Source organism: Amblyomma maculatum, chromosome 9, assembly GCF_055883805.1.
Source record: "Amblyomma maculatum isolate TAMU_Amacu chromosome 9, ASM5588380v1, whole genome shotgun sequence".
Lineage (NCBI taxonomy): Eukaryota > Metazoa > Arthropoda > Arachnida > Ixodida > Ixodidae > Amblyomma > Amblyomma maculatum.
In genome coordinates this window covers 26,700,181-26,772,269 of record NC_139352.1, presented here as the reverse complement: position 1 = coordinate 26,772,269, position 72,089 = coordinate 26,700,181, and the positions used below count along the sequence as shown (strand labels likewise).

Genomic DNA, 72,089 nt, shown 5'->3' with positions numbered 1-72,089 from the left:
ACCTTTTTTCTCTTCATATTGTACATACGTGGGTACGCACATACATACATACATACATACATACATACATACATACATACATACATACATACATACATACATACATACATACATACATACATACATACATACGTACGTACGTACGTACGTACATACATACATACATACATACATACATACATACATACATACATACATACATACATACATACATACATACATACATACATACATACATACATACATACATACATACATACATACATACATACATACATACATACATACATACATACATACATACATACATACATACATACATACATACACACACACACACACACACACACACACACATACATACATACATACATACATACATACATACATACATACATACATACATACATACATACATACATACATACATACATACATACATACATACATACATACATACATACATACATACATACATACATACATACATACATACATACATACATACATACATACATACACTCAAGCATCTCAAAGATTTTGCCTCACTATATCTTAAGATCATTTAAATAGCTGCGCGCTCAAATTTCGCATTAGGAAGTATCGTAACCGTTCTTATCATTTTTTTCGCAGCCATAGAGGTTTGCCAGGGTTCACACGGCACTCCATTTAACCGAAGGTGTGGCAATATTCCTCGCGACCAGAGGATGTTTCAGGCATCAACATGGTGAATTTTCTTTGCTAATGAACAGCGCATTTGTGCAGTACCATGTAACCGAAACCGCACGGATGCAACCTAAATATTCACAGTAAGGCAGTTGTCCACACCACTGAGGATGATCACAGCACAGTACTCGTCTGCGTCTTCTTCTTCTCAAATCTCAAATCTCAATATCTCAAATCAGTCAAAAATCAAAATAAAATAAAAAAAACAACCGAGCGTGTGCCGTTCACTTGTTTAGACCACGAAAGAGTCAAGGTGCGAGTTCGAAGTGCATATGTCGCAGCCATTACGGAAGACATCTCATCAGGCAGTCACCGGCAGTGATTCCTCCTGGTCCTAAGTAGATGCACGGCATAAGGCTAACATTGCAACTACATTAATTCGACATCTAATGCCAGGCGTTAGAATGAGATTCTGCAGCTAATCAGCGTTTAAACTTTGGGAGGCGCAGACAGATTAGACGTTATCCCAAAATTTGAAACCACCATTCTTGAACTTTCAAAACAGCAGTAGAGGGAAATTTAAATAAGAATAAAGAGAGTAGCGGCAAAATGCTCTTTATTTTTTCTTGTTATCTGCCTCACAACAAGAGCATTAGATGCAAATTCAATTCTTGGCGCTTCTTCGCACTGAACAGAAAAGAGGCAATTGCTGGCTTTAGTGGTGTGAATCACAAAATCGTGCCATCAAATAGTAAAGTGCGTTCAAAGGAGCGTACGTTTTAATTCCATAAGCTGTCATGTGTAGTTTGATTACATTCCATTGCGAAATCGCTGACCCCAGAATGCAATGTGAACAAGAACACCACACTGGACTAGCTGGTGCTAATTCATGCTTCTTATAATTAGCACAACTACAAAACTGACACAAAAGAGGAAAGAAGTGCGGGCCCTCTCAGTGTGTGCCCAGTGACTTCTCGGGCAGCCTTCGGAGGAGCCTGGTTACATTTGGCAAAGACGGTACAAAGGAAATAAGAAGATCCATGGAAGGCTCACATCTATAATTTCTTGAGCAAGTTCACGAATAGAAATGCTCAGGTGTTACTATAACAGTTATCGCAGCTGGAATAGGCATATAAAACCAAAATGTGTCCGTCATGCATTCGGAAACTTTGCCTCCTTCGGCATAGAATAAAATATGCCCCTTCTAAAGCCACACTGAGCCAGCTACACTGAGCCATTTGACATCGCGAATGCTTTCAGTGACTTCTTTTATGAGCACATAACCGACTTCTACTTCCACCAGAACTAGATTTGAAACGCACTAATCAATCTTTCTTTTTTTTTTCCCCGTCTCCTCTTGTGAAATTGAGTTGATTATTAATAACCTCATGGACACTGGTCCTGGACTTCATAACATATCCTCACAGCACCTGAAACTTGTTGCTAATTTAGTTTTTAAACCGCTTTGTCATATTAATAATTTATCTTCAAGAATGGCGTTTTTCCTGCTTGCATTATTTATTTATTTATTTATTTATTTATTTATTTATTTATTTATTTATTTATTTATTTATTTATTTATTTATTTATTTATTTATTTATTTATTTATTTATTTATTTATTTATTTATTTATTCAAGTTACCCACAGGCCCCTTCAACATGGGAGCATTGTGTGAGTGGGGCAGTACCTACATGAAGTTATAAACAGAGCAAAAACAACGATTTTAGAGATGCGTTATACAATAGTTAGCAAGACGTACTGAGCAGAATACACTTAAAATTTTTCTCCGATTTTGTCCCTCCCTTTAAGATAAAAACACAAGTTATCCATTGGTTATTATTATACGATACAGAATAACTATACAACGTTCAAAATGTGGCAATAGGGAAAGGAACACAATCCGGCACTGTGTTTTAAAGAGCATAATTTTGTTCATATTAGAGAGCAGTAAAAGTGATTTTCCGTAAGAGCACATCATGACATTAGGTGAGGATCGTAGTTATAATATCTCGAAACGTGGCAGAATTTCTGGTGTTAGTAACATCGTCAGGAAGGCTGTTCCAATGATTTATGGCACGCGGAAGGGCAGACATGTTAAAAGTTTTAGTACAACCAAAAATACGCGCAAAGCTGCTATGATCGTGGCGACGATGTGATGTACGAGATGGCCGTGATAAAGGTAATGCGTGGCTGTGAGGACTGAAAACCATTTTATGAAATAAGCAATGAAGTGCTACTGTACGACGTGATTCTAAAGAAACAAGTGATAGCGATAACTTGATATTAGTGACGCTGGAATGATGATTATAATCACGAGCGATGAAGCGTGCAGCACGGTTCTGTATAGATTCAAGACTGTGTGTTAGCTGCTTTTGGTGAGGTGACCAAATGGGCGAAGCAAATTCAAGCTGTGGGCGGACAAACGTCTGGTAAGCTAGTTTTAGAGTGTCAGATGGCGCATCATGAAGATTACGTTTTAAGTATCCGAGGGTTCGTGAAGCCTTAGCTGTTATTTTATTAATGTGTGTCGACCACGAAAGGTTTGGAGTTAGGTAAATACCGAGATATTTGTATGAAGGCACTGCGGTGATTTGGTTGCTGTTGAGGGAGTAGGTGAAAAAGGAATTTGATAGTTTGCAGCTGAAAGTCATTAGTTTACACTTGTCAGTGTTAACCGTCATTTGCCACATTGAGCACCAGTTTGTTATATGGTCGAGATCTGTCTGTAGAACAAGATGATCGGCTGGATTAGAAATTTTACGGTAGATAATACAGTCATCAGCAAATAAACGGTTGTTAGAGGTAATGTCGGATGGCAGATCGTTGATATATATTAGAAATAACAATGGGTCCAGAACACTGCCTTGGGGAACACCGGACGATGCCTCACAAAAAGAGGATGAGCAGTTATTTATGCAGGTAAATTGTTTGCGAAATAAGAGAAAATTTCTAATCCATGATATCGTTAATGAGTCAATGTTTAAAGCGGAGAGTCTGGAAATTAAACGACAATGTGCTACCCGATCAAATGCCTTAGAAAAATCGATGAAAATACAATCAGTCTGTTGGTTATCGTTCGTGTTAGAATGAACTTCGTGGGTAAATTCCATGAGTTGTGTATCGCGCGACAGTCCTTTTCTAAAACCGTGCTGATGGGGGTAAGAAAAGCTGTTATGTTCAAGATGCTGCGCAACGTTTGAAGCAATGATGTGCTCTAGAAACTTACATGCAATACTTGTTAAAGATATGGGCCGGTAGTTACAGATATTATTTCTGTCACCAGATTTGAACACGAGGATGATTTTGCCAACTTTCCAATCAAACGGAAGTTCGCCTGTAGATAGGGACTGCTGAAAAATGTGATACAGGATTAAGCTACTAGAGGTTAAAGTGAGTTTTAGAATATTGGTGTTGATTCCGTCTGCACCAGAGCTAGTGGACACTTTAAGAGTATTGATTAAAGACGTGATGCCTTCAACAGTAAATTCAATCGGAGTCATATATCTATAGTCGACATCTTATTCAGAAATGTGGCACAACAAACACAAACACAAGAGAAGATACACGACACACGCGCACTACCAACTGTAATAAGAATCTGAAAACACTTCCTTTTCACCACTCCTCCTCTTCTACACTCAGGCACATCTCATCTTCCTCTTCTTCTCTTCTTCCTCTTCTTTGCCAAGGGGATAGTGGCACTTTCTTCCTCCAAGACCATAAACATCGTCCAAACATGGCAGTCACCAATCTCACCTTCCTCTTCTTCTCTTCTTCCTCTTCTTTGCCAAGAGGATAGTGGCACTTTCTTCCTCGCAGACCATAAACTTCGTCCAAATATGGCAGTCACAAATTCTACACTGTCTTGTTGCTACACACCTCTGCTTTGCCCAATAACTCATACCACGCTGGACAAGCAAATATCACCACATAGTCACATAGTCATACACAAAAACCACCGCCACACATATACAGTCGGTCATGTCCATCCACACCACATAACTTGTGTAGTCCCTATGTATTGAAAAACTTTAACCTGCCAACGTCTACGTAGCCACGAAGCCCATGTACTTCGAAGTGCCACTATCCTCTTGGCAAAGAAGAGGAAGAAGAGAAGAAGAGGAAGATGAGATTGGTGACTGCCATGTTTGGACGATGTTTATGGTCTGGGAGGAAGAAAGTGCCACTATCCCCTTGGCAAAAAAGAGGAAGAAGAGAAGAAGAGGAAGATGAGATGTGCCTGAGTGTAAAAGAGGAGGAGTGGTGAAGAGGAAGTGTTTTCAGATTCTTATTACAGTTGGTAGTGCGCGTGTGTCGTGTATCTTCTCTTCTGTTTGTGTTTGTTGCGCCACATTTCTGAATAAGATGCAGCACCAACTAGCCCCTCAAGCCGTTATATTGAGATATCTATAGTCGACTTCGGCGATGGCGGCAATGTTAGAATGGTCTTCTTGGGTGAACACTGAAGTGAAGTAATTGTTAAATATGGTAGCACTTTCTTCGTCAGTAATAAAATTTCCGTCCTCATCCTGCAGAGCAATTTGGGCCTGCGTGGTCGCTGGGGCTATTGTACTCCAGAATTTTTTCGGGTTGTTGTGCATAAGGGATTGAAGGTCATGAGAATAAAATTTGTGTTTCGCTTTACGGATGGCATGGCAGTATTGTTTTTCGCAGTGTTTCTGTTGCAGTTTCAGCGAAGGGGATAGAGATTTTTTCATGGCTTTGAATAAGCGCTTCTTTTTATTTTATTTATTTATTTATTTATTTACAAAATACTGCGGACACTGAGTCCAAGCAGGGTGGGTGAACAAGTCAATCAAGGTACAAAAGAAAACGCAACACTTCAAAAAAAAAAAAAAGACGACACAGTATAGCAGCAATTGGTTAAGACTCAAGGGACAATGGATTAATTAGCTGATTCCAATCTGTTATTGTGCGTGGAAAGAACGAAAATTTGTAAGTGTCTGGTCTAGCGAATATAGGGGTTAGGGGACTGGGATGGTGTTGACGAGTTTGTCTGGTTGTTGCCGGCGTTAAGTATGATGATGGATCCAAACCGAGTTTGTTATGTAATAACTGATAAATAAACTTTAATCAAAGCTTTCTTCTTCGATGTTCAAGTAGTTCAATTTTATTTGTCTCCATTAAAGTGGTTGGGGAGTCAGACCTTGCATATTTATTAAAAATAAACCTGACAGCTCTTCTCTGTATTCTTTCCAGATTTTTTACGTTAGATTTAGTATACGGGTCCCACACTATGCATGCATATTCGAGTTTAGGTCTAATTAATGAAGAATAACAAAGTAGCTTAATGTTAGAAGGAGCATTATTTAGTTTATGTCTTAAGCAGCACAATTTTCTAAATGCAGCAGAGCAGATATTGTTTATGTGCAAGTTCCACGATAGATTGCTACTTATGGTTACTCCTAGGTATTTGTAGTTGGATACTTGTTGAAGAGGGAGAGAGCCTAATTTATATGTGTAGCTATGACGTATGGTTTTTCGGGTTATCGGCATATAAACACTTTTATCAGCATTCAGAATCATGTCCCATCGGTCGCACCATTCGAAAACGTTGTTCAAGGCACTGTCCAGGTCACATTGATCTTCCCTATTTGTAACTTCTCTGTATAGAATACAATCGTCAGCAAACAATCGAATTTGCACTGGTGGGTTAACAACTTCAACAATATCATTGACATACAAAAGGAAAAGCAGAGGGCCCAGAACGCTTCCTTGGGGAACACCGGATGAAACTGGGAGAGAGCCCGAACGTTGTCCCCCCACTTCAACAAACTGTTCGCGGTCTTTTAAGTATGCATTAATCCATGTTACTAAAATATCAGGAATGCCAATTTCTTTCATTTTAAAAGTTAGTTTATCATGAGGAACTTTGTCAAATGCCTTGCTAAAATCCAAAAATATTGCATCGATTTGGCCTTTATTATCTATAGAGGAAGCAAATGAATTTATTACTGTAATTAGCTGTGTTACCGTCGAGAGTCCTTTTCTGAACCCGTGCTGGAAGCTAGATAGCACGCGATTTTTTTCTAAAAATTCGTTCATACAATGTGCAACTATATGTTCTAATAGTTTACAGCATGGGGATGTTAATGATATGGGACGGTAGTTCTGCAAGAGAAGACGGTCTCCTTTTTTATAAACGGGAACAATTCGGGCTATCTTCCAGTCATCGGGTATTTTACCCAATGACATTGAAGCGCGAAAAATTATTACGAGGAATTGAGCCAGAGTTTCGGCATAGCGTCGCAGAAATGCGTTTGGAATGTTGTCAGGGCCACATGACGTTTTGGTTTTCAAGTTCAGCAACATTGAAAGGACACCAGGATAAGTAATAAAATTCACTTCGGCGGGGTAATACACTCGGCTATTATCGGTACCTGTGCTCGGGGCAGAAAATACACTTTGAAAAACCCTATTAAAATGTTCAGTAATAGCCTTTGGATCACATACCGTAGTGTTGTCCACCAATATTTGTGTGACTGCTTTCTTTTTTTCACTAATGTAATTCCAAAACTTACTTGGCTCGGTTTTTATAAAGTTTTGAAGGGATGTGTTGAAGAAATAATCTTTTGAATCACGTAAGGCACGTGCTAGATTGTCCAGTAATTCCTTTAGCACATGAGGATCTGCGCGTTTTTTCTTGTACCGTTTTACCCTTCGCCTCATTTGAATTATAATGCGTGTCATCCATGGCGTTTCCTTTCTTTCTTTTTTGTGCCTGTTAGGTACAAAAGTATTGATACAATACGAACAGATTTTTTTGAAACTGTCCCAGAGTGCGCAGACATCGGCGTCATCGAAATCAACAAGGGAAATTTCGAGATGTTCAATGATAGACGCGTCATTGGCACGCGAATAATCTTTAAAGTAACGTGAAGATAAGTGTTTCTTTTTTGTTTGCCGTACTAGAGGAAAGGAAGCACTAACCAAGCGGTGATCAGACAGACCTTGTTCCACAGAAACCGTAAAATTCACGATGTCGCGAGGGACGAACAGCAAATCTAACAATGAATTCGTGGGACCGACAATACGGGTTGGTTCATGAACTATTTGCGTCAGGTTGTGGGTAAGCATTATTTTAAACAATATGCTGGCTTGCTTTGTGCAAGCACCGATACACTCAAGGAGTTCCCAATCCACACCTGGTAAGTTGAAGTCACCCATCAATAAAATTTTACTGTTTTGGTACTGTAAGAGATGATTTTCTAGTTTAGTTAGGTAGTGAGTTCCAGAACTAGGGGATCTATAAACAGCATATAACACGAAGTTTTGTCCCCAACAGGAGAGTTTCACACACAGGCATTCAATATCATGTACGTCATCTTGCAAAACAGCTTCAATTTGTTTCTTAATTAGGACAGCCACTCCACCACCCCTAGATTCCCTGTCTTTTCGAAATACAGTATAAGAGGGAGGGAAAACGTCCTCATCATTCACATCACTGTGAAGCCATGTCTCAGTAATTACAACAACGTGCGGATCACGGTGTAATAGCTCTAATTCGAACATGTCTGTCTTATTAACTAAACTACGCGCGTTGATGTTTATTATGCGCAAACGTTTGTTCTGATCTTGCACTTCTCGTCATGCTTTGTCCTGTTGATCTACTCTCTTATCCTGGTACACTATCTTAACGCGTTTATTTTGCGATTTATCCCAGAAAAACATATCTTTATCCACTTTTAGCTTGTCGTGAATAAGGGTGACCTTTTTTTTTTGATCCCTCTCTGCTTTCGCGCTATCCTAAAGTAGTTTTCGTGTCAGTAGCGTAGACTGGGAATAATCATTCTGAATTGATATTCCTGAGCCTTTTAGCTTTGTAACATTTTCCATTATTGTCTTTTTTTCTGCAAAATTCTGTAAATACAGAATAACAGGACGTTTGTCGTTCCGACGCCCCAACCTATGAATGCGCCCGATAGATTGGCAACTGACTTGAAGCTTGTCCTCGAAAACTTCTTTATTTTATCTTTCAGCGTGGCTTCTGTTTCGTTAAGTTCCTCAGTAATACCGTGAATTATGAGGTTGATCAATCTTCGAGATCGATCAGTTTTTTTGCTTGAAAACCCATTACATTCTTATTCTTAAGTGAGCGGAGTGACCCATGATACCATGGCTTAGAAATGTTGACCCGAAATGAGATTTGTGGTATGTGAGCACGCATTAATGACAGCAACTTTTCTTTAAACAAGGTCCAATTTTCATTGACAGTACGGGAAGAGAAAGTAGAAAGGTACGTGGAAGAAAATTCCTGCAGACCAAGATTAATGGCATTGCAATCAGCTTTTTTATAGTTGAAGATGAGTTTTGATTTGAGATGCCGCGCATGCGATGATATGCTAACTGTAAAATTAAGAATCTGATGATCACTGAATCCCTCAGTAGTAGAAATTGTGCTTGAGTTCTCGGGGCATGACACCAGAACTATGTCGAGAATATTAGTTCCGCTTGTGGGTTGGTTTACTAACTGGGCCAGGGAAAAATCCAAAATTAAATTGATGAATTCTTTAGAGCAGCGAGAGCTAGAGGAGAGGTTAGACCAGTCAATATCCGGGTAATTAAAGTCACCCATTAGAAATATATTTGCTTTAGGAAATTTGGTTCGCATGCCACTGAGGCTATCGCGCAACTGAGAAATGAAAACATCGGAGCTCTCTGGCGGTCTGTAGCATGCACCTATTATTGAATGAATAAGTGATGATTTGATGCAAATCCAAATAATCTTAAGAGGACTGGGTAAATTGACAAGTTGGTGTGCTATACGCTTCCTGGTGGCTATTAGAACACCTCCTCCCCTTTTGGTTTCTCTATCTTTGCGGTAGACTACGTAGTCGTTAGTATCGGGCAGTACTTCAGTGTCAGAAATATCAGGTTTAAGGCAAGTTTCAGTTAATGCTAAAATGTCACACTCACTGTTCTCCTGATACGAAGTTAGTTCGACAGTAGTTTTGGTAGCAGACTACGAATATTAGTGCATGATAACTGTAATTGTAATGGCGAGTGTTTACGACGTGAAGAGTTAGAAAGATCGATTGTACCAGCCACTTTTCCCGTGAGAGCTATCGTTTAGATCGTACGACATTCCCAGATACTGCATCGAATACGTAGGTGTTGTCACCAACGTGCAGTTTGTCGACGTTAAGTTTATACGAGGCGTTCTGTGACTTCGCAAAGTCAAGTAGGTGTTTCCTAGCTATCCGTGTCTTTCACGAAAAATCTTCTCGTACAGCATAATCTGTATTCTTGATTTTGGGCCCCTTTTCCAGAATTTGCTGTTTGTCTTTGAACAGGGCAAATTTTACGATAATAGGTCTGCATTTACCTTCTTGATGCTTCCCGAGGCGATGTGCGCGCTCTATGTGAGACGGCTCCACTGTCACACCGAGGGTTTCCGAACATAATTTTATTACTTTAGTCTCCGCGGATGACCAGGTTTCGTCAGAGGTGTCCGGTAGGCGAAAGAAAAGTAGATTAGAACGGCGTAGCCGGTTCTCTGCGTCATCGCAGCGCGATTTAATAGACTTTAACTTGTCCGAGATTCCGAGAACAGCCTCCGGCGTCTCAACTGGTGAAGCACTGGTGTTTTTTAGTGTAGCACAGTCAACTTCTAACACCCGAATTCGAGCTGACAACTGTCTCAGTTCAACGTCAACGGACGCCTGCCTGTTCTTTAGAGCGCAAAGATCATTATGTTTCAATTCTCTGCACGGTTTCTAAGACAGTTGCCAGAACCTCTTCAGGGCTAGGTCCAGGATTCATCTCAACATGCCCTGACAGGAGCAATAGCATCCTACAAAGCAGGATTTTTACAAACCCCTCACAGTTCATGAAGGCAGCACACCACTCACTGGGGCACTACACCACAATAAGAACGCGATTGTCGCCTTTTACGCGGCAGTAAGAGCAGTCAAGGTAACTGACCTGAAACAAAAACATCGGTGAGCTCATCATTGCAGACGTGGCGCTGTGCCCCAGCGGGGGACGGTGAAGTGGCGGTAGATATAGCTTGCTTCCTTTAGCGATAGCGTATCAGTCTATATGACCCCTTCATGCGGCAGCTGCATCAATATAATCTCCGTAAACTTCACACTCTCATTCGCCTTTTTAACTTTCTGCAACATCTTGCTATAGTTCCATTCCATAGCCTTACGAATACTTGCGCTAGAGAAGTTTAGTTCACAGCACCGGATATTTTGGTGAGTAACGCTGCTACCTAAATGATAGCCTAGCGATCATTTTCTGAAGTATGCCTCAAAAACTAGCTCTTCAGAAAAAAAGGACCCTGCAAAAGCACAAGCCACAAGCGTGCTTCTTGCAGGTTGACAAGGGTTAAAAGCTGTGCGCAATATTTTGAGTTCCACGATAAGAAGACTGCAACTGCAATGTGCAAGCACTCGGTATGGTGCTTCTGTGTTCGCGTTATTGGTGGTAATGTTGCGATCAAGCTGCATTTCAAAGGGCGATAAAAAACTTCTATGTGTGACCTGTATGCATCATTTCTTTAAGTAATGGATGTTGAAAACTGCTGCGAATTTCAAATGGTCTTTGAATTTTCTCAAATCTATCCAATTTTATCCCCATGTATATGTATTGTAAGATGAGAGTTAGAGGTACTGGGACTCGAGAGACACGACAGGAACAGTCTGCGTACAGGCAGCTCAGGTGCACACGCTGATGGCGATATCACTGAAGACAGCACGCAGAAGCTTCTTCTTCTTTTCAAGTACGTCTTTATCTTTACAGTATTCTTTTTCGGGTATTTTGTTTTCTGCTTAAATACCTCCGCAGCGGAGACGTTGTTGAAACGTCCAGTAAAACTGGTATTTTTTTATTAAACATCGCTTCTCTTTTTTTCCTAGACATTTTCTTCAAAGCTCAATCTTTCGACAGATCCCAATTGCACTAAGATACGTGCGAACACAGTCTAGCTAAGTACGACTCAGGAACAACACGTTTGGGCCTTGCAGGAGGGGTTCATATCTCTTCACGTTTTTCGCGCTCTTCTCCCATAGGCTTTGAAACAGAAGTCAAACAAAAATATATACCCCTCGCCCACATAAACTGCGTTGTGAGAGGGAAGCTTTTGCTCCGCTTCGCCAGAGATCCGCCTCCAAGTGTTCTCTCTCCCCTCCCAATCGTTTGGTCGCTTATGTAACACGAATAGGAAAAGCAGCTGAGGAAAGCATGGTGCCTCTCCTACTCGACCAGTGAGCCTCCTCTCTAGAGCGCGGAGTTGCAAAGAAAGTAGGGGGACGGGGCAGCTTTTTAAACGCCCACACAAACTTGTGACATTGTTGAGGTTACGTCACTTCCAAATTACTGCGATGGCATCACTTGGAAGTTACCCTGGGATGCGTCTAGACCAGCCGAGTAAGGAATAGAATTGCCGCTAATGCAAAAAAAAAAAAAAACATACAGCATCATCCCTCCGTTTGAATGATGGTAACTCGCAGTGTAGCCAAAAGCCCGTCACAAAATGTACGTACAGCCAGTCAATGTCGGAATCGAGTGAGCTCAGTGTGATTGATGCGCTAACTGCTCGGCGTAGCTTATTTTATTCGCTGTAAATCAAGCTTCTGTTGAGTGAAGGAGAATTAATATTTGTTGCACTCACTACTCTTGACCAAGAATCTTGTCCACATCTAATTTTATTTGCGTCGTTGCCCTGATTGGCTAAGTTGTTCCGTGCGAAGATATGTGGCCTCGCGCGGGTAATTCGCGCGGGTAATTGAAAAAAGTGAAAGATCCGCCCCGCGGATCTTTTATGTTCGCCAGCCATGGCACCTATGACTGACTAATGACTTTCTGTGACATCTTGTAGTGGTTTAACACACACACGCGCCCATACACACGCACACACGCACGCACACACACCTTCGCAGGCACGCACGCACACGCAGAGAACAGCGTATTAAAACCGGTCGGCTTCGAGTCCAGATGTTCGGGCTCACTAGTCGAGCATCTTAACCACTGAGCCAACGCGGCAGTTCCTTCCCTAATTGATCACGGCCGGTGTCGAGGAAGAACGCGTGCTCTTTCCTACGGCCTTCTTGATCGCCGCAGGAGCAATGCGAACGTTTCTCCTTGATTTACGCTCTGCGCCGCCACAAGGGACGAAACCTGCTCACCGTCCGCTCCGCGCCTACTGCGGCGATGACGGGTGCGTTTTTCTTCGTTTCGCGCTGACACCCTCTGCTTTTTTAGTACATGCAGCATTGAAATGAAAGCGAAAAGAGCATATTTGCTCTATTTGCATGACACCTGTGTATTCAACATGTGAAGGAAGTATTTACAGCAAACTCTGCCCGCTAAAACTATTGAAAGACGAAGTTCCTTACGGTCGGCGGTAAGAAAAAAGCAATGAGTGCTGCGCCACGCGTCTTCTTAAAGAAGAGGAAAAGGAGATTACAAGAATTTATGGCGACATCATCACAAGCCGTCTCGGAGACGCCGGAGGAAGCGACCTCATCCGAAGTAGCAACGCCGCATCCCACATCAACAATTGAGGGAAACACCTCAGTGGTGTTATCGGCGGTCACCGAAGCCGTCAGAGAAGAAGCTGGGCGGGAACCAAGCGGCCTAGTTTCCTCTGAATGGGGACGAGTATTGCCCCACATCGCGGCGCCGTTGCTGGGTGTCGTCTGGCGCTTTCTTTGCACACTCTTCATGTTCGGTGTGCTGCTCTTTCTCGCTAGCACAGCGATTGTGTGGGCTTCTCGCCAGCCTCATCCGTCCTCCTCTTCCCTCATCAACATAGAAGACATCGCCAGGTACGGTCTCAAGGGAAAAATCTCGATTGCCGTCCATGCCACCCCAGCGCTGGAGTCCAGACCTCCTAGAATCCAACCGAGCACTACGACCGCAAACACCCTGAGGACTGCTGCCACATCAATAGCAGCTACTAAACCGATAAGCCTTGCGTGCAAAGCTGACGCGACTTCATTCTTCTGCAACGCTACATTTGAAGCATGGTACTACAACGGTGAGCGGTGTCAGTCAACCGAGCAGGACGCATATAAAGTCTGCCCCAGGTTCATATATCAGCACAAGGACAAACTTGATTGCGAGTCACATTGGTCACAATGTAACGCTACAAGGAACTGCACTATTTACAAGACGTTTCTGTTTCCGTGCTCTGGAGAAGAACTCTCCCGCAGCTGGTACTTCTTCAACCAAACCTCTAATTCTTGCGTGCGCTGGGGCTTTCCTCTCGGAGCCTGCCCAAATATGAGCGGGAGTCCTGGATTTGATAGCAAAGTAAGTGCAACCTGAAGTTTTCATTCACTTGTGCAGAGCTGTATTTCTTAGAGAAAGTTGATATCACGCACCCACAGACATATTAAAAAGGACAGTATTATCTTTTATGAGAGCGCTGTTCTTTGAGCGACTGATTGTGCGTAATGCCTCTGTGACCAGTTCATGGTTCTACCTTATAATGAAACGGTTTAACGAGAATATTACGACTAATTGGTTACAACCTCTGATGTGACCTAGTGTGACGGAGCATATTACCTGAAAAAAGAGGTTGCATTAATTTCAGCATATGTGAGCCATTACGTAACAGGTTGTTTGGGGCTATAAAAGCTGCCTTAATAAGGGAGTAATTACTCAATGGCATCCACCCAAGAGCAGCCATACGGCTACAAAAGGAAGCCATGCAGCTTCCTCAGAAACTTCGTAGTTAAAGAAAAATTCGTCCTGATCCGGGAATCGAACCCGGGACCACCGCCTTTCCGGGGCAGTCGCTCTACCGACTGAGCTAACCAGGACGGTCAGCAGATCAGACGGTAGGGTGAGAGCGAATTGATCTATAACTCGAAGTGGAAATGGTGTTCATCGATTCGATCAAAAGCTGCCTTGAGGCGGTGGTGCAGTAGTTAACATGTCGGAATACTGTGCCGGAGTACCCGGTTTCAATCCCGATCGCCGGCTCCGGCGTTTCGATAGAGGCGAAAAAAAGAGGCGTCGGCGTGCTATGCGATGCCAGCGCACGTTAAAGGTCCCCAGATTGTCGAGATTAGTCCAGAGCCCTCCACTACGGCGCCTCTTTGTTTATACTTTCCCTCCAACCTTCCTCCCGTCCTTTACGGTGCAGGACAAGTGTCCACAGATTAGGTGTGACAGATACCGAGCGTGTCCTTTCCTGTAAACCGCTTATATAAAAGCTCAATAAGTAAATCAGCCCACTATTGAGGTTTATTTCCTCATCCTCAGTGCTCCATAGTAATGCTATAAGTACAGAAGGAAACTACAGACTCACCTATAGGTGAGTCTGTATACGGATACTAGCGTGACCCAGGAAATATTATTCTCGGAAGAAACGGGTGTTAGATAAAGAGCCCTTTACCAATATTTATGATGTTACACCAATCCACATTAAGTTGGTTAGCGGGCCATAGGTTACTGAGTGTATTTGAGAGCCTTATGAGTCTCTAAAATTATAGGGGCACTTTGGATTCCTATGTGCGATGAGCGGGGTGGTTGTTGAGTCTCTAGGCGATGTTTATCGAAGGTCGCTTGCTGAGTGTTTAGCGCGATGTTTGCTAAACTGTGGCTTAGCCAATTTGAAACGCCGTTGATTCCTGCTTTACTGCGTGTTCTTCTGTATGCTGTGCGGTGCGGCGTTCGAGTAACCGCCAAATGAAAGGTGCAGCACGGGCGCCTGCATCGGACGCCTGGCGGGGTCAGCTCCGTTCGGCATAATCGATTGGTCATCGGTCATGACATCAAGTTTGTCATGGCCGAAAATACAGCCATGGAATGTTGTCCCAGTTGATTATAGCAATTATAGCTGCTAACGTCACTACCATTATCATCATGTGTCACTGTCATCATCACTGTCACTATCATCACTTGCCCCGCCGGGGTGGCGCAGTGGTTACGGCACTCGACTACTGTTCCCAAGGGTGCGGGATCGAATCCCGGCCTCGGCGGCTACTTTTCAATGGAGGCAAAAAGAAAGGCGCCCGTGGGATGTGCAATGTCAGTGCACGCGAAAAAAACCCAGTAGGTCTACATTTCCGGAGTCCTTCACTTCGGCGTCTCTCGTAGCCTGAGTTGCTTTGGGACGTTAAACCCTACAAACCAAACCAAACCAAACTATCATCACTATACCATCATCATCACTAACTGTCACTATCACTAATAATACCTCTGTCACACTAGCAGATTTAATGTCATTCGAATCGAATGTCATTCGGTTACTTTCGGTGCTACGCAGTAAAATACGCAATTCGCAAGTGGTGGCAATTACGATCAGCTATAACAAAATTCTGCACTTAAGGAACATCAGTGCGCATAAAAGGCATTGTAAATCACTGTGTAACATTTTAAAGCTGATCAATAGATTTCTGTACGATAATTAAAGCGAAAAACATTACGTTTGGCTGTGCTATAGAACAAGCCATAAAAATCCAAGCCAAGTATCGAGTCACCCAAACAAATTCGATAAATGTAAGCGAAGAATATGGCTGAACATAGCGAAGCGCGGATACACAGTGCGGAGACACACGGAGGCACGTAGAGCGCGCAATTGACGCCCAAACTGTGAGGCGCTCAGTCACAACTTTAAGTAGTTCCGAGATAAACATACGGGAGGATGCGGCCACCAATAACACAGAGTCCAAAATAATCGTTTGCCGTTGACATGCTGGACCACTGCTGTGGCCGAGAGTAATACCGTTCCGTGGTGACCTGCAGTGCGAATAATTTTACACCTAAATTAACAGGTTTTAAAAGAAATCTCTAGAAATGTAATTTTTAAAATCCAGTGTGCACAGAACATGTTGCGTTACTTGTTTCTGCTGCGTATCTGGCGCCAAGAGTACGCATTCGGTTCGCGATCGAATGCGAATGAGTTCCCCGAACTCATTCGATGAAGAATGTCATTCGAACCTAATGACATTACATTTTTTCGTGTAGCAGGAGAATAATAACAATGACATTAGAAGCTAATTTCATCCCATTAAATCTGCTCATGTGACAGGAGTATAACTGCAAAGGCAAACAGAATCCAGCGTAATCTCGCGAAAAATGGTGACGCATCTTGCAGACGCGCGCATAGTGGTTACGGTGCTCGACTACTGTTCCCAAGGACGCGGGATCGAATCCCGGCCTCGGCGGCCACTTTTCGATGGAGGCGAAAAGCAAGGCGCCCGTGTTCTGTGCGACGTCAGTGCAAGTTAAAGAACCCCAGGTGGTCGAAATTTCAGGAGTCCTCCACGATGGCATCTCTCATAGCCTGAGTTGCTTTGGGACGTTAAATCCCACAAACCAAACCAATCCGTGGAAGGACGGACACTCATGTGCCTATAAAGGCTACAAAAATATGATGCTAAAATTAGAAACTACGACATTGCAATACATCTCCTCGAGACATTTGAACAAGCGGCTTCACTTCGTGGTGGATAGAAATGTCCGATTCGAATTACTCTCATGGCGACCAAGTTATATCATTTCCACTTCCTTTGCTGAAGGGGCAACGAAAATAATGAATTATTTCTGCTTTATTGGGCCCGCTGAAAAGGCCGTTAATTTTTATAGCCATTCCTGGTACTGTTAATACGCATTTGAATTTGTTTGTGCTATTTTGTTCGTTTGCCAACACACTCCTCCAGTGACTCCTTCGAGGTATATTCTAAATAAATAAATAAGGAGTTATGCGTTGTGCGATGAGTATTTGGAGGGAAGAGCTAAGGGTTAATGGAAGTCATTTGAATTGACATGTACTAAGGCAAACCAGACTGCTCTGCTGAAAACTAATTGTGCGCGGCTATTGAATAAAGCTTCTAGTGGTGCGTTCATAAATCCAAAAACATAGAAGGGAAATAAGGCTGTGGTCTGTGTTCTCGCACAGGTGGCGTGCGAAATGGTGTGCAATGGAGCCACCGTGTACGAGAAGCCGGAGTGTCTTCAGCCATCTGCTTTGATGCCCTGTCCGGCAGACCACATGCGGTACCCATACTTCTACAGCGACGCATTGGACTCCAGAGGCCAGTGTTTGCGAGCCGACATGGCTCTGCTTACGGGGCACCGGTGCGTGAACCCCAAAGCACTATTCTTGACAGAGGCAGAATGCAACCATGCTTGCATCCCACATTCGACCAAAGGAACGCTGGGTGACATCATGAAATAGCCTGCGCATACTGTACAGGCATTGTACAGAACAAAGACGAGATACAAGAGTTTACGGTTACGTGATGCCTGAGATTAAATGCTTTCTGCGGGATTTTGTTTGCATAATGTCAGCTCTTCCTTTACGTAGCGTATGCATGGTGCTGCAGATTTGCATAAGAATCTGCAGTAAGCACGGAGAGAAGGAAGACGAGGTTTGTGGGAGCGCGCTACAAAGATTGAGCGCCATGTTAGCAGATTGAGAATCGAGGGGACAGTCGGGTATTAAATGCAGCCAGAGGCATCCTGGTTTCTGGCCTGGTTCTATATTTTTGGTGCCGAAACCCGGAAAGGTGATGTGAGCTCATCCATTAATCCATCCTGGAGGTTGCAAGAGGAACGCCTTTGTTCGATTCCTGTAGGTACAAGTTGTTATTTTTTAAACACAACATTCAAATAAATTACAACCTAATTTCCCGGAATATGTTCCCCTGTAGGTTGCATATTTCCATGTTTTGTGTTAATAAAAGCAGCAAAACACGAAACGTAAGGTGGTGTTTTATTTTTCAGTGACGCACCCGGCACTTCCGCTACTGCAGTTTTCGGAGAACGGCAATACGCATCTCCAAAGTCACGTTTATGACGTATGCCTCTGGAGTAGTCGTTCAGAGAGGTCAGGTTGACACTGTGTGCTGTGATATGAGCAAAGCTTTCGACGTTGTTACTCACTCACTACCTCTTGAGAAGCTTCTACTCAATGGCGTCGAAGTTTCACTCGTAGCCCTTCTATGCAACTATCTCCTTGATCGTTCCTGCTTTGTCAGTATCAAGGGACAGATCTCCTTCGTTTACCCTACAACCAGTGGAGTTCCTCAAGGTTCTGCATTAAGCCCGCTTTTCTTCTCCGTTTTAATTAATGATGTTTCTTCGGCGATCAAGAACTGCTCGTTTCTTCTTTATGCTGATGATATAATAATATTTAAGGTAATACATTCTTTCCAAGATCGCTTGTTGTTGCAATCGGACATATCTGCTTTTTCTGATTGGTGTGCGAAGAGTCGACTTACCCTCAATTCTTCTAAAACTAGGGTTGTCTCATTTACTCGTAAAACACACAGCTTTCTCTACCATTATTCTGTGAATTTTGTGTCATTAGGTAGGTAGTTATTTACTTATTATTCATTATTTGGCAATTTGCTGAATTACTAATTAGGCAACAGTTTGTATTATTATGAATTTCTTCAATAATATTTGTTAACCAGTTAATGATTAGTTATTCGTCATTCATTGGCATATGGTCATATAAGGAACGCAATCGTGCATACTGTGGTGGCGCTCTGTGATTGGTGGAGACCTCTATGACGATATCCCGCCTCGGCCAATCAGAGCCGCCGCATTCCAAAAATTTGAACCTCCTTATTTTTGGTACAGCTTTCGAGTGCGCTTTGAACATAAAATCAAGTTACGCAGCTCTAAGAAAAATTCCACTAGCTTTGATTCCTAATTATCATAGCATCACGCGCATGATAATTTCTGAAAGCACGTAGAGTATTTTCTGTTAGAGCCTTAACAATTTCGAATCCTGAAATAAAAAAGGCGAGATTTCAAGTTCGAAAGTGCGAAAACTGAAAAAAATATGAAAGTGACTTCGTATCATTTTTTACATCAATGGCGATTCCTACACTCGCCTAAGGCGTTTGTATAACTCCTGTACCACGAAAAATGAGACAATGGGATGCCAATATCGAACTAAAGAATTCGTGGTGTGACAGAATTACCTTAAGCGGTAGGTATTTTGCTTTTTTATTTCCTTCTCTCATACCTCCTTCCCGTGCTCTTCTGTACTTGTCTCCTAATTGTATCCTAAGTATAGTTATATGATATATTTTGATGATTTCGCATGCGTTTCATTGCTCAGTTAAGGCTCCTGACTAAATTTTACGAGAAAACTTCTCAGGAGGCTTGCTTTCCTTTTTTTTTTTTTTTTTTTTTTGCTGATTCTGGTTAATTGTATTTCTAGATATCATTCTTCGTTGCTACGAGTTAGACAGAGCCATTCCTTTTCAAGGTGGTTCTTTCCGTAGCAGGTACATCTCCGGCTTCCCTGGCCTCCACTCCCTTCTTCCGCTCCACAACTTACATGGAAAGAAGTGTATTTTTCCTCCTTCGACATGGCTGTTTTGTATTATGTTTTATCTTTTAATGTGTGGGTTCTACGCCGAACGTACGATGCTGGATTTCATGTATGGCGAAGCTCATAATCCTAATGCGATAAAACGTTCGAAGGAAATCATGCTTCTTTCAAAGCAGAACGCTTGTATTCCCGATGCGGGTGTTTCAAGCATACTTTTCTCAAGAAATTTCGTAGAGCCAACCTCACCAAATGGCCTCACGTCAAACTGGCCATTGCCTTTCTACGCATACTCTGACAACAATGATGCGCGTCGACTTTGACATCATCCTCGCAGGATGCGTCTGTAGCGTATTTTGTACTTGTCGCATAGAATGGAACAGCCGCGGCCGGCGAATTCTGCGCATCTTATGTTCCAACTGCACACCGGGACACTCCAGTCTAACCGATTGATTTGACCTCCTGGGCCCATGAAATCATTTTTAGTTGATTTTTAACTACAATTGCAGCTATCATTCACATGTCTTCATTTATCCCTCTTCACGTTCTCCTCTGCTTTGATTTTGACCACGTTAATCTCTCACTCCGATGTCTCAATGAAGGCCCCCTACGTTTGCCCACCGTAGCAATAACCTTACTTCGTCCCACAGAGGCTATCACCCCCTTTTTCCGATGAATGCACATCCCTTCATTGTGCCTATTCCTGGCTGCCTCATTAACCGTAGCAATTCGCTGCCGAATACCGTTGTTGTGGCTGTAGGAAGAAGGGAAAGAAAATGCACGGGCCTGCTACTGGCTCTGTAGTATAGCCACCTCCGCTGCCTCGTGCAGACAGAAGAGAAAATAGAGAAGAAAGAAAAGGAAGAAGGAGAGAAAAGCGCGCGCCGCAATACAGTTGCCATTGCCAAGTCACATTGTTATCTATAAAGTGAGTACTTCGTCGGCTACGTAACAGTGTAAAAAATTAGAGGGTCTCTTAGATGTCTTTTAAGAGGAGAATGGGGAAAGCCTAGCCTTCCTATCCTATTATTTTCCTTCCATCATTAGTCCCGCATTCGCTGCAGTGCTACATATAATTTGTTTAGAGGAAAGGAAAGGCGCAGTATCTATCACACTCTCTCGGGCAAGTGTGAGTTTGGACGGTACACCATCACTGCTATCGCGTGGCGTTCCTTGGCGCGCGTTCAAGTGTGGCATTGCAGATGGCAGGGGCGCATCCCGCCTCGGCCAAGCAGAACGCCGAAAAAGCGGGACACACTTTCTCCACGACAGCATGAGCCAATAAAGGCTTTCGCCTTAATGTGGTGATACTATTCTACACTGTGTGTGTTCTTTCAAAAGCTTTGATGTCCCATATTGCATTAAAGCTAAGAAGCAGGTCTTGCAACGGTCCGCAACAATGCGGCAATACTTAGGATCCGGTATTTGAGGAAAGCTGCTGTTTAATTGGTCGAACTGCGTAGCGCCATCCTAAACTATGTTTGCAACTTGAGGGCTGCATAGCTATGTTAATGGATAATAGAGATTGCGTAGAAGCTTTTTCAAATACAAAACAGGGTAATTGGCACTTATAACTTTGCCAAAGAGATTTCATCTCATCCAAGATCTGGATATGCAACGTCTTCCTAAAAGCAGATTATAAATCTGCAACATCGCTCCTTTAATGGCATTTATCTAAGTAATGCTCCCTGCTAATGGCAACATAAACATTGCCAATGTCGAACAATCTCTATTGGAAGGAACTCACCACGGCAGAAAATGTATCTCAAGTTTATCACAACGGCAGACAGCCATAAATAGTAACCTCCGCTTTGGTTCTCGAAAGCCTCGGTTCTGTATCACAGCCACATTCCTACTTTACCATTGACTTGAAACAGAAATTTTGCCTGTTTGAGAAATGCCATCATGTTAGTTAATTAGGTTGCCACTTGAATGCGTGAGTAGTGCGGTCGTAAGCGAGCCAGTTGACTTCAAAATTAGGACAAGCAGAGCTTCCTTTTCATTGGACGTAGGAACCATAAAGACCTGGAGTACTGACCTAAAAACACGAACAGTGCTGTTGCGTGTCATTTTCTTCTTCGTCTGTATCCGGTTCTTCCAGCTCATGTTGTTCATTCTCTATCTTCGGCGGAATATCCTTCTTATAGATAACACTGAAAGCGAACTGTATGTTTTTGCCGCCGATGGACCGACATTTAGAGTCCTTGACTGCCTCAAGCAGGTCTTCGGGGGATGAGAACTTAACTCGGATGACACCATAAGAAGGAACATCCAGAATTTCTCCGGTTGGGACGATCATGGCCAACTTTTCCTTGTCACGAAACTCCTGTGGGACGCCGTGCAGATCGAGTGTGTCGTACAAGACCTTCGGGAAGTTCTCTTGCTGTCTCCAGCGCTGGCCGCAATAGAGAGCGCAGAAAGGATATTCCCTGAGTACAGCATTCTGAAGAGCCTTCGATGCCTCCACAGCCTTCTGCTCTGTCTCGTAGCGCGCGAAAGAGCACAGCAGCCTTTTGGCTTTGTTATATTTGTGCTCAATGCAAACGGCGTCTTTGCAGAGTTCTTCCACTTCTCTGGAAGTGACCCCGCCTTTGAAATTGGTGAGCTTAACGGTGTGCCTATCTCTATCATGGTAGTCTAAAACGTTCGACTGCGGCATGTAGTCTTCCAATCGGATCTTCTTGGGCAGCATAGAAGTGGCCTCATCCGGAGCGGTACGCTTCCGGCCCACACCAACACTGGCAGAGATCTTTGCAGGCGATCCAGGAGAATTAGAACTCAAGGAATACATTTTGTGCGGCACATCCAATGTCCCTGTTGCCGGATCACCTTCAGAACAGCGTTCGTCGTATTTCTCTTCGTTGTCCCTTTCATCTCGGCCTCTGGACCATGGTTCACAGCCTCGCCGGGATCCACTCTCCATATTGCAGTCTCCGCACAAGTGAATACCCACTTTTCGGATATCTTTTTTGTCTTCTTTATCGAAGGAACGTTGTCTTTCTCTTTATTTACTGTCTAAAGCCGGCCATTCTTTGAGAATAACCATCCTTGCTTCCCATCTCAGCATGTTATTGTGATTCAACATGTGTGCATACCCTGAATATTATCTAGTGTTTATCATTTCTTACCCTTTCTCTTAGGGGAGCCTTTCTTAGCAAATGACTATTGCTTTCTTTGAATGTAGAAACTGCACTGCTAGAATATTAGAAGGCTTCCTGCAGAGGGAGCAGTAAATGAAAAGCAATTGGAGGGGCACTCAAGCTCAAATTTTCCGGATATGACGAGATATAGTTATATGCTCCCATCTAGCCGCTCCCCTTTACACATTCTCGTTCAGGTACATGAAATTTGCTAGTTGTATGACTAATCTATAATTCTCTGTCAGCATTATTCTACAGATATTGATGACATAGTAATATACTTCAATACACGAAAGGTCGCCCGATGCAGATAAAAGCGCGGCTTTGTTCAATCCGCAGTAGGAACCTGCCTCGGTGACCTATGGGCAGCGCATCTAAGTTGGTAATCAAGGGTCCTGGAGAGTTGCATTGCAATATCATCATCTCATCTCAGATTAAAATCCCTAGTTGGCAGCGTCTGCCATCTGGACCATATTGGGTGGGGTCATGACGTCACAAAACCAAACAACCAATTATTACCGGCCATTCCACCTGACGCTTACCAATTACCATTTGCTGGAGCCACCCCTATTTTTCGCTCGCAACACCTGCACAGCACCGGATCACTTGGAGGACATGCATTTCAAATCCACCTCATCTAAATGTTGAAGAAGGCTCTTCGCATTCGAAAGTAGAATGCGATTATATATCGGATGCAGTTCCCACTGTACACTACTACAACATCAACGTTTACTGAGCTTGAAATAACGAACCTCATTTGCTTCGTAAAGAGCGGTTCTCCATCCTGATGACGTTCTCAGTCTTGCCACTCTTCTCGTGATTGCTGTGATGGTTTCATGCAGCTTACTGAATGCTTTTTGAATACTTCAGCAGCAAAGATTCTCAAGTCCTTGTTCATGACAACATCATACGCCCGAAATTTGAATATGCCTCGATTATCTGGAATACTCACCAATCATATCCTTTAACCGTTGCAAAACAATGCTCCGCGTTTTGTAGCGAGAGCTACATTTAGCAGTCTAGCTATTTCTCCGTCCTTGTCCGAACAACACGTGCCTGCCCGAGTAAGAAGAAAAAGAAGAAAAAAGGAAGAACACCTGCTTTTTTTGGGGGTTAATTGAGAGGCTGTTGCTACATTACTCAGCGAGTTTTGACCAATATCACGTGAAACAACACCGCTTGCTCTGTATCTTTAGTTCATATTTTTGTCCCACGCGTACACTCCTTCGTTGACAAATAATTTGTCACACTTGAGCTAATCTATATCATCGGGCTTGTGAACATCTTTAACTGTAGCCCAGAGCAGCTTCATTATTTCACTTAGCCTAGGCGAAAAGTCATCTGAAATGTACGTTTGAGTGCCTTTCAGCTCTTAGGCATTTCTGAGAACCTCCGTCCTTTCAGCGAAATCGGAAAACCTGATCATCCCGGGACGCTTTTTATTTTCAGTTGTTTCCCAATATCCCTATTTTGATTTCAAAGCTTGCGTTCAAAGATTTCTGTTAGGAAATATTCCTTAATGTCCTCTATCGTTTCGGTTTCTGCCTCTGCGATTCCATAAATTAGCAGGTTGTTTCAGCAGGAGTAGTTTTCGAGATAGTCCACCTTTGTTCTTAACAAAGCTACTAATTTATTCAATTCTGCCATGGCTTCATCACAGGCTTCCACTCTTTCAGTTGTTTGCGATAGTTTTTCCAGTTTGCGTTCAATCGTAGCCAGCCTTTGATTTATCTCTGATATATGCAAGCGAAGATTTGCTCCGATAGACTGTAGTTCCCGTGACGAAGTTTTTTATTCTCGATTATTTGTTCGAGTTTCTCTGCAGAGAGAAACTTAAAGAAACCAAAGAACCACGTTAAAGAAACCAACTTGGGTTCTTTAACGTGACAATACATACATGCATGCATAAATACATACATACATACATACATACATACATACATACATACATACATACATACATACATACATACATACATACATACATACATACATACATACATACATACATACATACATACATACATACATACATACATACATACATACATACATACATACATACATACATACATACATACATACATACATACATACATACATACATACATACATACATACATACATACATACATACATACATGCATACACACCTGCATACATACATACATACATACATACATACATACATACATACATACATACATACATACATACATACATACATACATACATACATACATACATACATACATACATACATACATACATACATACATACATACATACATACATACATACATACATTTTTCAGAAAGAAGGAGATAGAGAGGTGAATTGAGAAGATAGATGGAGAGGGGAGTATTGCACAAAGCACCGACGGTTAAATTAGATGTTTTTCTATAAGCTTTACATACTTTTAATGGGGAATACATTGAATAACTATTAATATCTTTACTTTATGAGAATGTGACGACTACCTTATGGGGGAACTGTATATAAATATTATTTGTAAGCATCTAAAATATAGCTGTCTTAAAGGTTCGGGTGCGATGCCCCATATGTTAACAGTAAACTTTGACAACTTTACTGGGATATTTGTGTTTTTGCTGGATATATTTTAGTGAGGGAAGAAAGACTGTTGTACGTCAGAAACAACACCTAATATTTTCAGTTCTTTACATCGCTTAAAATTTTGCCCTTTGATTTCAACTGGCAGGGATCTTTTCTGGTAGGGTCTTCCAAGCAGTAAATATTGACATCTGTTAGTTTGAAATTTAGTTATTGTTAAAATGAGAACTGCGACCGGACCCATCGGTGCTTTTGACTGTTTTTTTTTTGGTCTGCAGAAGTTTGCATAATGTATAAGCCCGCGATATATTTAAGGATCCCACATCGCTTTGCGCACAGCCATAGGAGAGGAGGCCGAGGGTCGGAAGAGAGTGTCGAGGTGCGGAGTTATTTAATCTGCTCGTCTTCACCATGCAGGTTGGTAACGTTCAAAGTCTATTTTCGAAGAAAAACAGTAACTACGTTTTGGTACAGCTCTCGAGCCCTCACCGTTACTTTGTTATCAGTGCCGAGTGCTTTCTGTTTTTCGGTTGCTTTTGGTGTTCTGCGGTGACATTGAGGGCAATCCTGGCCCCGATTAGCTCGAAGCTATCCTTGGTGATCTGAAAAAAAGGCCTGCTGGCCACGACGAGATAATAAATTTAGAGCCACGACTCTTAGCGCTTTAGAATTTCACTTTAATGATCTACTTACACTCCGCGCAGATCTAGATACGCTTCAAACCACTGCAACGGAAACGGCTCGCCTATTTAGTGTGCTTGAGGCTCTCCAAAAATCGCCTGGAAAGAACTTAATATTCTAGAGCTTACCTGATAAATGAACCCAACCGAAGCCTATTCACAATCTCAAGACCTAATTATTTGCCACTGCGCTGAACACCTTGACACCGAGTTAAGGTTATATGAAATCGAACGTGCCCGCCGCTTCGGACGACACTCTGAAGACCGGCAACGACCTATCATCGTCTAGTCTACATCATTCAAAACTAAAGAATTGGTTCTTTTCTTTCCGAAATTCAAAGATACATACTATAGCGCTGGTGATTTTTCACGCCTCGTTCAAAATTATCGTAAAAACTTTGTCGTGTTTGCCAGGGTGAAGCCTGTGTCTTTTTCTCTAAGATGTAAAACATTGCATATTGGCCCAAAACTATATGTATTTCACGAAACTACACAGACTGTAAAAGAAACATTCTAGCAGTCAACTAATCCTAATTCTAGCCTAAAAGTCCTGTCAACGTTCCCTTACAAACTATATATACTAACCTTCCCAGCTTCCTTCCGAAACGTGATATCGTGTCAAATCTTGCGACATCATTAGGAAGCAATTTACTTGTACTAACCATTGAATAACGTCATCGGTGGCTCCGAAATAATTTTCAACCTGCCCAATTTTCGCCCTTTTCACACTGACCGTTCGAGGGTTGAGGTGTCCTTGTTGCCATCAATGAGCAGTTTTCTTGCTCGGCCATTAGCGTCCGGTCAGACTTAGAAATATTGTTACGGTGTAATAAGAAAGGGGTGTTTATTTACAGTGCTGAGGTAGCGGGACAAGATGAAGCCTACTGGCCCCCAGAAACCGACGCTTCTTCCTCCTCTTCTGCCACACCATCACAATCCTTCATCGTCGTCATTAGCGTGATATTTCCACCCTACTCAGACGAAGCCCTCTGGTCGTTTTCGTCAGTTGTGCGAGGCTGACACGGTTTCAAGCGGGCAACACGACATAGTTCGGTTTTGGCAGACCGGCGACCCGATGCTGTCAGGCAGGCTATTTCATACGTTAAATCACTGATGCGTTTGACAATCACATATGGGCCGTCATAGTATAGGCCAAGAGTTTTTGATGTAGGCCGCGGTGCTGAATTGGACGCCACAGCAAGACTAAATCACCTATGGAGTACGTTACACACCGGTGACTGGCATCGTACCGTTCTTTGGAACGTTATTAGAGAGATTTAGCACACCGTGATCCTCGATCCGCTACCGTGATCCGCCACCGCGCATTCTATTGCGCATGCCCAGATCACTCTGATGCCGATAGATGGCGCCACATACTTGATGTCGGCACATTGACCTGCCGTATCGGAACCAATCAGCTTGTCCGCCCCGCCCACGAGCGGTAGAAGATCAAGGTGGCGGATCACGGTATGCTAAATCTTTCTATTGTGAAGCACCAGACCATAAGCGGGCGATTCTCCGAGCTTCTTCGGCGAGACAGAAGGTCTCAGTCAGGCAGGTATCTTCACGGCTTCAGAAGGCTAGGATAGTATCCAGGGAGTAACTTGGCGGTTTGACATACAGCAGGAAGAATGGACTGTAGCCAGTCGTCTCATGCGCGGCGATATTAAACGCATACGTGATGAAGGGTAGAATAGTGTCCCAGTGATTACGCCCTGCATCCACATACATGGCTGGCATGCTTATAAGCGTTTTGTTTACGAGCTCAGTCAAGCCATTTGTCTGAGGATGATATGGCGTCTAGTGTCGGGAAGTTGAGACGCATAAACGCATGAGCTCTTCAACAACATCAGCGGTGAATTGTCGGCCCCGATCAGGGATGACAATCCGTGGCGGCCCGTGTCGTAAGATGACTGAGTGCAGCAGGAAAAGCGGCACTTGATGTGCCGTATCAGACGGAACAGCGGTGGTTTCACAGTAACGTGTGAGGTAGTCCACGCAGATTACAATCCAGCAATTTTCATCCAAGGACTTCGGAAACGGACCTATGAGGTCAATGGCTACTTGATCAAACGGAGCTGTCGGGGTATTCACAGGATGCAGCAAGCCAGATGGAGTTGCAGTGGGACGTTTGTGGCGTTGACATTGCTTGCAACTGGCAACGTATTGTTCAATAGTCGAGCGCATTCTGGGCCAGTAAAATCTTTCTTGAGCACGGTGGAGTGTTCGAACTGATCCCAAATGTCCAGAAGTTGGATCATCATGCATGACATGCAATATGTCCGTGCACAGCTTCTTGGGAACTACGAGTATGTATCACTGGACGACAGGCGAATAACTCTTTTTCCATAGGAGGCCATCACGCACACAAAAACGGCTTGTAGCTACACTGACTTGGGAGGCGGCAAAAAGAGGCTGCAGACTGCTATCCCTTTGCTTTTCTATTTTGAAAACATTCGTGTCGGGGAACGCTGCCTCGGGGGTCGATATTTAATTGTCGAACTCGTCACTGTCAGATCCGGCGTGGCCATTGGCATCCAACAAAGACAAACTGCGTCTGCATGACGCCTCCCGCTTTTGTACACCACGGCAAAGTCATATTCCTGTAACCGGAGGGCCCAGCGTGCGAGGCGACCACATAGGGCAAGGGCAGAGGAACTAGATACCAAATTGCCAACCTTCGCTGGATCATGGAAAAAGCAAGATAGTTCCAGAAACCAATTTACTTCTGCTTTATTGATTATGCAAAAGCGTTTGACTGCGTAGATCACAGCAGATTGTGGCAAGCTCTCCAAGAGATGGGAGTTCCAATTCACCTCATCTGTCTCCTCAGGAACCTGTATGAAGGGCAAGAGGCCACAGTCAGAACTGGGCATGGTCTTACTGATTGGTTTCCGATCGAGAAAGGAGTGAGGCAAGGCTGGATACTGTCGCCCTGCCTATTTAACATATATGCAGAGTGCATCATGAGGAAGGCCGGTCTGGACGAGTCTTCAGCTGGCGTGAAGATTGCTGGAAAACGTATCAACAACCTTAGATATGCGGATGATACCACTTTAATGGCAGAAAGTGAAGTTTAACTCAATAGACTTCCGATGCGTGTACAAGAAGAGAGTGCGAAGTTTAGGCTTAAACTGAACATTAAAAATACAAAGGTCATGGCGTCTTGCTCTATCAAGTCCTGGAGCATCAATAGAGAAGTGGAAGCTGTGACAGATTTTCTCATCTTGGGCTCCAAGATTACCTCGGAAGGAGACTGCAGCCATGAAATTAGGAGACGCCTGCTTCTGGGAAAGAGAGCAATGGTTAGCCTTGACCGCCTAGTAAAGAGCAGAGACATTAGTCTGCCAACCAAGATCCGTATAACTCGTGCTATGGTCTTTCCAGTTGTGATGTATGGATGCGAGAGTTGGACTGTGAAAAAGGCTGACCGCCGAAGAATTGACGCATTTGAATTGTGGTGCTGGCGAAGACTCTTGAGAGTTCCTTGGACTGCCAGAAGATCAAATCAGTCGATGTTGTCGACCATAAACCCTGACTGCTCATTGCAGGGTCAAATTCTAAAGTTAAAGCTCAGCTACTTTGGTCATCTGATGAGAAGAGAGGAGTCGCTGGAGAAAGATTTGATGTTGGGAAAGGTTGAGGGTCGCCGGAGAAGGGGTAGGCAGCGAACACGATGGTTAGATGGCATCCTCGAGGCACTGCAGATGAAGTTATGTGATGTTAGGAAGATGGTGAAAGACCGGAAAGCGTGGCGTGACATGGTCCATAGGGTGACAAAGAGTCGGACACGACTGAATGACTGAACTGAACTAGATCGAACTGAACTTTCTTACAAAACTCATCTAGCCATTTTTCTTCACGACATTACCACCCACCTTGATATTAACCTACAAGCTGGTGCCATTTTCCTTGACTTTGGTTGAAAAAGTACCCCATAAGCGCTTACTTCTAAAGCTTTCTCAGTTGAACCCACATCCAAATTTAATCGCATGGGTTAAAGCATTCTTCTCGCATAGACCTCAATCTGCCGTTATCAACCAACCTCCAAACGCGCTTCCACTGACCTCCGGGGTCCCTCGGCCCCTTGTTATTCCACATATATATTGAACATTTACCCCAGCATGTACCTTGTCATATCTGCTATTGGACCAAAAATCGCTCCATACAGACCTATGCCATGTGCAAAACTGGTGTTTGTAGAGGATGATGACACTGAACTCTAACAATTGTAAGTGCATCTTTTCACCGCTGTCGCAATCCTCTTGTTATCCAGTATGCAGTTTCTAACTCTCCAGTTGACATCGTTAAGTTGTAAAAATATTTAGGTATCACCATTTCTAATTTATTTTTGCGGTTTCAAGTGACTAACCTGATATCATCGGCCAGTAAAACATTAGATTGTTTTTAAACGCCATCTGCGGGAAGCCCAACAACACGTCAGACTACAGGCATTTATTTCGCTCATGAGAACTAAACCGGAATATGCATCGTCTACCTGGAATCCTTATCAAGCGTATCTAACAAACGCCTTTGAAGCTATACAAAAAAGGGCCACAAGACTCATTCATTCCTCATATTCATTTGACGTGAGCATATCATCTATAAAATCGCCGTCAGGTTCACCTGATATTTCCTACTCGTCGTCATATTGCCAGTCTTGTCGTTCTCCGTAAGTGTTTTATTCACCGCTAAAACAAGAACCGTACACCTGCACACTCCTATAACGCAGATCACATCGCATAGGTCACCCACTTCAAGTTCTGCGCCCACGTGCCCTCATTACTGTCTTTCAGAACTCAATTTTTCTCCAACAGCAGCGGACTGGAACGGCCTCCCTCACAATATCGCTGCCATAACATCGCCATTAACATTTACCAGTGCTATGAAGATCTGCATTTTGCAAACCCGGCCCAGTGTAACACCCCCAAGCGGGGTACTTAAGGAAAATAAAGTGATGCCATGATGTTAAAGGAGCGGCCACGCCCCGTCCGCAATTACTCCCTCACTGTCCGAAAGGGACACTACACCAGTAGCAACCGAGACGCGCGCGCCGATCAAGGCGATCGTCACATTCTTCTCAAGACTCTCCAGTTTGCCGAGAGATGACGCTAGCGACTCATGTCTTATGAGCTCGAACTGCGCGCAACTTCATATGGCATTGTAACATCTTGTATGTACGGCATGGTGCCGAGCCGAAGAGGCGATTCGCAGTGGTGTCCTTGTTGATGATTATCTGTATTAATAAAAAGCGACAGAACTGCACTGCCACAAGGGATTTCGGTGCAAACGATTTGAACTTATCTGCAAACGGACGCGTCAGCTGCTGTATTCTCCTGCTATCGCTCAGACGGAATTTCCACTACCCCGGCAGCTTTCCACATCCCTAGTAGCTCCAACAACTAAGCGTGAATAACCGCCTTCGCTTTATCAGGCGCTCCTTCAGTGCCTGCGGCCGCAGCAGCAAAGACTTCAGGTTTAGTACTACAGACGCATGGCACGCGGCAGTGGGATGAAGCCGTTTTTCAAAGTTCGAGAACTGACACCGCTTGTGGGATTCCTTTTCTCCGCGTTCTTCCTGGCATTCGGACAAGGTATGCTGGATGACTTAATCACTTTCTTTTGTCGCGCCACTCCACTTTTGCTTTATAAGTCGCAAATTTATTACTGTGCTTCGTCCAAAGAAACCAATTTGAGATGTATCGTTTTGTCGTGCTAAGCTAAGTAGATTCAGTTGAGTCGCATAACATCGGCTCGTTGAACATCTGTCTTGGATGCTCGTGCGTGGGAATCTTTACGGGTTTTAATGGGTTCCCCATATTTGAAATGATTGCTCTGACCAGCGCACTTAAACCATTTCCAAGGTGTTCTCCTGCGACAAAGATTAAACTTGATGCTCTTAGCTGCGTGATATGCTATAACTGAAGCACTTGCCTGAGCCCTGCTTTACAAATAGGATGTGATATGCGCCACACATTGGCCGAAAAAATTATTTGCGTTGGTTTACATATTAGGTTAAACTGGTACGACTGATCCTTTGAGCTGACTCGGAGTGGCTAAATCAGCAAACAAAGGAGCTGCAATTTGTGTGTAGTTTATGAGTACAGTGATTCAATTCAAGGACGGAACATAAAAAAAAATTTGGTTCTTCATCGAAGGGAGATGAAGAGAATAACGAAAGTTGTACCACACCGCGCTTAACTTTGCATAACTGGTGCACCTGCCCTTAGTCCTACCTTCTGCAGAATTGCACCTTGTCTTTGGGAATGATACAGTACAGCCTTTTTGAGGGGCTAGTGTATTCCATTCCACTGCCTTGGAAACACTGTTGAACATGTTAATGCTTTATGTTATTTTAAAATGGTGTGAAATATTTCTGGCAGTCAGGCAAAATACGGCCGATGCATGAGAAGGCCGACAGGGTGGGGGACAGACTTGCCGAAAAATGAGATGGATGTATTATTTTCCCCGACATGCCGGCTGCTAAATCAGGAGTGATTGCAGCATATTTTTATATATTCCTTAGCCTTTATGACCCTATCTTTTACTCGTGTGACCCGCGCCCTTAATGCTTGTTTTTTACTAGATTTACGCTCTTCTGTTGATCGGTGGGGAGGAGGTGCGATTGCAGCACTTGTTAACGGCTTGCTCACGTGTGTTTTCTGTTTCCCTTTTGCCGATAGATGTGTCCATTGCCTGTACGCCCGAGTCGGCGTTTGAATGCTATGATTTCTACCGTCTTGATTTCAAGGGAGCCCAAGCCCTAGCCGTAGGAGGTAAATACCAAGATGCGATCGACAAGAAATGCAGGTATAAACACTGTCTATTAGTTTTAACACCCAGTATAGTCAACATAGCCAATTCTGTTGGACCATGTCAGCGAAAAAAAAATTGAAAAGCTGTTTCTAGTACATGTTCAAGAAATTCCTAATAACTGCATTGCCTTGCTGCTCCTGAAATCTCCACGAAGGTTAATTGAACGGGCCTATATCCAATACATCAGTATTACTGCAACCTCAAATATGGGATATTATTCTATAGCCTTCCGCCAGGTAAGCGCGGCTGATATTGGGTGAAGGCCGAATTTCAAATCAACTCCAAGTTGAACCATTCTCTAAACCTTGAACTAACAGTATTTTATGAACGTGACAGATGATATTAAGCTTTCTTTTTTTTAGAAAAGCTGATCACAGGCACAAACTATAGACAGAATTGCGCCAATCAAGTGCTTCTACTAATTGTCATTTACCTAATGGGTTCGAGAGCATCAGTGCTTAAAAGAAAAGGTTTTTGAGAAAAATTATTTTTTTGTGAGTAAAACTTTATATGTGTACAATAAGCGTCATAGGTTATAAAAGCAATTAACGTAAGGAAAAAAGCTAGGTGACAAGCACACCCCCTTAGCGAGCTTTGCCTCACTAAACCTCAGAAACATCTTCCTTGCCTAAATACTGCCCTGCGCATGTGTATGTTTCTCTCCACAGTACCATAAGAGAGAAGCTACCGTGTCACAAGCAAATCTCTCTCTGCCCCGTGACGAAGGTCGCCAACTTCAGCCGCCAAGAACGAGGTTACCAGGCGTTGAGCGAAATCATCTGCAATGACACACAGGCACTGAAAGGTAGGTCATGGTGGCAAACACTGTAACTAATACCTAAACTACTAATGAGAAATAAACAGGTTGTGTGTGTGTGTGTGTGTGCGTGTGTGCGTGTGTGCGTGTGTGCGTGTGTGCGTGTGTGCGTGTGTGCGTGTGTGCGTGTGTGCGTGCGTGCGTGCGTGTGTGTGTGTGCGTGTGTGCGTGCGTGCGTGCGTGCGTGTGTGCGTGCGTGCGTGCGTGCGTGCGTGTGCGTGTGCGTGTGCGTGTGTGTGTGTGTGTGTGTGTGTGTGTGTGTGTGTGTGTGTGTGTGTGTGTGTGTGTGTGTGTGTGTGTGTGTGTGTGTGTGTGTGTGTGTGTGTGTGTGTGTGTGTGTGTGTGTGTGTGTGTGCAAAAAAGAGGCCTAAGAGAAAAATTATTACTTGAAGTGAACGGACGAGGGTGAGGGGGCTGCTGAATGTTAGACTGCATATATGAGTATAGAGAAGTAAGGTCGCTACGCTTGCCTCTGCATTATTTATGTATGCTATTCCTTGTATGGTACGCAGATTCCTACACTGCCGGTCTCTGTCAAGACGTCAACAAGCTGATCGAATGTCTCGTGGAGAGGAACTTTCGCTTGCATGAGGATGACCCTCCTCGCAACGAGAATGCGCGCCTTTGCAGGTAAGATATGAAAACAAAGCTCAAGTAGCTTCCAGAATGATTTAACACATGGCGTGTCTTCCACAGCATCTCATTTAAGCGCGCAAAGTAAGAGCAATTTTTATAAATATATGAATTGCCTCTGGAATTTTCCCACTCCTGATGAGCTGTACCTATTTGACTTGCAGTATTATGTACCATAGCGGCTCGTTCGGTCCGATCTCAGGTGGTAATAACTGTAGAAAATGCTCTGTTTTTACGACAGAAGGAAACTTGTGACAACGGAACTTTCTCTGTAACATCGAAAGTTTCTAAAGTTACAACAAAAAAGAACCACATACAACAAAAAACAAAAAAAAAATCTACAGAAATACTGAAATATACTACAGAAATATAAAAAAAAAATTAACGTTTACGAGAGAACAGCGCGATATTTTTCGTATATTTAGGGGTTCTGTAGCGTTTTCTTTTTTTTTTTTAGACTGGGGTGTGCGGCTTGAGCCACGCGTGGCTGCCAATGCATAAAGAAGGGAGGCTTAGGGTATCCTGCCTCGTTGGAGGCCTGCCGTCTGGAACCAGAGGGTGAGCTACTCTCAAATGCGCCCTCGTGTTTTCTCCAAGCCTCTGCTCCAATAGAGAGAGCAGGAAGGAGGCTGCCCAAAACGCCACGTTCAGCTTTTTATAACCTCCACTTTCTAGATGTCGCCTACTCAATAAGTTTTGAAAGTTAACCATATAATGTGCGGGTCTTACAAGGGAAGGTGTGCAATGGAGATCTACTCACCGTAGATTTTGCTCTAATGGAATTGAATTTACGTGTGCATTTGCAAGGCGTCCTCACTCTGTGTTGCTTAAAAAATGAAGGGTTCACGGGGAGGTTGCCGCCGCCTTGCTATCGTAATTTCTTTTATAAAATGATCCCGTTAACTCTGCGCGCCTAAATATGGTGTACCCTATTGTGATCATTCATTACTTTAAATCTATTCTGGTATTCGTTTTGGAAACACGACTTTATTTAGTACTTGAAGAGTACCCCATCTTGCATATTGACTAACAATTTGGTGCAGCTCTTCAGACAGGAACTTCAAAAGCAGACTTCGTGTTAGGAAAAAGCTTTCAGAATTACCACTTACACTCCGTATCTTTAGTCCACTGTTCCGCACTTGTGCAGCTTATAGATGCTAAATATCTATAACCTAAACGCACTTCGGCTTTACATCCAAGCTGACCACTTTCACACGTCCCACTTAGTGAACAACAAACATACCAGCTCAGCAAATGTGCTACCAGATCATGAGATAAGAGGAAACTATGCACTTAAACCGTGCTGCGAGGGGCAATTGTTACTTTAATGTCGGACACACAGACAAAATACTTTATATTTGTTTATCCAAGTGAGCTTTTATTTATTTTTTATTTTTTGAGAAGTGGCAGAATTGCTTTTTTTTAACTTTGATTATATTCATATGTGGGTATTATTCATCGCATCTATTCTTATACTAGATTTTAACACGTTTATGGAAGTTTGCCATAGTAATATTTGGATGTGGCAGTTATTTAGTTGACAGCAAAAGCGGTATTCAACACTAAACCGGTGTTGGAGCTCGGGAAAACTGCATTCCGACTTCATCTAGTAATAACTATCTGGTATCAAGACAATCGTGGCAGTGCCTTTCACTTGCGGTTGTACATGTTGAATTATATTGGTCCATGTTCACGTTGCAATATGTGGTTTTATAGTTTATGGGGTTTACCTTTACATTCTTTACTCCTTCGTCAAGTACACCAGCTTCGATGGGCATATTAAGGATTTTTGGGCTTGCTGCCCTCCCCTCGGCTATATGCTTAGAATAAATATTACTTCACTTCAGTTCGATGTATCCCTGATGCCACCTATGCCTTTCAGCAAGATGTGGGTCATGACGGCACGGAGGTCACCAGTATTTTGGCTCGCTTTAGTACCTTGTCTTACGCCTTACTGGCTGATGCTTTACAGCTGTTTCATAGTAAGGCAAGGAAAAAAAAAGAGTTCGCAATCATTTGACTCCTAGATATTATCATATATATATATATATACATGTGTGTGTTAGAAACCTCGGCGGTGATGCAGGCATTGCGAAATCAAGGGGTAGACGAACCGTACCTGAAAGTGTTAGAAGATATATATAGTGGCTGCACAGCAACCATAGTTCTGCATAAAGAAAGTAACAAAATTTCCATAAAGAAAGGTGTTAGCCAAGGAGACACGATCTTCCCAGTACTATTCACAGCTTGCTTAGATGAAGTATTCAGAAACTCGGAATGGTAGCAGTTAGGGATAAGGGTAGATGGAGAATACCTCAGTAATCAGCGATTTGCTGATGACATTGCCTTGCTAAGTAACTCAGGAGAGGAACTGCAAAGTATGATTGGTGACCTAGACAGGAAAAGTAGAAATGTAGGATTGAAAATCAATATACAGAGGACTAAGGTAATGTTGAACAGCCTCGGAAAGGAACAGCAGTTTACGTTAGGTAGCGAAGCACTGGAAGTAGTAAGCGAATGTGTCTACTTAGGACCGATAGTAACCGCAGATCCGGACCATGAAAACACAATAACAAGAAGAATAAGATTGGGATGGAGCGCATTTGGCAAGCACTCGCCGATTATGACTAGCAGCTTACCGGTATCGCGCAAGAGGAAAGTGTACAACAGTTGCATCTTTCCTGTACTCACATATGCGGCTGAAACGTGGAGGCTAACCAAGAGGGTTCTACTTACGTTGAGGACAACGCAGAGGGCTGTGGAACGAAAAATTGTAAGGGTAACATTAAGAGATCGGAAGCGTGCAGAGTGGGTCAGAGAAATAACTCAAGTTACTGACATTCTAGTGGAAATCAAGAAGAATAAATTGGCATGGACAGGACATGTAGTGCGAAGAGAGGATAACCGATGGTCACTTAGGGTAACAAACTGGATTCCAAGAGAAGGAAAGCGTAGCAGGGGGTGGCAGAAAGGTAAGTGGGCGGATGAGGTCATGAAGTTCGCAAGGGTGAAGTGGATGTAGCTAGCACAGAACCAGGTTAATTGGAGAAATATGGGAGAAGCCTTCGCCCTGCAGTGGGTATAGTCATGCTGATAATGATGATAATATATGTGAGCAGATATATAGACGTAGCTCAGTTGGAAGCGCACTGGACGCGATATTCGGAGGTTGTATGTTCGGCTCCCACCATCGGCTCATTGTTTTTGCTTCCGCTTTGCATTTAATATATATATATATATACTTTATCCCGATAATCACCATAAGACTACTTTCTGTCAAATACCAACACCCAAACATTAAAAAAAAGAAATCCGCGACGTTTGCCCTAGACTCGTACACTGTCAGCTCCTTTAAAGGCCTACTTGACCGAAAATCCTCGCCGGTTAACTATGCTCCCAATGCATCGGCAATGTAACCAACATTACTAATCTGCGTTTTTAAGGCTGTAAAGCGTTTGTTCTTATAGCTACACGCGGTTAAAAGGTTTGGTAGCAGACGACGCAGCCCTCTAACGGCGTGCTAAGCAACTAAGCATCAAACCGGAAATTGCGTACATGTGAGACTCTCCGCCGCTCCGCGGCTCCGCTACCACTGCCGCTAACCCGTGAGCGAGCGGCCCTTTCGCTTTGTTATCTTCGCGTGCTATTTGCTTTTGCGCTGCTGCGTCTCGGTAGTCTCGCTGTGAATGCTGACTTGGCTACTGTGGCGTCAATATATGAATTTTTGGCGCCATGCCAACAAAATGCGTCGCTGTTGGTTGCTCCAACACGCACTCGGTTCCGGGGATCAGCCTTCATCGGTTTCTGAAGAGCGATAAGCTGCGCAAATTATGGGTTTTGGCGTTGAAGCGAGACCGATGGGAGCCGAGCAAGACAAGCGTTCTTTGTTCGGCGCACTTCAAAGCTGCGGACTTTGTGCATGACGCCAACATCGCCGCAAGTTTGCCGTACAATCAGCTGAAACGACTTTTAAAGCCCGATGCGTGGCCTTCAGTTTTCGTACACTGCAAACGCAGCGAGATTCTTTGGCCAGCCTTCGAGAAGCGCCGTCGTATGGAGGTGATTATGCTTCTTTACAGTTGATATTACAGTGTTGCACCACAGCAGTCGTTATCGTTTTGTATTAATTTTTGTAGATCGTGAATAACGCCTTAGCGGCGTCTGCTACTGCGAGCGTGGGCTCGTCTTCGGCAATCATTGTAGCGCCTGAAAACAATTGCATAGTGGGTGGAACAGCGCGAAAAGACGAAACACAAGAAGAGACGCACAACAGACGAGCGCCTGAAAGCAACCCAGATATCTGTCTCAATGTTTGCAGTAACCCTGAAGTGTCAACATGTGATGGTAAGTTGTATGAACTTACTTCAAAAAAGGCGCTTTAGTGCGATATGGATAGGACCCTGTAGCTTTATATGTGGCCGCGGCGCGCGAAAGCACTGACGTTTGGTGCTTGACAGAAACCTCGCTAAAACTTGTATAGTTCTTTACAAGGAATAGCTTTTCTGCCACTGTCCATGGAATGGCCACAATGGCCATGGCACATTTAGTGATGTATCGTCAAGTGACATATGGAAAAAAGTAATAAAAATTGTTTACTGACACATTCCTGGTCACTTTAGTGTCACAGTGCATCTCGGGCCCTCGATTTCCAGCACCTATCTGAGCTTGTAGTTTCGTTCACCTTTCATTATGTTGATCTTACTGCTATACCACTTTCGTTAGCTGTACAAACTCAATTGTTTTTTCTACCGATTTATACGTTTTGTGTGTCCATTGTTTGTTCTAATAAAGGCTGTTATCTGTAGTTGTCTCCACGTTCTGGAAAATGGCATCTCTAGTTTCTCATTAGCACCTGATGTTACACTTCTCTACATTGACGCGTCTGCTATTGTACCATGTGACAGATTTTATTTTTCAATATATCATATTGTTCATTTTGTTTGGATAGCCACTGTTTCAGGGTCACTGATATTTTTTTTTAATAAAGCATAGTAGCTTATACAAGGAAAAATTTATATCAGTTCATCTGCCCACCGGCCAGCCGTGTTTAGTGCCTCGTCGGGCGGTTCGTTCCGCGAATGATGAGAAAAAATCTCGGCTTGTTTGACGAAGATTCATGGCACTAGATATTACTTTTGCCATGACAAAGCTAGGCAATTAGTTTTATCAGCGAAAACGAAACTGAAACGCATGTTTTGCCTTTCGGCTTTTGGGGTACATAATGACAACCTACCACATACGTGACATATGCTTCATTGTACAAGCAAATATGTCGATATCAGCTCTGATCGCGAATCTGGCGAAGTGTCTTCGGATGAAGAGACCAGATATGGGGTCGTTCCATATCAATTCGAGCCGAGAAGCGATTCCGCCGAGCGCAACAGCAGTTCACAGCACCCGCCTTCGGCTCCAAGCCCCCCCCTAATTTAGACAGGATTATGAGCACGGCATGGTACGTATTCATGCATACGTGTGTTGGACTGCTTCGTTGGAAATGCATGTGCACGCTCTTATCGCAGGTGCAGCTGCGCCCGATGCATAGTAATGCCAACCTGCGCGGAATGTGCGTGTTGCCGCGAAGATCAGCAGGTCCTGTTAAAGATAATGAATGGCCAGACTTGCGTCACAGAAAACGCCGAATTCGTGACATACTGCCTCACGCTATTCATTCTCGAGGTCGAGTACAAGAAACTACAACATTACCACCCGCGCTTTCACGACGTCGTTGAAGTGAATGCGTAAACTATTTCAGTGATTATTTCCAAATGCACGCAATGTAATTTTGACTATATTCTGCATTATTTCTCAGTCGATAAGGTACACTGCGTAGCGACAGTTTGCGTGGTGGGCGTATGGATAGGCCCAGCTGTGTCGTAACACTGATAAGGAAAACATTCCCATCGGTTGAGTACACGGGCTTCAAGTGGTCCTAGGTAAGTGTGTTAATAAACTCGCTTCATATATGACACGTTTTTGTGTACCGTACCTACTAAACTACGTTATTTCTATACAGCGGCATGATGCTCCGAACTACGATACCTTCCCATCAACGGCACCAGCGTCATTTCGTGCTCATGGAATAAAGAGAAGATTCTGATTTTGAAAGACGTAAAACTTTTCTGCTTTCTTCGTTCACTTTACAAAGGACATCTATTCTTATGTAATCGGCCTGGACGCACCGTACTGTCACTGAATCACCTCGCGTTTTTTACCTCTGCTCGGATTTGCCATGCAATACCCGTGTCTGTCTGTAGAAATGACTTGAAGCAATCGACTATTTGCTCTTGGGGTATACTGGATTATGCTTGATTCATTAAATGTGATCCGAACTCCGCATAAGCTCCAATTAAATACTTTAAAGCGAATATAGCTGCGTGACACGTGTAGAGCGAGCACTTTGGCCACTGTGAAATGCTTTCAAACCTGTCGTACATAGACCACAGGTATTTTACCCGAATGTAGGTGTTCACAGGCGGCATCGCGTGTTCGTTTACATATTATAGTCGTATAAAAGCAAAAAGCATCACGCGCAACCGCTGTCAGCGCTTTGCAATCAGCGCTTTGGAACAGCCGCCCCAGCAGACGACGCACACGTTTCCTGTCTCAAACAAGCGTCACTTCCGGCGAGCGGTAATGGCGCCTGTTTTTCCAGTTTCGGTTCTAAAAATGCTGTTTTTTGCGTCCCGCTTGCGCCGTAACTTCTAAGGCCTGAAAGGTTATATTTTTATGGTAGCATGCTCTACATGTATACTATACAAACGTAGCTTTTTTGATGCCTAGAAAATTTGGGTAAAGTAGGCCTTTAAACTCTCTCTGTCTCTCTCCATATATATATATATATATATATATATATATATATATAGATGTGGGGATGGGGTTGCAGCCCAGTCAGATCCGGCGGGGCATATACGTAATTGTGATGACACACGGTGGACAAACGGTATACTTTTTTCCGACGTCTAGGACCGACAAGGAATGCAGCATACAGCATTCCTTTCACAGTAAAGGTTTTTACGGCCCAGTCGCGGGTCATCAGCAAACATTTGTGTGCAACGGGAGTACCCGTTGATAGAAGAAATACAGAACAGCATGATGTCATTCAACAACAGAAGTAAGACTGCAAAATTAGGAATGCGAAGGCAGTGTTACATCTTCCTCAAGGACGCACTGAAGGGGGAGCGCCGAAGATGACAGAACATAATAAGCTCTCATGAAAGGAACATGCATCTAGGGCACCAAAAGAAAACTGCAGTGGTATTTTCTCATATGTGCTTACCTGAGCTACTGACTAATAATGGCAAAATCGCGCTGGAACGTGGCACTACAATTTACCCTATGCAATTTTCACCACTAAACTAAAGGGATATATCTTCATTCCGATATTCTTTATGCTCAGTTAGCACAATTTGAGACTAGATGTTTGCATTTTCGCCATAGCTTTCATTTCAAACATTTAGGTTTTTATAGAACAAAGCTTGCAGGTGGGCAGGAATATTCATAGCTTTCGGAAGAGAGGAGTGCGCGAAATATGTATATTTGGAAAGGCCGAGACAGACAGAAAATTTAGCACTTATCCTGAGCTTTTCTCGGGTTTTTCGCATCTCTGGCATTCTCCGCTGTAATGTCTTCTAAAAACAAATCAATGAGGATTTTTCGATTTATTTTAAAAAATAAAATAAATCATTATGCGATATGTAAGGCAAAAGAAGCATAAAACAAAATTATAAATTCAAGAAAAAATAAACTCTTGCATAAATAAAAAATAAATCCTCGTGTAACATGTACCAGCCCAAACTTCTGAAACTCAAAAACAAATAGACATTATGCAATATGTTTGTCGCTGCATTTAAAAAAAAAAAAAAGGGCATACTAGTGGGAAACGAGAGGGTCAAGTACTGCACTGGCAACCTTTTTCATTAAATTAAGAAATGAATACCGAAAAGATATAATGCAATACTTATATTGTTCCCTTTCATGGCACTATTAAGACGTTTGAGCAAACAGAGTTCTGGGCTAGTTGGTAAGACATGATAACTGAGAGGCTTAGCGCGGAACAGACAAGGACAAGAGAGGCACACAGGAGGAGCGCTAACTTACAACTGAGATTGGAAGGGGATAATGTACAAACTCGTGGAAAACTATGTGCACATGCTCTATAAAGCGCTTAATTTGCATGACTGGAAAGATAATCCAAACTGAACCAAGATAATCTAGGGCCACCCAAAGGCAGATAAACAAAGCTTCCAAAAGTAGGTGTTGTGCATGAAGTCCCTCTAAGCTGTGGCTGCGTCTTTATAGGCCAGACTGGCCGATGTCTTAATGAGCGCTTAGGGGAACATGCTGCATCATTTGAATCGTCCCAATCCAACAACCTGCCTAGGCATTGTTTAAGCTGCAAGCGCCATCCACGTTTCGGGCCAGCAAAAGTTCTTGGTTGGTCTAAGGTGCAATTATCAAGAGAGCTTCTTGAGGCGTCATTTATCTACAGATTAGGAACCGATAAGTGCGTAAGTGAAACGTCGGTTGTTCTGCTGAAAAAGAAAGCTTCGTTTTTAAAAGCTGTGTAAGTTCCTTTGCCTGCTTCAGGTATATTTGTTCTATATTTTGTCTGTTTTATCTGTCTTTGGGTGGCCCTAGATTATCTTGGTTCAGTTTGGATTATCTTTCCAGTCATGCAAATTCAGCTCTTTAGAGAGCATGCGCACATAATTTTACTCGAGTTCGTACATTATCCCTTCCAATTTCAGTTGCAAGTTAGCGCTCGTCCTGTGTGCCTCTCTTGTCCTTGTCCGTTCCGCGCTAGGCCTCCCAGTAATCAGTAATTAAGACGTTTCTTCGTTCGAAAGTCCGGACGTGCTCAAAGTGCTCTGCATTTTGGATGTTCAGACTGTTTTAACAGTTTTTAGTTTGCTTATAATGGTATCACTTCCTGAAGGCTTAGCCATTGAAAGTAAAAATTCTTTATTTTAGGTTCCTTTTTCGTTGCGATCTAAGATACTGCTTTCTAGTTTGGGAGGAAACAATGCTTTAAAATTTGCAAGAAATATTCATTCTTTCTGGAAAATAATTTCTCAGGATTCTTTATGATATGCAGTATAAATCCACATGTCGAGCCTTTCCCACAAAGCCAGATTATTAGCACCACGAAATCTTTATCATATATAAAGAACTGTTGCTTTCCGGCTTCACATCGCGGAAAATGAAATATTTAGGCGCATTTGCATTGTTGGAAGATAGCTTTGCGGTATAGACTACTTTCCATGAATAAATATTGAATGTTATAACATCTCTCACTAATTAAACTGCCTGTGGCGTTTACCTTTGCAATGCTGAATGATTGCAGCAAAACTCCTATTCACCTTTAAATGCACAAACACGGAACAAGCCAGCACTACATACTTGCACTGGAACGGTCCAATTGGTTTTTTTTTTTTTTTCATTAACGGCAGCTTTGATCGTTTATAAAGATTTGTATACTTATCGCTTTATCCTAAGGTATGCTCTACATGCAGATGTAAATATCAAAATTCGTGCGCAGGACTCAAAAGCAATGTATTTTGGGGGCGTTTCCTTATGAATAAAGCTGCTATCCGCTTGTGCGAGGAAGCTATGGGCTCTTGTCATGGTGCCGAGTTCCCGTTCGGATTTTAACAAGTCTCCTTGATCTCCTTGATAAAAATAAGATTTTTGGTAATGTTGGCTACAATATATCAACTGCAGCCAGTTGTTTTCTTTGTCTTTCCAGACGTTTGCAGGGCTCTCTGGGTTGCTACGAAGAGACGTTCAACTCATCCTGCCCTCTCTCTCTGGAATCAGCCAAGCAGGCATTCGCAAAGACTCAGGAGGCGTTCACCTTGCTAGTAGGATGCGACGAACCGAATGGGTCCAAGCCCCTGTCGACACCTATAAGACAGTTGGTGCTTATAACAGTGGCCCTGTTTATAACGAGCAGGAATTCGTCCTGATGATCAAGACGAATTTAAGCCATAGCTAACAAAATATGTGTTGGTTGTGTACAGGTTATATGTCTGACCCCACCGCGGGTAGCAGAAAAATCTTCAAATATATCGTGACAACTTCGCAGTTAAGCCTGCTAGGAACAAACATGCCTGTTCATTAACACCCTTCCCCAGCATTAAAACTATGGCGTTCATAAGAGGGATTTCTTTAATTCAAGATGCCGTGATAAAGTGATTTTCAAGACATCCGGTAATTAATTGCTGTTAGTGGGGTTTTCCCAGTTGGGCCAGAAATAAGATAGCCCCTCAGATAGCCCCTCAGTCGCTGTGTCAAAAGTAACTTCTGGGTAACTTCTAAGCAGCTGTCTTCACTATTGTCACATCAGAGCTGTCAGAAAAGCAACAGGAATGCAAGTGATGTATGCTTGGAGTAGATAACATTTTTACTGCATAGTTCTCTGCTTATCCGAACACTGAGTACATTTCAGCTGCACTGAACAAGGCTTCCTTCGAGCCTTTCCGCACTGACGGTGTGCGTAGCTCCGATCCGACCTCTTATGCCGGGTTCTTGTTGCAAATAAAAGTGTTTATTCATTCCGAAGCATGGCTCTTCAATTTGCGTATGAATCGCAACTTCATTTAAATCACGTTAAAAAAAATAACGGGCTATTGGGTACTCTCCTTGTGAAGTTTATTGAGTAGTCGCATATAAAACAGCGGCCTGACTCCTTTCTTTGATGCACTTAATCAAACACCTTAGGCTATTCCGACGCTTTCCACAGTTCGTAGGGCTTTCGGCTTACCTAAAGTGCACGGACGAACCGGGGGTTCGACCCCGGCCACGGCTGTCGCTGTTTGACTGGAGACGAACGCCGACGCGCCCGCACACTGCGCGATGCTGGTGCTCGTTAAGAAGGCCAAGTGGTTGGGATTATAGGGGGGTAGAGTTTGATCAATAAATACACGTATTTAAGATTGAAATCATGAAATGTGCACCTTTTGACGACAGAAGGATATTTTGGCATGAAATCAAGCAAATGTATGCACTTCGTCATGGAAGTAATTACTCAAATAACGAATTAGAGCTGTTGAAATTTATAAAAACTCTTTGTAACTGATGAAAATTCGCATGCATTGAAGAGCGAATGTGCTTCCGTTTGAAGCCGTATAGGTACTGGATGTGTTGGTGTTGGTAATATGCATGAATTCTTGCGCAACACACCATGTCTGTATTAGTGTGTACACTGAAGGGCATGCTAATTCTTTGGTGCTGCCTCTCGGGATAATTTGTGCTTTGAGTAACTTGGGTGAGATTAGACTTATACGGCTATCCTCGGGAGCCGACATGACACGCGTTCTAGGCAACCATTAGACACCGCCAGGCTTCAGCCTATGTCCGGCCAATTTTATCTCAAAACGTGGCCTGAAAACATTTTAATCAACTTACCTGTATCCCTGTCTACAGGCTCTTATCTCGGTTACAGAACACACACGTACACGGGGGGACAAAAGAATGTGATGTACCGAGTTCTGGGGAGATCTGGAGGTACGCAGAAAACAGCGAGAAAAAAAAATGCAAGAAACCTCATCGCGATTGTATAACTATTACATAGAGCTCAAAGCCAGAGGAGGACAATTTGAACTTGAAGTAATTACACAAGTGGTCTGAGCCCTTTCTATTCAGGACACGGTTTCTTGCCAGTCGAGCGGTATTTTTCGCATTCGAAAACATGCAAATCAAAATGCACATATATTTCATAAGATTCGTCTGTCTGGTTTGGTTCGTAACTGACTGAAACTTTAAAATTCTCCAATCATTGTTGTTTTTTTTTTTATTTCAAAGATATTCGATGTCTTGGAGCCGGGTGAAATCGTTCTTATGTGTCACGCGAATTGCACCGTGCGATTTGGCTCAGTAGTCGCGGCGTTCGGCTGTTGATTCCAGGAGCGATACCGACCAGTCCGGCGGTATATTTTATTAGAGAGGAATGCATCGCACATAAAGAATACTAGTTGGTTGGCCTCTACCTAAACAATGCTATTTATAACTACAAAGCCTGGGCAATTTCTCTACTATATACCACTGTTGCTACAGAAACGTTGGTGTTTCCAGCCGTTGTGGTGGCTTGGGCTTGATTGATGCAATCGGTGTTCGGAGATCAAGGCCTCATCGCAGACTGGCCTGGAGTTGACGAGACATCGAGGCAGGAGCAGCCAGGGAGGTGAGCGAAGAAACGAGGTTTATGTACGCTTTCTACATGGTGAAGCATGTACAGGTCGAAAGAAGAGACCAGAGCTGCGCTGACCTTGTAGATACAACTCCATTTTTTTAAGTAATGTTTGATGTCTCCAGCTGGGGAGCTGGGAAATAGAGTTCATATCGGAAAGTTGAATCAGGGAGACACTTTCGAGCATTCGAGGTGCCGCTCATTGCTAACGGTGGTACTTGAGCCTCCTCGCACACGTTCATGGTGTGAGGGTGAACTTTCCTGGAAGCGATTGTGATATTGAGTTGACGGCAGCACCAAGCTCAGACAGTCTGGAATTTCGAGAAGTCCGCCACTGGCAAGGGTCACTTTTTCCAAGGCACTATTCCTTGGAATGTCACGAGTACTCCCTTTCGGTGAAAGGCTGCCTGCTTTTGCTTTCGCCAACAAAGTGAAACGGTCCTCGCGGTGACCCCTGTGAGCGCCATACGGGTAATTATACAGGAATCGGTCGCTTCCCAGGCCTTCCAAACCGGCGAGGTGATTGACCACCGCAGCACGTGGTAGCGATGTTCCCACCGCGGACTGGGCGTTTTTGATGGCTTCTGCTCGACGGATCCGCTCAATTTGTGTCCTGTGTTCCAGTTCCATGAACTTCGATTGGGATCCCGGTAATAACAGGCTCAAGCGTCGGTTGAGCGTGTGAAGAGTTACTACTGCGGTGGCTGATTGCATCTGAGAAGCTTAACTCTGACGGTGCTGAGTTACAACCTTCTTTATGGCGTTGAAACAGGGGACGATCCTCTAATGGCACCTGGCATTCCCCGTGACATTAGGAAAAGCGCTGTACACGCGCTGGGCGGCACTTGTCTCAGTATCATTTTGTATATAACCGGCAGTACGGACACGGGCAGCTCAGGCAATGACGAAATAAAAAAAAAAGTATATTGCGCTGCTAAGAGCTCTTTTGTTTAACATAATTGCGCTGCTGAATAGAAAATTGGAGCAAAGCCTTCCTCTTTCGAGAGTTTGGATGAACGAATTGAACGCTTTTAAGCCATCGCTCTCCATGCAGCACTGACGCTCATCCACTAGCTGAAGAACAACTTATTTGCAACGAAAAAGTGAAATGGATACTTCAGACTTTCATCACAAACTAGAACCTTTCATTGTTGGCAATGGCACACTTTGATTACCGAGGAAAAATTCAATGCTCACTCACTCAGAAGCTTGAAACGAGGCTTACAAAGTAGCTAGCGTAGCCCGCTCCAGAAAGCAGAAACAACAGCGCAAACAGAATCAAAACATAGTAAGTATAGCCTACTGAGCAAGAAACGAATTCGGGAAAGTTAAAGAACACACAGTGCTTGTTTTGCACAATATCCTGCGTGCATCTTTCTTTGCCACCTTTTCTTGCGCCATATATGAACCAGCCGAGTCGATGATCGTTGAATGCTTCCTGAAACGACAAGGTCAGTTGTTGGGCGAGTTGGTGACGATGTTCCATATCTACAGCGCGATAAACGGGACAAGAGAACAGAATAACGACAAACACAGCGCTGCGCTGTGTTTGTCGATATTGTAAGCGCTGTGTAAGCGCTGAAACGCTTACGCGTATAGACTTGGTTGGACGTGAAATAGTGTCCTCCTTTCTGCGTGTGCCGGTAGGATATCTTCGTCATTCATTAATCATGGACGTTTTTGCCGAAGCCTCTGTGTTCAGCTACAATTATGTGTGCGGTAGAAGATCATGGCCAAAAATCCAGTGGTGCGGAAATCGATATATTTAAATTTTTTCCGTGCATGCTATTGTGTGCATATAGATCCATAACATAAGGGGTAAGTCTCCAAGAGGCGAAAGTGAACTTAAGGTTTTCAACAGCCGTAATCAAAACAGAGGCGGCCATATCTCCCTGTCTTCTGTAATTAAATATGATAAAATTAATATATGAAGATGGATTTAAAATATCAAATAATGCGACCTCCAAGCCTCGGCGTAGTGTGCTGGCGGAAATATAAGGCTCGTAAACCGAAAGTACCTGGTTGAAATTCTGGCTTCAGGCCCCTTTCATATATTCTGCCTTTTTTATTGCTACATAATTTTATTCTGCTCTTTCTTTCCCTCCCGTTAACGTGTCCGTACAGTTCCACTCCGCAGAATCCGAATATGCCTCGTCCCAGTGAACAGCCCCATACTGAGTACATAATCTTCAATGGGACTAACCCGTCGCTCCCCTGATTTTGATTCTTCCAACAGGAAGGGGGAATTTTTCCCTTAAAGTCAAATAGAAAATAACGAACGAGCAAATATGGGACTAGCGAGTGGACACAGACAGGCAATAATGTTCAAAAAATGATTTATTGTAAAATCGGGAGGCTATTTATATACACTTTCGAAACATTCAACAAAAGAAGAACAGTGACAGCGTGATCAGGAAAATTCGTCTTGTGCTCCCACCAGGTGTTCGCGCCAAACGTTCTCTCTGAGATAAAGTAATCGCCGGGCTGCTGACACATTCCATACCAATCGGCCCAATTTTGGTAGCGTCAGCAGTCTCTAGTAAGTTGGTCACAGTGGCGATATATTGCAGTTGTACCTTCAAAAATTTGTTGGGAAGAAGGGCCAATATCGAACGTTCTGTTGCAGAGCCGCATTTCCATCAACGTCCACACTATTATTGACTTAGTGCGCTCTTTCAGGCGTACTACATTTAAGCACCTGCTAGTTCCCCCAACACAGAACTTCCCGCATCACAGGGAGAGGGGAATTTTGTACACCACTCCCTGTCAACAAACGACACATGTTTATTGGGCCTGATCTTACAGCGTGATCTCTCAACAGGGTAACGGATCCTGCGCAATCTCCGTAACCGATCAGATGTTATAAATAGAGCTTTCACGTGTGACCACTGGCCTGCTTTCTTAATACTATGGTCTATTTTATACGCAACGGTAGTCCTGCTAACTTTCCGTTCCCCTTTTTTCTTTCTTCCTTCTTTCTCCTGCCCTCTGCTTTTTATTCATCGTTCGAACGTGACACTTCCTTCTATTTCCAATGCAGGCTATCAGCTACTGAAGCTAGACACGTGATATCAGGTGTCTAGAAAAGCCCGCCGTCTGCAACCGCGCCTTTTGCAGGCAAATACTTTCAAGTAGAACTGGCTTGGCCTTTCGAGAAAAATAGGCCGAAAGCGATCCTGATATCTATATCAGCGCGTTGTGACGTTGGCCTGGCTTTGGTTGTGCTTGCAGGTTTCACTGACAATCGTGCGCGCACGTTGGGTGGTTTGGTGTCAGTTGTCCGAGAGCCATAACGGAAGCCGAAACGAGTGGTAGTCATCTCGAGACAGCTTGTAAAGAAAGGCCCTCGCTCACACGCGCGTATGCCAGCAGAACGTCCTTCCTGTCGCTGCGGCCACCGCCGATAAGCTCTGCGCAGCCACCCCACGGCATCCGTGGCGGTGACGAAACGCCTTCCCTCCTCACACGACGCTACGGAAACATCTGCGGCGCCCGTGACGACGACAGGAATCCCCGCGCTGACTCAACGTCTGTGACTGCCGGCACGTCGCGTTCTTTCTCTGGAGAATACTCTTGGAACATCAGAGTATGTTTAAATCGAATTGCAACTTATTAGAGCGATAAAAACTAGCTGCTCATGAAACGTTTGCGCGTAAGTGACACATGAGGAATGCGATCGACAGCACATCTCTATGCCAACCCTTTCAAAACCAGCGCACAATTATCGTTTTCTAAGGCTACGTAGAGCGTTTTCTTGTATGGTAGGTTGCTTATACAGTTTACCAACTCGACGTCACAACGGCTATGAGAAACACTGTAGTTGCGGTATCCGACAATTCAGACAACTTGGGGTTTCCCAACAAGCTCTGACAATCCATAGCACACGTACGACGCGTTCTACATCCATCAAAATGCGGCCATCTTGTCCAGAAATCAACCCATGTGCGGAGCTCAGTTTAATCGAGCACTAACGACGGAGACCCCGGGTAGCGGCCAACGCCTCAACTGAGCTTTAGCTACCGCTACCAGTGATACCTTTGCTTCAGAGGGGTTCAGAGGAGTGCTTCGATAGGCAACAGCACAAAAACGGCAAATACATTATTCTTACTCAAACAGTTTTAAAGCTGGAAAGGGCCTAAAAGCTGAATACACGTTTTGTTACCAGCGGTTGATTTCCCAAGCAAAGCGCTTGGGTAGAGATCTAAAGTTTCAACCGAATCTCACAGTCCATTCTACACTGCTATTCACCCTATAAAGTGAGAAAATTGCAATGTTTTACGTGCGCGTGACAAGCTGTTGTCGAATAGAGGAAGAAATTTCTAAATCCGTTATCTCTCCCATTATTAGCGGTTGGTCTAAACGTCAACAGCAAAGCCAAACCCAGACTATAACATTTTTGTTTACTGAAAACGGAGATTGGATAGAGTGGTCAATCATATAAACACTACCATTTACCGATATCGCTACCGAAGTTCGTCTTATTCTAGATGGCTAAGGTAACGCATATTTCTGCGATTTCTGAGCTGAACATGCTTGCCTGGCGCAAATATGCATAAAGATACCGTCAGGCATAACTGTGTCATATTTCGTACTGTCTTAGAAAAACATATGGGCCCCCTTGAACCGCAACGTGTTTGACAATAACTGGAACTTTCACGACACCGCTTCCACAGGTAGTGAGATTTTGTTAAGCTGTTCAACATGCCAGTTAAATATCGCAGTGCAGCACTTATCAGCGCAAAATTTGTCTAGTAAAAATCTAAATATATTGGAACTAGTTAGCCGATTCGGCAGATTTGACAGCTAGTCTACGGCACATTATACATGCCCACAAAATAATTTCTTAAACACGCAGAACTTTCGGGAGTATTACGTCAGACGAGGATACAAAAATAAACAGAAAAGGGGGCAAAATGAAATTGTTGAAATTTATTATTATACATTTGGAAGTTGTTGATGAGTTGGTAGCAGGCCCTTTCAGTTCACGGCAGCGAGAGCGAAGAATGGCACAGCAAACTGTGCATTATAAGTGTGCGGACGGCAACTTGCATTGATATCAACGCGGATAGAAACGCGTTAAGTAGGCAAGACGTAAATCGGACTATGAAATGGGTCAAAAATAAGCCATGAGGTAGGTAAATACTTGAGAACCTAGCTCACACCTTATCGCTCTTAAGAATATTCCTATAGTAATTCGATTTGAGTGTACGTTAGATGTATTTTTTGCAATTCCAGTATCAGGAGTAGAAAAGTATTATTAGAGAGAGTAGTGGTAGAGCATACTCAACTGGTGGTTGCAATGCAAGTTTGCCGTTGAACAAGTTTCGAAAGGAGCCAGAACTCAAACTGAATGTATACCGATGCCATATGACCTTGACGAACGTCACGAACGTCACATTTGAAACCAAATAGAAGAGACGTGACAGTATAAATAGATCTTATTAAAAAAACGCTAAAAGAGATTTGAATCATAACAAGGGATACAAAAAAAAAAGCAATTAACGCGGACCTTCTTCTCGGTTTTGATTAACGGCAAAATTACCTTGTAGACGTTTTAAAGTATTACACTTGAATGTATATGCACACACTTATTTATAAAAAAAAAAGGGCGTTCTTGTCAAAGTGATTTGGCCACATTCTAGCCCACGCTTTGAAAATCAACTGTATTACAGCTGTTTATTTTTGGATCCAGCTTAGGTCGTAGCATCGCCATGGTCCATCTTTATTTCGGCTCAAATCGTTTCTTGTTTTTCAGCAAACCACAAGACAACAAGAGCTCAGGATCAAGGGCATAACCAGGAATTTAAAACTTTTTCGTCGCCAACCAAAGCAGTTATCAACCAGATGTAAGCCAAACAGATTGATGTGCTTGGAAACACATGGAAGGCAGGTGGCTGGCGTTGGCTGTGACTGTCCAGGATGGCAGCTGTATGGCCAGATTGGCTTTCTACATAGCACTAGCATAGGCTGCTTTTTGTACGAAATGCAACAACCATCAGTATGCTTGACGCCAGGACAACAGAGCTGAATGAAGATAACATGGGTGCTTCTTGGAAGGTGTAATAATCCCTTGCTTGATAGGTCGGTGTCGACCATCGCTGTATCAAAAATGTCCAACAAGGTGTTCATATAACCCTTGTCATCACGATTAGTGGAATGTGTTGGGAGCACAATTTTCGGATGCCCAGTTTCAGCCCAGACATCGTATGCGTTTGTGTTTGGGGTCTTGATTAGCCTCAATGGCCACTCCAGTCATCTTCATTCAACAGGAAGAATTAGCCTAATTTGAAAGCAGAATTCTATTTTCCTTCCAAATGCACGAAACACGATTGAAAAACAGTTTTGGCACTGGAAAGTGTTATATGAAACGGGAGTTGCAAGCACTCGCTTAGAAGTCGCGACCGCGAACCTTTGTACTTGAAAACGTGTTTTCTTTTCATCGTGCGGGGGAAAGGGGAGAGGGGGGGATATTTACGAACTCAGTAAAGTGGAATTTTAGCGCAGTCTTAATTGTGGTTTATGGCCATCATAAATAATAAATATTCTCGTGTATGCCAGTTCCAAACCTCTACAAACGTCATAAACCTCAAGCTTTCCTACTGGCTTTTTATTGCTATTATGTTAAAGGCGCCTTCCTCCGGAAAACCCCGCATATGGGCTGAGAGAGCGAAACTACGAGCGTGGCGCTAGCAGCTGCCAATGCCCCGCTCTGATTGGACGCTGGGTTGCCTGACGTTACGTTTGGCAGGAGCTGCCAACTCCGGCCTCTTCTTTTGTAGGGGAGGGTGATGTCAGAATCAGCCTGCCAGAACCCTTGCATACACGTTATCCCTGGGCCACGCTAGCACATTCATACGGCTTGTTTAAAGAGGGGGGGGGGGGGGGGCTTATATGTCGGTTCGTAGCCTGCGCGCTCGAACAATACCCTCAAAGTGCCTTCCATAATTTTTATGAGTGCACCGAGTTCCGTTATGATGGTCAATAGACATGATTGCGATTCTAAGCTGGAACTCAACCCTTTAAAAGTTCAAAGACTCCAAAAAGTTCCAGAGCTGCTGTCGTGTTTTGACGACCTCGTTTCAAGCGGCGAGTGGAGACGTGAGCACATTTCTGTTCTTCGCAAAATATCTCACCGTGAATAGTTTGCGCATTCCTTAAGCCCCGCCTTCAAAGGTGTGATACGACCGCGTCAAAGACTTTCATCTGCGGTCCCCCTTTCCATCTTTCTTCCTACTCATTCAAATTTCAACTGGCCAAGTCGCTCGTGCTCTCAGAATGTGAGCCTCCATTAATATCGCACGCATTCTCAAAAAACCTAGCGCACAGTCGAATGCTGCCACGTTAGATGAAAGACCATCTGGCTTAGACATAAAGCCCCAGTTTACCAACTAGTTCTAACGTCGATCCCTGTGTGGCCTAGACATTGCCTGACTCGGAACCCAAGGGCCAAGGGTTCGAGTCCCATGTCACTTTCTCCTCTTGGACACTCGAGTAGCAATTCATGCTTCCTGCATATTTGTAGTCCACTTGACCAGCCAACACTCATAAGTTCAAGGTACCCTCGTGATTTGTTGTTGTTGGGAACTTTGGGATATTCACGGGGGGTGGGGGGGAACCGGACACGGGTTATGCCGGCCTAATATCGCGGCGGCACTCTTGGTGTCCGGGGGGTGGGGAAGTGGGATGTTGGGAGGGGTGGGGGGGGGCATTCCCCACTCCTCCGCTTTCGACCTTTCATTTCCCCTTTCCATTTGCTGTCGCTACGCACCTCCATCTTCTGGTGAAGCAGTACCGTTCACAATGCTTGCCTGGGCAACTCTATCTATGTCTCTTCTCTCTCTGTCTACGCAACTGTAATTTAGGACGTTGTGCGTAGAGTATGCCTGCGGAGTGGCATAGGCGTGCCTGCTGAGGTTAAAAAGAGGGAGGGAAAAGTGTAGCGCGTAACACGCTCGGTAACCGGTGTTGTGGCTAATGCTTCAGGTGCATGAAAGAAAACCATGGGTAAAAGACTAAACGATACATATCAGTACCGCAATCTATCTGCGAGCTTATATTTAAGAGCGCAACACCAACAATAAACACCACCATAATACATGCATACTTTTCTCTGACAAACAAATCAATGGCCCTAAGCATTTCACTCCGGCTCCTCCTACAAGGGGCAGAATGTTTTCTGCTGGTCACCCGCACGGGAAACTAGTCAATTCACTTAACCCCATCCATCAACCTAACTTTCTGTCGCCCCCTGCTACGCTTACCTTCCCCTGGAATCGAAGTGGTTACTCTTAAGGGCCATCGATTGTCCTCCCTTCGCGCTACATATCCTGTCCATGCCCATTTCTTCTCAATTTCTGCTAGAATTTTAATAAAGAGGTATTTTTCTGACCCACTCGGCACGCTTCCTATCACTTAACGTTACACCTACCATTTTTCGCTCCATTGCTCTCTGCGTTTTCCTCAACTTAAGTAGACCCCATTTCGTTAACCTCCATGTTTCAGCCCCATTGGTCACTACCGGTAGGATGCAACGGTTATACACTCTTCTCTCGAGTGATACTGGTAAGCTGCAAGTCATAACGTTTGAGTACTTTCAAAATGCGCTCCATTCCAATTTTATTCCCCTAGTTATTTTCCATTCGTGGTCAGGATCTGCGGTCACTACTTCTCCTAAGTAGACATATTCGCCTACCACTTCCAACGTTTCGCTGCCTTCTTTAAACTGCTATTCCTTTTTCAGGCTTTTCAGCATTACATTGGTATACGGCATATAAACCTTTTTGCCTACCTTTTTGCTTCTCCAGTCTATATCATTTTTCATTAGTTGCAGTTGTTTCCTTGAATTACTTAACAAGGCAATGTCATCAGCGAATCGCAGATTACGGAGATATTCTTCATCGACCAGGATGCCTAACTTCTCCCATTCCATGCCTTTGAATACACTCTCTAAGCAAGCTGTAGCTAGCACCGGGGAGATCACGCCTCTTTGACTAATACCTTTCTCAATTCAAATTTTATCACTTTCTTTATGCAAAACTATGGCTTCAGTGCAGCCACAAGAGATGTCTTCCAGTACTTTCCCATATGACTCCCCTACACACTGATTTCGCAATGCCTTCATGACTACTCAGGTTTCGACCGATTGAAGTGTTTTCTCGTTTTCAATGAATACTAAATATCTGAAGTACCCCCATATATGAGCGCAATTATTCGAACATTTTGTCGTAGTACTAGTAGGCCAAAGTAGTTCAGATGTAAACTGAGCAGTTTGAAGGGCTTAAACACATATCGCAGATTACGGAGATATTCTTCATCGACCAGGATGCCTAACTTCTCCCATTCCATGCCTTTGAATACACTCTCTAAGTAAGCTGTAGATAGCACCGGGGAGATCACGCCTCTTTGACTAATACCTTTCTCAATTCAAATTTTATCACTTTCTTTATGCAAAACTATGGCTTTGGGTGTGACAGTCCAGGTTGGCCACCGTATGGCCAGATTGGCATTACAAGCATAGCTTCTTGTACGTTATTAAGCAACCTTCAGCATGCTTCAGGTCAGGTTAGCAAAGCTAAATCAAGGTAAGGTAAGTTCTTCCCTGAACCTGGAACATGCCCTTGATTGGGAGTTCGATGACTGCCATCAGTGTATCACAAATGGCAAACAAACAGTTATGTAACCTTTTTTCATGAAGATTAGGCGAATGTGCTGAGAACGCAGTTTCCAGACGCCAGTCAAAGCCTAGGCCTGATGTTTGGAGCATTGGTTATATTAACTCGTCACTCCAATCATGTTCACTCAGACCCCCCCATTAGGGTAATTTGAAAGATGAATTCTATTTTCCCTCCAAGTGGACGAAACACGCCTGGGAAATATTTTCGTTGCTGAAAAACCAGCTGCACCGTTATTGTTTACAAACTACAACAGTGCTGCAAGAACCGCCGTGATTGCTGCGTCCCTTGCCTGCGCCGGGTATACCCACAAGCGGCGCCGACATCTGTCGGCTGCGCTCGCCAGACAGGGTCACATCGACGCTTCCCGCTCAATGTGCACGCATTTTGTGATGTAAGCAGTCGTTGATTGGAGGTCACTGCTACCAGAGCTGAACTTTATGGCCGCATGCAACCTCTAAAGCTTGTGAATGCGCTCTCCGTAATAGCCTAAACTGTAAAGCCTTACCCGCGTGCTCGAGTAAGGTCTGCTCGTCACGGAATGCGCCGGCAGTTCGGATCAATTGACATTTCGTGTCAAAATAATTGCTAGTGAGAAGGGGGAACATATAAAGTGTAGCCGGTTGAAGCGCAGCAGTTCAGGCCGTTAATGATCGGGTGTAGTCGAGTTCTCGCCCGGTCTCCGATCTCACCAAAACAGATCCGCTGATCAGTGCCGTCGGTGTCGCGGGGCCGAAAACCTCACACTACGGCGATAGGCAACCGTTGGTCATGCTGGCGTCGTCACCGATATCAGAGCATCATAAGGCTAGGACGCTAGCCGCGCAGCGCACTGACTGTGACCGTGCCTATTGCTGTAGAAAACATAGCGTACTTTATGCGGCTTTTGTGGAGTAGCATGTTCCCCAAGCACTTCTACTAGAGGAACGGCCACTGTGCCAATCGTCCACAGAAGAAAACCCATCGTGGGCTTTGATAATGCAGCCTGCAATGCAGACGCACTCCGCCGCGTATTCTCTTCTGACGTCAGACGAGCATTTCAAAATGGCGGTTGCCATCGATAGGAGGAGTTTCCCGATTCCGATTTCTATCGCTTTTTTTTTTTTGTAATCTGCGCCGCGCGCTGGGCCCTAAAACATCGCGAGTAGAATCACAGACCTGTTATTATTCACAGTTGTTGTTGTTGTTGTGGCTGTAGGAAGAAGGAAAAGAAAATGCCCGGGCCTGCTACTGGCTCTGTAGCTGAGCCATCTCCGCTGCCTCGGGCAGATAGAAGAGAATATAGAGAAGAAAGAAAAGCAAGAGGAAAAGAAAGACGCGCGCCGCAACAACAGCCGTCGTCCACCACCAGCGGTGGCGTGTGCAATGACGGCCTACAACAGATAAAGATTCGGTGCCAGGCCAGCCCCCGCCGCAAGCAGCGGTGACCCACCTGCACCAGCCCCATCAGGGCAGAGCACCCCCTATTATACTTCTATTATTCACAGAAGTATAAAGCTGCAATACATCGAGTGGCCCTGTCATCTCAAGCGAAGCTTAAGTGCCTCCTTATTTTTGTTGTGTGCTTCACGAACGCTTGACTCACCCTGTTGATGCAGTGGCTAAGATGCCCGACTACTCCGTCGCAGTACACGGGTTTGAGAGCAACCGCTATGGCTTCGTTTCGCTGAAGCCCAAACGGAAAGGCGACCGTGTTCTGTGCGATGTCAGCGTACGTTAAAGATCCCAATGTGGTCAGAATTTCTCCGGAGCCTTCCACTACGGCACTCGGTTTTCTCTTTTCGCTTTCATTCCCACTTTCCTCCTTACCCTTACCGCGTGGTTCAGTCGTCTACGGAGAAGCTGCTACGCCTGCTGCGCTTTTTTCATTTACTGTAAACAAATTTATCATCTGTTTCTTCTTCGTCTTCTTATATTATTATTATTATTATTATTATTATTATTATTATTATTATTATTATTATTATTATTATTATTATTATTATTATTATTATTATTATTATTATTATTATTATTATTATTATTATTATTATTATTCACAGGAGACGCGGATTAGGCGGCGTTTTATTAGACCATGATTCTCGGCGCAGAATATTATAAAAGGCGGAAGAGGTGGTGAAGGGTGGCAGTTCCTGGCCCTACGGGGTTGGGACGGTAGATCAACGCCGCTTGCGGCGGGGGCTAGCCAGCCACTGATCTTTATTTTGTTGTAGGCCGTCACTGCACCCGCCACCGCTTCGGTGGTGGTGGTGGACGACGGCTGCTGTTGCGGCACGCGTCTTTCTCTCCCTCTTCTTTTTTTTTCTTGTCTGTTTTTCTCTTCTGTCCGCACGAGGCAGCGGTGTCTCAGCTACAGAGCCAGTAGCAGGCCCGTGCATTACCGTTTCTTTCTTCCTACAGCCACAGCAACAACAACAATAATATAACATTCGCTTGGCCTTCTTTGAAACAGGAGTAACTTAATTTTTAATATTCTTTTGAAATACTATTTTTGATCTTTCGGTATATACATAGCAGTCGCTGGAAACTGCGGCTGTAGAAGTTTTCCTTTCAGCCTACTAAAGAAGACACAACCAAGCAATCAATGAAAGCCGCCTTGGATTCAGAATACATTTGCCTATGCAACTAGAACTGAGGACTTTGTGCGTGGATTATGCCTGCGGACTGGCATAGGAGAGTTTGCTGAGGTAATAAGAGGGAGTGAAAAGTGTTGCGCGTCGAGTGCTAGGTAACGGATGTTGTGACTACTGCTTCAGATGCATGGAATAAAACCATGGATAAACAACTAAACGATAAACATTAATACAGCAATCTATCCTTGAGCTTATATTTAAGAGCGCAATAGCAACAACAGATACAATAATAGATATAATAGCGATAATAATAGCGATAATAATAGCGATAATAATAGCGGTTTCTTTGACAAACAAACCGCTGCGCTCGGAGCACTTAACTCCGACTCCTCCTAGAAGATGCGGAATGTCTTTACCAATTTCTCCCCACGTCCACCCCCCACCCTGCGGTAGGGATATAAATATCCTGCATGTTGCAGACAGTCATGATCCTGCACACGCCATGTTTACCATCCCTCTCATTTTGGCAGGCGTTCCCGAGAGCGCACATAAAGAATACAAAGCAAAAAGAGACAAACCAACTGGGCGGAGAAATGCAAGCAAACATTTCGTTCCCCTCAGAGTGCGGAAGAAGAGCAGATGCCTTCAGGGCTTCTAGGTGTAAATAAAGCGGTGGCCAAAAAGGGCTCACCGAATCCCACCAACGAATGTAAACGCATTATTCTTTTCGAAGCCGAGCAGAAATATCTCTAGAATCCTTTGTTATTCGAGAAGGCGTCTTACCATATTTTGGACATGTCAGGTCGTCTTCAATCGTAGTGCTTCATCTACGAACAGAAAGAGCACACAGCGGAGCTGTTCACCCATTATAATACGCGTTGCACAACTCCTTTGCGAAGACATCCCCATGAAGGCCGCCCTAATAATCGGACAAAATAAGAATGAGCAATTGAGGTTGCGCGGCAACTAAGGACAAATGAAAAACAAGAGCCGCTGCGCAGAGAACATACTAAACTCAAATCTTTCGTCCAGCTGAAGATAAAAATAAAACCAATCAAATATCGAATGCTGCACTTCAAGTAGACAGAGAGCGATTAGGGAAGGCATACCTTAGTAAATAAACGTCCCCTGTAGGTGCAGGGCAATAGATTATCATTAAATCTTGTCATAATCTTAAACATCATTTTACAGGTGAGACAAAATGCATCTTCGGCCAAGAGCACGTGGGCATTCGTGCCCTCAGCGGCGTGCTCGACGGAAGAGAAGCGACCCTACGTGCGGTACACTGCCGTTGAGTAACGATGATTGTATACTCAAGCATACGTATACTTAGGACTGAATGCGTCCGCTCATCAGCATCTTGGAGCCAAAAAAGGTTTAACAAAGCAATTCCCTACCCCAGTTATTGCGTGTTCACTCCTTGCTGCACTACTAGATCCCTGACGTTACAGCACTGCGATGTTGAATTCCTGCCGCATCGTCTACTTATTGCTCACTGAAAAAGTAAATACATCGGGGATCATCGCGATGTTTGAAAACCTAAAACGTGCGTACCACAATCTTCATTTGCAAAAGTTCTACTTATTTTCCAGGCTTTCGGGCGCAGAAAATATATATTTGGTTTGATTTGTAAGACTTAACGTCCCAGAGTGACTCACGCTATGAGAGACGCTGTAGTGAAGGACTGCGGAAAATTGGACCACCTGTGTTTTAACGTACACCGAGAGCGTAGATAACACGGGCGCCTTCATTTTGTCTCCATCGAAACGCTGCTCCAGCGGCATGGCTTCCATCCTCGTCCTTGGATTCAATAGTCAAACGCCATAACCACTGAACCCCCCACGGCAAAAGAAATTATTGTTTTTGACCGCATGCAGTAGTGATATACGTCGACTCTGGCATTTCAGCACTGCATACATATTACTAGTTTAAAACTGCGTCATTCTATTATAATGAGCCCTCATGACATCCGTCTAGCACGATTTGGTGAGCCTGTCGTAGCCTGGAACCAGAATAGCGTTGGGGTTCATCCTGGAGGTTTTTTTAAATTTTGCTGCTCCTGGTGCCAACTCCTTTCTTGTACGGCACCGCACCATGCCTCGTGACCAGAGCGCATAGGGGCGCTAAGCCCATAGTCAAGCTGTGTACAGGTCAACATCGCATTATTATTGTTTAAGCATCAAGTGGCCATGTTCGAAGGAACTTGTGCCCAGTTTGACATCACTTGCGGTGAACTGAAAAGAGTTTGACGACAAAGAACAATTGTATACGAAAGAAGACCAAAGCCTCTCGCTACGGAAATCGTGTGATTTAAGTGGAGTCATTATTTAACTGTGGTCAAAAAAGCCAATCAGATGTCGAAGTAGTCGAGCGAGCTAATGCCGACATCGAAAAAAAGGTTCAGTCAAGCAACCGGAAAACGACGTGTGTTTCGACATCAAAGTGAAAAAGGGCTAATAAATAGTCGAGATCAATCAAAAAGTGATCAGTGAGTGTTAGTTACTTAAAGAAAACTATAATTAAGGCAAAAGAGGGCAATGAGGAACAAACAAAACTAATAATGGAGAATGTGATAGAAAAAACTTTATTGTCTAGAGATTCAATGTGTTTGTGACTGTTGCTAGCCATTTGAGCGCCGTGGTCCATCCTCGGTCCAGCAAGCCGCACTTCACTGCTGCCAATGTGGCCCAGAGTATGAGAAATCTTAGCTGTTTTTTTTTTTTTTTGCGATGTTTATTGCCTCAGGGCATAAAAGGAATGTTATGATGGATGAAGGGTGTGGTCATAATAAATGAAAAAAGGTTGGCTGATGCAATGAAATCGAGGAGTGAACGATGATGCGGTCCCAGTGTCCAAACAGCATATGACTGCGGATTATGGGGGGAGAGGCCAGCTGCCACCAGGTGCCGGATCCGCGTTGGCTTCAACGCTGGAAAATCCCACAGTAGGTGATGGATGTCCGCTTCTATATTTCTAGACTTGCAGATGGGGCACCCAGGGTGTGGATATAAATACCGAAATTTTGACCACTTTCGGATCACTGCTGCTGTTAGGGCCACCCCAACTCTAATCCTCCGAAGCGCCACCTCCTCTGCACGGGTTAGACCGTGGGGGAGGCTTACCGTACACGGAGGTATAAGAGCACGTGTACGGCGCCGGAGGTGCTCCTTTCTTGTTAAAAGCAGGGTGGCATTGTCCAATTTTATGAGGTTTGGCGATGTCGAGCTTGAGTTTGAAAGGCGGGTCGCTAAATCTACTTGGCTTTGAGCACTTAAACGGTTACGCCGGGTCCATTCAATACGAATTGGATTTGGTATGCGAGCAGCTAGACTGTGTATGTTCTGGCAGATTTCCGGGCTACTACTAACGCGTCTAAGTAGCTTTGTCACCTGGAGGGCATCTGTACGTATGATAATACGGGCCGTTGAAAGCATGGGAATGGCGGTCACAGAGCGAAGCGCCTCTTGCACTGCAAGCAGTTCCGCACAAAAAGAAGATGGAGGTTCCGGTAATTGAAATGTTGACGTCTTGTTCAATGAAGATTTGCTAGGACAGTAAACTGCTGTTATCACTTCACAGGCTTTGATGCTTGCGTCGACGTAAATTATAATGGAACCATGTGGCAAGCGGGCGTCTTATTCCATAATTCGGTCGCGAAGTGACGACGCCGTTTCCTGTGTTCTTGGTCGGCTTAAATCAGTTGGCTTGTTATCGCTCAGCTGTACAAAACGCCAAGGAGGAAGAACTGGCTGTGGCGGTGGTAGTAGTGAATGTATCGAAGCATAAGCCTTCAAAGCGCACGTTGCGTGAGAGAGTGTGGCCTTCAGCTTGCGTGCATCACGTCGTTGCTGCACCAGTTCATCTATTGTATTTAGTTGTGCGTTTTCTTGGAGCGCCACGATTGGTGTAATCCGAGGGAGGCAGGTGATGATCCTCATTGCCTCTCGATTTATAGCCTCAAGTCGATCCCATTGTGCCCTTGTCAAATGCTGAAATTGGGCTTATTGCAAACAAGTGCTCCCACTGGGTCACACTCGGGGTTTCTATTTTGGGGTCCACGTCGGCTTCAGGGCAGGTTCATGTGACGTGCTCGAGTGTCGGTACCATGACACCATGGACATTCATCTTCATATCGCGTAGGGAAAACCTTGTGTAATTTGTGTAGATGTGGATAGATGCCGGTTTGTAATCTGTACCAGTCTGCTGCCTCCTCTTAGGTTACCTTTCGTGTGGGGCTGAAGAGAATTTTCTCTGGCCTCTGTAATGATCTAGTATATCTGAGTACGTGAGAATAACAGGGTGAAAGGTGTCCGTGGTGCAGAGTGTTGAGTCCGCTCGGTCGACTTACACTCGAGCTACCTCATCTGCTGCCTCGTTGCCCCTCATCCTCTCGTGTCCCGGAACCCATAATATACTCTGTCTAGTGTTCGTTTTATGTCTTGTCGTCGTTTGTAGGACGCAATTGATGATTCTGTCAATTTTTGCCCCTTGTGTAGTTTCGACACGCGTATTTGGAGTCCGTCACTATAGTGGGGTTCTGTCCCGTTGCATTGCCACGCGCAATTACCACATCGATCGTGGTTTCTCCAGCTGCCTCTATGCTTGGGTTGTTTATTTTTGCGCTGCATATATCTTTACCTCCAGCCTTCGTTATAATGGCGACCAACTTGCGTTGGTAACGGTACTTTGATCCGCCCGTGTAGACCATGCTGGGATTGTAGATGAATTCCCTGTCGAGTGCTCGGACTCCGGCTCGTCTTCTGTCATGATGCATATTGGGGTTCACGTGTCTGGGTATGGCTTCGCCCTTAAGGCGAAAGCCTATAATGTCTCATGCTGTCGTAGACAAAATATGTCCCGCGTTTGCGATGTTCTGATTGGCCGAGGCGGGATGCGTTCCTGCCATCTGCAATGTCACACTTGAACGCGCGCCAAAGAATGCCACGGGACAGGAGCGATGGTATACCATCCAAATAAACTTGCCGGAGGAAGTGTGATATATACTGTGCCTTTCCTTTCCTGTAAACCAATTATAATTGCATGTAGTACCGCAACGAATGCCAACAAGAGGTTAACGATGGGAGGCAAATTATAGGAGAAGAAGGGTCCAGTTCAGTTCAGTTCAGTCGTTCAGTCGTGTCTGACTCTTCGTGACCCTATGGACCATGTAACGTCACGCTTTCCGGTCTCTCACTATCTTCCTAACATCACATAACTTCATCTGCAGTGCCTGGAGGATGCCATCTAACCATCGCGTTCGCTGCCTACCCCTTCTCCGGTGACCCTCAACCTTTCCTAACATGAAATCTTTCTCCAGCGACTCCTATCTTCTCATCAAATGACTTTCGCAATTCTCTTCTTAAGGGACATCTGAGAGACCCTCTAATTTTCTTTTTCTTTTTTCGTCCTTAATGGAGACGATTGTGTGCTGACGTCAACTCGGCGAAGTTGCTATGGTGACCACCGCCGAATCCGCCATGGCGTCCCTAGCAAACGCTTGAAGCTATGGCGCGTCCCTAGAAACGGTAATGTGAAGCAGAGCCAGCGGCGCAGCATTTCTGGGCGCGTTGGGAGTGGAAGCGCGCCAATACAAAAAGCGTTGTCGCGGTGGGCTAATGGAGTGCAACGTTACGCCATGTGGAGGTTCCGAAACGCCTTGCTACAAAATGCCGTCAACGACGCAACTGCTATCATAATTTCCGCAACCTGAAATTTCTGCTAGAGGCACAGATATACCATGTGCAGCAGTAAAACTCAGACTGGCGCATTTCCCTAGTAGCATTTTTTTTTTCGCTCGACACTGTCCGCAGCCGACCGTATGACTAATAGGTGTGAGGACCGCGTGCGGCCATTATTCGTGACGCGAGAAGTCGCAAGATAATAAAAATTATAAACAGAATGACGTCACCGAAGCAGCGAAAATCACTGTGCGCTCTGGGGCCGGCGGCTTGCTTGCGAATACGCCTGAAATTTTTGTTATCACCAGATTTGTTAGCACAGAAGGAAGATTTGTTATCATCCGCTTTTGAAACACGCCCCAAGTGATAATCCTTAATTTGCAAGTGGGACGAAGCAGCGCCAGCCAGACAATGCGCTGCTGCAGTGACGTCATTGTGCTAACCTTCTTTTGTTTACTCGTCACATCGTGGAAGCAAATATCCTGAGTAAACGTCTGCCACGCTTAGCAAAATAAGGTTCACCACCACGCCAGAGGGCATATCAGCTCAATTTTCACAATGTCGGCACCGATTCTAAAATGGTGTAGAAACATTTACCAATGTCATATAGATGACATGATTATAAACTAGCGTCAATGTAGCGTGCACTGGCGTTTTTTTTTTTTTTTTGTTATCCCAGACTGCGTTGCAATAACAGTTCTTTAGCTTGTTTCGTAAGTGCATAAGACACACGAATGAACTCCACCAACCTACACGGTATCCCTTGAAGTGTCGAAATTTTGATTGTTGTTGTGGAACAACAATCACTAACGCTCTCATGTTCAAAGCTTGTCAGAGATAAGCTCGTCATTTTACGTTGCTTCCAGATTTCGATCCGTCGAGGCCGTGGATGCCGAACTCAACGCCAACGAACAATTTATTTCAGCAGTGGTGATCTAATGCTGCCGTTAAAAAAGGGTGTGAACAGACTCAGTCTGTAGCTGTCGCTCAATGACTTCTCTGGCGAAGACAGCCAATGGGAATAACATAGAATCTCGTCTGGCGGCATCTCACTACACGAAATTCCTCGCGTGCTCTGCACAATCGGCTCTCTATCTAGTCTAGGGACTCATCTAATCAAATGAGAATCGATGGTTACGCTGACGACGCCCCTGACTGCAGCGCTACTGAGCGGCATGCAAGAGAATAGAGACTAGTTTTTTTACCGACATTGTTTGCCCTGCAAGTTGTGACCACTTTCTTCACTCACGGCCGAAAGAGACAAATTATTGGCATTCGCCTCAAGCTTCTCTTTCCCTCAAACGCGGCATGAATTCAGAACTAACAGTAAGTTCCAAATAAAAATGTTCGCCATATTTCACATCACCTTTAACATATTTGAAATGAGGCAAATTTGTCCACAGAATGTAACATATGTTCGCTGTCTGATTTCGACTGTGCACAGACAAATAATACCTAAAATCGAAGACAATCCCTTGATGCGCCAGAACAAAACGGTTTCAAGCGAGTTGCACACAGATAGCGAGTAAGTCATGCATGAATATTGGGATTTTTGATATCACGCAGATAACAATAAGCTCCGTTGGCGTCTTGCATTGCTCGCAATTCTACGTCTGAAGCCAGGAAGCAGTACACGCGGCGTGAACACGTGTGGCATGTTATCTCGCCAGTTTATTGTTTGCTGTCTTGGCGCTTTCCACGTTATCTAAGTTCACTGACTGCCTTCGCGCAAACTAAGACAAATCTCGAACGAGCGCAGAACTCCGGAAACCCTGCATAACAACCTCGTCCCTTTCGCGCTAGACGCCGGCGGCTTCTAGCCTTTAATCAGCGTCTTCTTTAAGTGTTTGGTTAGTCTGTACGAAAGAGTGCGCCTAAGTTTTGAGTTCTTTTAATTTACTGGCAGCTGCAATGTGAAAAAGGCTGACCGCCGAAGAATTGACGCGTTTGAATTGTGGTGCTGGCGAAGACTCTTGAGAGTTCTTTGGACTGCCAGAAGATCAAATCAGTCGATATTGTCGACCATAAACCCTGACTGCTCATTGGAGGGTCAAATTCTAAAGTTAAAGCTCAGCTACTTTGGTCATTTGATGAGAAGAGAGGAGTCGCTGGAGAAAGATTTGATGTTGGGAAAGGTTGAGGGTCGCCGGAGAAGGGGTAGGCAGCGAACGCGATGGTTCGCTGCCTACCCTGCAGATGAAGTTCTGTGATGTTAGGAAGATAGTGAGAGATCGGAAAGCGTGGCGTGACATGCTCCATAGGGTCACGAAGAGTCGGACACGACTGAACGACTGAACTGAACTGCAATGTTATTGATTGGTTATGCATTGAAATAGAATCAAGCATAACAAATGTTTGCTTTCCTGCCAAAGCAAATATTTATCAATCATGCGCCTTTATGTCTCAGTTATGATCCGCAGGTCGTGCATCACAGCATTCTGGTCTTTCGAAGTTCACATATGGTTTATAATTCCGTAAATAAGCGCGAACCCTTGAAAGGAATCTTTACTCCTATCTTTCGAAAATACAGGGGGGTAAACACGTCCTTAAACCATAACGCTACTTGCATGTTGAGTTCTACCGCCAGTAACTGTAAAGGCTTTTGCCCCTATTCAATTTTGCAGCTCATTGTCGCCATAGTTCCCATTTAGAATGCTGGTTTTTGTAGACGAGAAACGAGACAGGTACATCACTTGCTATGTTATGTAACATTTGCTGAATCTCAAATCTCAGATGTTATCTTTATTTATGTGATAAATCACTAAAAGTAATAAATATGAGACGGAGAATTGTCTCATTAAAATTTTCTCTTTGTTGTTTTTGTTTGCGTTGGTATGAGGAACCTATTAAAGGAATAGATATAAAGCATTTTGGTTCATAAAAATTTCTCTTTTTGTGCGGTCCTAATTTTGTTACATTTGATTGCCAATTTTTACAGTATAAATATTTGTCTCTTTCAGATATTCCAAAACGTTGGCCTAATATAAGTTCGTAAGCGCAACGCTGGCTGAAGCAGAGTCGAGGCATTTATTCATAGCAGGTAACTTGGACTTTGCACTATACGCGTGTAGTGTCGTCACGAAATTGGTGCACAGTTTATTAATTCGGCGCTGTGCGAAGGAAGCCCGCGCGGTGTTTGCATAGAACATTCTAGCACATTGTATAAACGTTACCTTTTCCTCGCGAGTCGAGCGCCTAACCTTGCACTCATCGGCGTCACCCTCCTTGTCATCACTCGGCGGCGACCATGACTCACCTGGCCGGAAGGTACTCGTCCTCTCTGAAAGTTTCGACTGCGCCTAACCTATGATGACGTGCGGCTCAGCGGGAGGAAGAGGGGACACTTAAAAGAGCAAAGTTACATGTATGTGCGCGCCAGCCTTGGCGCGTGGTCACAGACAGAAGCGGCGCGCCAAATTTATTGAGGTCGCGTCGCTTGAGCAGCAAGCCAGTGTTAAATATGTGTTGGCAAGTGCTACTGCTCGGCTCCCGGGGGCAACCTGCTGTTCGGAAAGCCTGCGAGATTTGTAAGGAAGCGGCGCTCGTCTACAGGACGGCCTCATAGTGACTCTCCAGACGTCGGTCTGCGACAGTGCCCGGTGAACAATTTTGTGTCTGTGTTGTAAAGAGTCTGTGCTTATTGCGATTCTCTATAGTTGCACTCTTTGCATTGATTTTCAGTGAACCTTGTGTCTGTCTATTTTAAGTGTTAGTGTAAGTTTCTCTGTATCGTCGCTTGTTGTGCATAAAGTTTGTTTTTGCTTGTTACTTCTGACTCCGACCCTTACTCTGGCTTGAACCGGCGAAAGCTGGGCACCAAACGGCCACCCCCTTCTGTCACTACAAGGTAGTTGAATTCCGGCTGAGCTTGCTACGCAAGTCGAGGGCCTCTCTTTCGGGACCGGAACAGCTGCCCCCCTCCTCATTCTAAGGGTGTCTGGGAGGGTGCGCACCAATATTGTTGTATATTTAATAACATTTAAATATCAACGGGTGACAACTGTCTACCATATTTCTTCCTGTAATTAGAAACTCCTGTTGCATCACTATTTTGGCCTGAATTCTGCAGTAAATATTTTCAATAATAAAATGTAACTTTCAAAAGTATTTCTAATATTTTATAAACTTATCAACCTTGAATGAAATTCTATCATGGGCGCTACCTGTGAGCTTGAGCGCTCGAAGGAAGTTTTCTAACAGGCTATTAGACTCCACTAATTGCTCCATTTTAACATCAATGCAAGTAGCGGGAGTAGTTATCGTGTCAGAATTCTAAAATTGAACGCGATACGGAAGGCGAGGAGAAAGGAAAAAAACGAGAACGAGCTAGCTCTCGAGAAGTAACCAAACTTTACATACATCTACAGATCGACTTTGTTTTCTTCCTTTAGGCGACAAAAGAGCCAATAAAGCTATGGTCATATTAAATTGCGTCCGCTCTAAGTTCGAAATATAAACAATGCAAAATAGCGGTGCGCACATTTTCTTCACTCTGTGCCTTTGCTTCCGACGCATACGGGCTACTGGTAACCTACGCTAGCTCATTATATTTAAATTCGCGCCATTATTAGATTTTTTAGAAATTTTTCGAATTTTTTGGCAATTGGTCGAGCCCACAGAAGATGACCGGGATCGCACGATGCACGTTGCTGCAGCGATGACGATAGAGTTTCTGACCCCCTTCTGCAAATTAATGAAGCCTGGCCATGCAGTGAAATTAAAAAATTTGCACAATTCATGCCACATAATTTAAAATTAGTTAAATATCACTCAGTTTTGGAACGCTATAGCACACTGCAGGAGATTCGGTTTAAGCACTAGCGGCTGACCGCTATATTCTAACCTTGGCTTGAATTATATGAAACACTCAGTACGCTTACATAAAATACCTTCTGCTCATGGACTTAGCAGTCGGCCATGTGCACCAAATTATGTTTATAATAACCATGTACAGTCGGATTAGAACTAACATGCTGCGTCCGTAGCTACAAGCAACAAAATTAACCGTATGCAACTGTGCGTTTGTTTACTGCCAGTTGAGAAACACTGGAAAACGAGGTGCAGTGGTCGTAATGCGTGGTGTCATAACTGTGTTAATTTATTTAGCCATCTTGCTGCAATCATCGCCACGCTTTGAAAGCCAGCGGCCTAATTAGTGATGATAATTTTTGCCGGAGACTCTCTCCTAATACGCACGTTGTAGAGAAGAAACAAGCTCAACTGTTAGCAAAGGAATTGAAGCGCGTAAAACGTACACGAAATCAAATAATAGTGCGATAAAAGATTAGTGGGGAATAATTACATTGGATTCTGAATAGACAACTCCATGCTCTGCTAAAGATTCAAAACTGTCGGCGATAAAGATATTTGCCTCTACGAGGCATTCACCACCGGCGCACGATGCATGGCCACTCATTCCGTACTACAGTAAGACTGCCTTATATCGTTGTGCACGTAACCTGACAGGTGGCGACCAAGACAACGTGGGCTTTCTAATGCACGTAGGGATGTGTATATTCCACAGAAGTGAGGCTTTCCACACTCTTTTCATGAGCCGGAGTTCCAAAGCCTGTTCGGATAGAGCGAAAAGGCGTTAGCAGGTAGCCTGCTATAAATAAACGATGCCGTTCTCTCTTCGTTCGCAGCGACTCCGAAGGTCCCGTGGTCCCGTGGTGGGAAGAACCCCAGTCAGCAGTTGACTCGCACGCACGCGTAAAGCAAACACGCGCTACGAGCAGCACCAGTTGCGCAAGGACGGACTCGTCGTAGCAGCGCTGCCAGCCGGCAGCGGGGATCGATACCAGCCGCGTGCTTTTACTGCCGACGCCGTACGAGTGCGTAACCTTGTGCGCTCCGCTAACTGCGAGAACCACGCCCTCCGTGTTCCACGTGAGCGAGGCACTGCCGCTCTGATCTGCGCGTCGCGCAGTCTGCCTTTAGTGCAGTGCTCATCTTACTACTTATTGTCACATCTCTTGGAAGGTTCCGAAGGAGCTCTAAGCTGCTGGGAAGGCTTCATACCTGCAGCTGAACCCCGAGCTTGAGGTAAGTCGCCAACGGGGAACGTGTTTGATTGCGTTATTTGCTTTTCTGCAAGATGCTTCTAGGAGGGCTGGAATAAATGAAGTCCCCATGAATATTTTTTTTCAGGCGCTAGATAAAACTCTCTTGTTCCGTGAATCTCGGTAAGAATCATTTCGGAGTTTGTAAGCAAATACATCTATTAGTTCGGAGCATTAGATGGAAAGGAGTAGTTTTTAACAGTCTTAATGGACACCTGCATCGCCCCGCGGGGAAAGGGATAACAAAGGGTGTAATATGAAAGGAAAGAGAAATAGGTGCAGTAGTAGGGCCAACTGGATAAGATTCAATCAGGTTCTTCAACGTACTCTAGGACCGCGTGGCACACGGGCGTGTTTTTCACTTCGGCTCCATCGAAACGTGGTCTGGTTGCTTAAGATGTGCCGTGCCTCTAAGGTCCCACGTACCCTGCCCTGGTGCCCTTTTGTAACCATGGCGACAAGGAACTGCAGGATTTTATGGGACGAGTGACCGTGGCTGCCCCTGCGTTCCCTGAAGCGAGAAATGTTCTGGGAACAGGGGGGGGGGGGGGGGGGGGGGGCTTACTGGAGCTGTCCTTCACGAAGACAGTTAATCAAAGTTGTGCGGGGCTTCCGCTAATGGTTAGTCAGCCGTCTGTTCGCCGAAATCACGAAAAAAATAGTCCAGAAAGTTAAATACGCTCCTTTTTAAGGCCAGAGGCAGATAGATACAATTTCGAAGAATGAATACACGTCACCCTAGAGATCTAGAAAAGTGGACGGGTGCTTAAAGTTGATTACTTGCGGTTGCTTTTCCTGTACATTCATATAAAAGGCCGCTGAGGATGTAATGAAAAGGCCTGAACTTTGAAACGATAAGCAGTCAACGTACTGAGGCAAGAGTTTCTCCAATGTTCCCTGTTATTTATTTTCCTCTTCCTTCACTTAATACCCACAGGAACTTGGCGGCGTGGCTGAAACGGAGACTGGTAGCCATGGACCGACAATCTGCCAAACGGCTTCCCATTACAGCCTACTATGCGCTTTTCCTGCTCAGCTGCACACTGCTGGTGGCGAGCGATCAAGGTCGGTGGGTCGCTGTTCGGGCCAGTAGTCAAACTGCAATTTCGGTCTTGATCAAAATTGATAACGCAGTAATTAGAAAATATATTCAGAATTTGTTCAGAGACCAAATGGCTAGTTGAGGCTATATGTGGCTAGTTGCATGTATCGTACGCGTTTTATATCTCTTGGGTCAGGGTATGATTCCCGTCTTCAGTGTTCCGGAAGTTGGGGACTGATGCTGCAAGAGCCGCACTACATGCCTCGGAATTACATTAAAGCTAG

General features: G+C 44.2%; 3 protein-coding genes and 1 non-coding gene across 5 annotated transcripts in view; 3 read left to right on the top strand and 1 right to left on the bottom strand.

Annotated features, from left to right (window-relative positions):
* Positions 1 to 13,317: 13,317 nt before the first annotated feature.
* LOC146178637 (uncharacterized) lies at positions 13,318 to 18,911 on the top strand. The gene is made up of 2 exons (XM_084579790.1): positions 13,318 to 13,949; positions 17,548 to 18,911. The coding sequence occupies exons 1-2, from the start codon at positions 13,359 to 13,361 to the stop codon at positions 17,824 to 17,826; spliced, it is 870 nt and encodes a 289-aa protein (XP_084435916.1). The 5' UTR covers positions 13,318 to 13,358; the 3' UTR covers positions 17,827 to 18,911.
* On the bottom strand, positions 14,388 to 14,461 carry TRNAS-GGA (transfer RNA serine (anticodon GGA)). Its single transcript has one exon. It is a non-coding gene; the product is annotated as a tRNA-Ser (tRNA).
* A 12,592-nt stretch (positions 18,912 to 31,503) lies between the features above and the next one.
* Positions 31,504 to 45,152, top strand: LOC146178636 (uncharacterized). 2 transcript variants are annotated; one of them, XM_084578436.1, is made up of 5 exons: positions 31,504 to 31,920; positions 33,010 to 33,136; positions 33,811 to 33,947; positions 34,472 to 34,589; positions 35,050 to 35,083. In XM_084578436.1, the coding sequence occupies exons 1-5, from the start codon at positions 31,821 to 31,823 to the stop codon at positions 35,066 to 35,068; spliced, it is 501 nt and encodes a 166-aa protein (XP_084434562.1). In that variant the 5' UTR covers positions 31,504 to 31,820; the 3' UTR covers positions 35,069 to 35,083. The 2 variants fall into 2 exon arrangements, with proteins under 2 accessions (XP_084434562.1, XP_084434561.1); XM_084578435.1 differs by lacking the exon at positions 35,050 to 35,083 and adding an exon at positions 44,338 to 45,152 and having other exon boundaries at positions 31,505 to 31,920.
* Positions 45,153 to 70,395: 25,243 nt separating this feature from the next.
* The window catches only part of LOC146178635 (uncharacterized), an 18,978-nt gene continuing 17,284 nt past the window's right edge, over positions 70,396 to 72,089 (top strand). Inside the window, exons 1-3 of the mRNA XM_084578432.1 lie at positions 70,396 to 70,590; positions 70,684 to 70,746; positions 71,701 to 71,828. Coding sequence (XP_084434558.1) covers positions 71,738 to 71,828 — 91 coding nt within the window. The 5' untranslated portion in view covers positions 70,396 to 70,590; positions 70,684 to 70,746; positions 71,701 to 71,737. The remainder of the gene's footprint in view (positions 70,591 to 70,683; positions 70,747 to 71,700; positions 71,829 to 72,089) is intronic.

What these genes read in the sequence shown, in the direction of transcription:
- LOC146178637 (XM_084579790.1), top strand. Translation starts at nt 13,359, where the DNA reads ATGTTCGGTGTGCTGCTCTTTCTCGCTAGCACAGCGATTGTGTGGGCT. An exon ending in GTCCTGGATTTGATAGCAAA is followed by an intron (nt 13,950 to 17,547) that starts GTAAGTGCAACC and finishes GTTCTCGCACAG; the next exon opens with GTGGCGTGCGAAATGGTGTG.
- LOC146178636 (XM_084578435.1), top strand. Translation starts at nt 31,821, where the DNA reads ATGGCACGCGGCAGTGGGATGAAGCCGTTTTTCAAAGTTCGAGAACTG. An exon ending in CTTCCTGGCATTCGGACAAG is followed by an intron (nt 31,921 to 33,009) that starts GTATGCTGGATG and finishes TTTTGCCGATAG; the next exon opens with ATGTGTCCATTGCCTGTACG. An exon ending in GCGATCGACAAGAAATGCAG is followed by an intron (nt 33,137 to 33,810) that starts GTATAAACACTG and finishes TTCTCTCCACAG; the next exon opens with TACCATAAGAGAGAAGCTAC.